Genomic DNA, 72,089 nt, shown 5'->3' with positions numbered 1-72,089 from the left:
ATTGTCTGTGACTCTCAGTATTGTATGCGGGACAGTAACGTTGTGGCTGAGAACAACGGCAGTTATAGGAGTGGTGATGTAATCACCATCGGGAACTGGCATAGATGGCGCCATTTCGATGTATGTCAAGGCCTGTGGTGGAACGGGAACAAAATCAGTCGGTCTCAGGCGAATTTCGTGAGGTGTTGTAGGAACATCCAGCAGAGGCAGGTGTACTCGAGGAACAATCGATGAGCGCTGAATGGGCAGAGAGGAAGTCGAGGCCTAGTATGAGGTCATGGGGGCATTGGTCAAGCACAGTGATAAGGACGACAGTATGGCGGCCGGAAATGCTCACACGTGCAGCACACGGCAGGCGTAACAATTTTCCTTAAATGGCGGCGAATGCGGCTGGTCATAATCAATATGTGTGCTCCTGTATCTATGAGTGCTGTGACGGGTGTGCCATCAACGTGGACGTCGAGAAGGTTGCGTTTCGTAAAGAGCGTCAAAGGAGGATTTTGCGGCGAATTCGACATTGCAGCACTACCCTGAGGTGCCGCATTGCCTAGTTTTCCTGCTGGGATGGTACTGGGTAGGTCGGTGAGGGCGAGCGGTGAAGCTGGGACGGACGTGGCTGGCGACGTTGAGGCGAGGGCGAGCGAGTATAGCGGCGAGGAGAGGTAGCGGCGTCGGAGGCGTCGTAGAAGCGACGGGGTGACGAACTGCGGGGCGAACTGTAATTCCAGAATGTGTTTTGAGGCGGGGACGGCCAACGGCTACGGCAGTGACGGGAAACGTGACCGATTCGGCCGCAGCAGAAACAGATCGGCCTGTCATCAGGTGTACGCCAGTCCGATGGATTCCGGGCACTGTAGGGCGGACTGCGATAGGACCGAGGCATAGGGGCAAGGCCGGGGTCAGGACGACTCAAGGAGCAGGCGCTGGGGAGACCCATATTAGCGATTTCCTGGCGAACCACGGACTGGATCAGCGATATCGTCTCAGCAGTGTTGGTCCAAGAAGTCTGTTGAGGCGAGACAGGAAACGCTGCTTCGAGTTCGCGGCGCACAATGCGGGTCACGCTTTCACTTGGTGGTGACAAGCTAGATTGGTCGGTTGGGTCGGTGCAAGAAGCGGTCGCTGCAGTATTTGGAAGCCGTGTAAACTGATTATGTACACGGCGGCTCTTCGCCTGCTCGAAACGGCGGCATTCCTTCATGATGGCGTCGACAGTCTATAGGTTTCTAAGACCAGAAGATTGAATGCGTCGTCCGCGATAGCTTTGATAATGTGCCCAACCTTGTCCGCCTCTGGCATTGACGTGCCGATTTTATGTCAGAGGGCGAGGATGTCCTGAATGTAGGAAACATATGACTCGGTAGCAGTTTGGGCACGCGTGGCGAGTTGTTGCTTGACGGCTAGCTGTCGACTGGTCGGATTGCCAAAAACGTCGGACAGCTTCTCTTTAAACAACTCCCAGCTGGTGAGCTCTTCTTCGTGTGTATAATACGACGTTCTCGGTGCTCCGTCGAGGTAGAACACGACACTGGCCAGCATTATGGTCGGATCCCACCTGCTCCACTTGCTGACACGCTCATACATCTTCAACCATTCTTCTACGTCAACACCATTGAGGCCGTTGAACTTGCCGGGGTCTTGCGGCTGAGGTAGAGCAACGTACTGGGTTTGCGTAGTCGGCGGTGCAGCTGCAGACGCGGTGCCTGCCGCTGGATGCATGTTCCCGGGCTGGGCGAGACGTCCGCTGCGGAGCTCCGTGGCGAAGACGCGTACCCCGCACCTCTCACCAAAATGTCACGGGTATAAACTATTTACAAGATGTATTTACAAAGAGAAAGCTAGGCAGCAGCTGAGAACAGAGAGAGGCTGTAGCCACTTCGCCCTCTTCTCCGTCGTCGACATTGTCTGCTTTTCTCACCTTAACAATATTCCTGGAAACTGGCCTATACGAAAATCAGCGCAAGCCGCTATGAAGCCACTGTTGCGTTATTTAAAATACACCGGGATTTGTGACCAATTGTGACTGTACACTGTGGCGTAGAATGCATTAGTGGCACGTCGACATTGTAACACTATGTAACGTCTTCACAGACTGCGCGACAGCACCCACAGAAACAGTTCTGTAGTGTGTGTGTGTGTGTGTGCGTGTGTGTGTGTGTGTGTGTGTGTGTGTGTGTGTGTGTGTGTGTGTGTGTGTGTGTGTGTGTGTGTGTGTGTGTGTGTGTGTGTGTGTGTGTGTGTGTGTGTGTGTGTGTGTTTGAATTGGAAAGATTTTGTCACGTCATATTGTTACGCGAAGAACGAGTCAGTAAGACAGGCAACTATTTACAGGTTGTATTTACAACAGTGGTTGCAGCGCTGACCGGTTAGGTTCACAGCGCGAGCCCAGCTCGTTCTTCCTCTTCTTTTCTCGAGTGATGGCGCCCGCACGCCTCGGTCAAACAATCAAATACCACACGCTGTAGCATAATCCCCCGGTTGCAGAAGCGACGTCCCGGAGCGTCTAAATGTCATAACTGGGAGGGTGATACTGCTTCAGTCGTGTAACGTGCACGATATCGCTGAACTGGGAAGCAGATGGGGCGTCAGGGGCGATCTCGTATGTGACGGGAGTCACGGCACGAAGCACTCGGTAGGGGCCTGTGTATATATATGTACGCGACAGCAGTTTTTCTGACAGCCCGACCTGACGCGACGGAGACCATAGAAGCACCAAAGAACCAGGCGGGAAGTGCACGTCTCGGTGTCGCTGGTCGTACAAAAGCCTTTGACTCTCTTGGGAGTTCAGAAGGCGGTCACGGGCAATTTCCCTTGCGTGAGCAGCGCGGGCGACGGCATCAAGTGCATATTCACTAGTGGGTGCCGCGTGAACAGGGAGAGTTGTGTCGAGGGGCAGTGCTGGTTCTCGGCCGAACAGGAGGAAAAATGGGGAATAGCCGGCTGTGTCGTGGCGCGAGGAATTATAGGCAAAGGTGACAAAAGGCAGAGTGAGGTCCCAGTCTGTGTGGTCTGAAGAGACATACTTCGCGAGCATGTCTGTGAGAGTGCGATTAAGACGCTCCGTGAGGCCATTAGTTTGCGGATGGTATGACGTGGATAGCTTGTGCCTCGTGGCACAGGACTGCAGGATGTCCGCGATAACTTTTGACAGGAATGTCCGGCCACGGTCTGTGAGAAGTTGTCGCGGAGCTCCATGTAATAAAATCACATCGCGTAAAAGAAAATCGGCAACATCTGTGGCGCAGCTTGTAGGGAGCGCTCGGGTGATGGCGTAGCGCGTGGCGTAATCTGTGGCCACAGCGATCCACCTGTTCCCAGAGGTAGAAAGAGGAAAGGGACCAAATAAATCTAAACCAACCCGAAAGAATGGCTCCGCGGGAATGTCGATTGGTTGTAGGTACCCAGCAGGTAGCGTCGATGGTGTCTTGCGTCGCTGGCATTTATCACACGCAGCTACGTATCTTCGAACGGAGCGAGCAAGCCCAGGCCAAAAGAAGCGTCGGCGGATCCGGTCGTAGGTACGTGACACACCGAGGTGACCGGCAGTGGGGAGGTCGTGAAGTTCGTGGAGAACAGCCGAGCGAAGGTGTTTAGGGATCATAAGGAGTAATGCTGGGCCGTCGGGGTGAAGGTTGTGGCGGTAGAGTACGCCATCCTGAAGTGTGAATAAGCGAAGGGAACTGTCGGCAAGTGGAGATTCCAGGCGGCCAATGATGACACGCAAGGACTGGTCACGGCGCTGCTCGTCGGCGACATGGACCAGTGGAAAAACAGAGAGAACGCAGGCGTTGGTGTCAGGCTCAGACGTAGAGGTCGGGTCTTCGACTGGGTAGCGAGAGAGGCAATCTGCGTCCTGGTGTTGGCGTCCCGACTTGTACGTCACTGTGTAGGGATATTCTTGTAGTCTGAGAGCCCAACGACCGAGCCGGCCAGTAGGATCCTTGAGCGACGAAAGCCAACACTGCGCATGATGGTCTGTGATTACTGAGAAGGGCTTGCCGTATAAATATGGGCGGAACTTTGAAACAGCCCAGACGAGAGCAAGACATTCGCGTTCGGTAATCGAATAGTTGCGCTCTGCAGTTGTCAGGAGTCGGCTAGCGTAGGCTATAACTCGGTCGTGTCCGTGTTGGCGTTGCGCTAAGACGGCGCCGATCCCATAACCACTGGCATCGGTTCGGACCTCTGTTGGTGCGGACGGGTCAAAGTGGGCCAAGATCGGCGCAAGAAGAGGAAGAACGAGTCAGTAAGACGGGCAACTATTTACAGGTTGTATTAACAACAGCGGTTGCAGCGGTGACCGGCTAGGTTCACAGCGCGAGCCCAGCTCGTTCTTCCTCTTCTTTTCTCGAGTGATGGCGCCCGCGCGCCTCGGTCAAACAATCAAATACCACACGCGTGTAGCAATATTACCGCGCGGCAAGGCACGGGAGCGACCGTAAACGATAAACCTATCTCTTCGGCTAAATTCAGCAGGTGCATGCGACGCTTGCCCCATGCGGTTTTACCGCAGTGGGTTGTCGTACCTTATCTATACAATTAATGCGGTAAAGCCGGTAGTGCTATAATTCTTCGATATTTCTGCATGGCACTGTTACATCTGACACGATGCAGAAGGCTTGAAGTCCCGGCACTATGTGCTCACGTATTATATGCTTGTGACAAAGGGCATAACCATAGAAGTCAACTCTGCAAAAATTTCTACATTGAGCGAGGCTCATTGGCAGCATGCATACGATATATACGTGGCTTTAATTTAACCTTCTGCGTCATTCTAGTGCAGCTGTTTCCTCGCTATGCAGAAAAACACTCATGCACACGTGCTGGAGTGCACGCCACATATATAGGGAAAACATAATCCATCTAAATCACGTCCTTCTGCCTATTTTTACTCGTGTATTTTTCGAATGCGCCTGGAAACTGCATGGGCGGAAAGAGGGGGATCTACGGCCGAAATGGCTGCATGCAAACAAGTCGCGAGTAAATAGAAATTTATTACGAAGGGCGAAGAATTTCGACAGGCAAAGCATCCGGCGGACGTTCGATCTCTCATCGGTCAATGCCGCCGAAGATAATTGATAGTGAAATTCTCGCGCCCACTTCTAAAACAGGAAAAATAAACGCTGCAGAGAACAGCAGTGAAATTGCGAGCGTTGAGAGCGCTATATGGAGCAAGCGCTCCGGTGACAGGAGAGAGGCGCAGCAGGATGCCGTCCGATACACGTCGTGATCGAACATGAAATTGAACGGTTTCTATACCGGCGCGTTCTTGAGTGCAAAATTGAATGCGCTGTACACATTTTACATATCTGTCTTTTTTGTTTCAAGTTGCGGATGTGTGTAGGCGTGCATGTGTGTCCGGAAAGCCAGTGCCTACTGTAACTTTCTTATAACTTCACAAACTATGTAGTTACTTGAGGTAAACAAATTTTATCATGGAAGGCAGGAACCGAGAACTTCTCTGTAACACATATGGTGGGTAACAGCAGAAAGCCGCGTCATTTCACGCTTACAGGAGGCAGCTGTACGGCAGCGTACGCCAAGTAGAAAGCACATTGTATAAAAATCCCCGTACAAAGGTTCACGGCCCACTTCTACGAAACTTTGTGTGAAAAAAACTATAAACTGAGTATAGATGTCTTCTTTGTGAAGTCTATCAGATTTCTATTATAAACATTCTGCAAATGTAATTTTACGAAATCGATACCGGTTATAGGTACGCTGTCGACTTACGGTCTTACACTTATCGCAAATATTGTCTATAAAAACTATACATAAAGCCATATTGAAAACTACGGACCACAAGCAGGCTAAAATAAACTTGTAACAACTGCTGCCGGTTGACAGCTGACATATTATAATTTATAATGTACAGGTCAACTGCAATTCACAGTAGGACATTCCACTAAACATTGATGGACTGTCCGAAGTAGACTTAAATTCATTTTTCTAAATGCTATAGTTTTGTATCATGAACGTTTTCTTGTGTTGATTGGCAAAGCAACAAGTTTATCAATGCATGCCGTGGACAACCGATAAACAGAAGCAACGAATCAAAGATGTCCTCAACTGCCTTCCACAGCACATTCGGATATCTGACGATGTCTTGTTAAAAACTAAATTATGTGGTTTTACGTGCCTAAACTGCGATTTGATTTTGAGGCACGCCGAAGCGACGGACTCCGGGTCGATTGCACCTAAATCAATCAATCAATCAATCAATCAATCAAAGCAACTTTATTTCACAACCTTACAAGGCGAAAATGGTGGCCGAAGATAAAGCTGCTACAGTGCAGCTTGAATGGGCTCCAGCCACCCATCAGCAATGGAGACGAAACACATTTAGCATTTCTAAACATTCATAAAAAGAATTATACCAGAGATACAATGAATCCAAGATTACATTACAATGAAACACGCGTCTCTAAGGACATGTAGGAAGTAAAAATGAAATAGAAAGGCTAAGTACTCATAATATACATACATAATACAATGGCTAGACACAAAAAAGGATATTTTTTTGTATTATTTTTATTGCGTGAATAAACTTCTTATGTCTTTCATCGTTAACGTTGTGATGTCAATATTCAGTGTGTCATAGTGATTTAATGTCGTTGGTAACGTATGCCGAATGCTCTGTCGGCCGTACTGTGTGCGCGAAAAACGAACGTGCCATGGTGGTTGATACCGAAAAGGATACGTTGTCGGGGTGTGCTGAAGTTGTGCAAAAAAAGTTGCAGTGGCTTAGCTCAGCTATGCCAGGATATACGTAGCGTTAGCAAAGGTTCAGCTGATTATTCTTAGCTTATTCTTAAGATTATTCTTAAGATAAGATTATTCTTATGAGTCAAGCTTCTCCGTTCTTCTGCGCTGTTGAGCAGCATTTGCGCCCTCCTTCTCCATGGCTATACCACACTGGCAAACGCCAGTCAGAAGCGCAGCGGCTCCAGCGCAGTGTCAGACGGCGACTGCACAGCGAGCGCGCGCCGGCGCCAGTGCGTCTACCACGGCTACGACGTCACTCCTCTGGAATGCGCAGACCGGCGGCGGTGAGTCGCGCGCGGCGGCGGCGGAGTGCGCGAGAGGTGCCGGCTCCGGTGGCTCCGGTGCGCAAGCCGTGTGACATCACTGATCCTTGCGCATGCGCAGCACGGCTCTTGATGTGCCGCGCGAAACGGGCTTGGCTAGGCCAGTGTAGCTAACGCTACAATATCCAGAAAAGCATCTAATCTGCCCTGAACTGCTTTCTTGTATGAACACAGTAGAGTGTAATTGTACAAAATTTTGAACTTTAAGGATTTTATGTTTTTCAAAAAGAGGCGCGGTGTGTTCTAAATAAGAAGCACTTGATACCGCGAGTACTAAAACGAGTTTGTGTAGGTTCTCAGCTGTAGTGTTACCCCAAACTAGCACACTTTAAGACAAATAAGAACTAAACAGGGCATCATAAAGCAATCTTCTAATTGCCACCGGGAGAGCTTGTCGGCACCTATTCATTATGCCCACTGTCTTGCTTAATTTGAGCAATAATGACTGAAAGTGCTGGTTCCAGGACAAATGTTCATTAAATATAATGCCAAGTGTTTTTACACAATTTTCAATCGAAACATTGAACGGGCCAAGCATAAGGGAATCAGGTACCTTAAGCAATGTTCCTAACGCACGAAACAACACACACTTTGTTTTCGATTCATTCAGTGCCAAACAATTTGTCTTGCACCATTCGTTTGCTCTAGAACAAAACGCATCTGCCTCGACAGTAACGTGCACTAGATCTTTTCCCGCAAAAAACACAGAGCAATCATCTGCGTATATCATAAGTTTGCAAGTTTTATTTATTTGTGCTATATCTTTGATAAAAAAGAGGAAAAGGATAGGCCCCAAAATACTTCCCTGTGGCACCCCTGATCCCATCTTTGTCTATCGTCATTGAATAAATGTAAGTATACTAGCGTTTTCGCATTTCGCCCCCATTGAAATGCGGCCACGCCGCGGCCGGGTTCGAGCCCATGACGTCGCGCTCAGCTGTGCACACCATATCCACAATGTTGATCATGTACACCGCCTAGGACGCCTGTCTTGTGCTTACCTACCTTTGTCCCGCCTAAGGTGTGTGCTTATGAAACCTGCGAGTATGAACCAAATTATAGCCCAGCAACACGTTCTATTCAGCCATACCTAATTGTTCCCGCTAACGTGTGGAGAAATGTGGGGCCTAAGGAAAATTTTGTGATAGCGTAAAATTTTCCTCTACTCGTTGTGTGAGATAAAATCGGTATGACCCGAAGCAGTTTATAGTTTACGTAACATGCACACTATAGAATACATCATGATCGACATCCTCAGCAACGCGCACATATTAAGGTGGCCGGGATAATGTAGATCGAGACTGTATTCCAATGCTGTTTCTGTTCACGCTTCGTCGGTGGTCAACTTGCGGCCAAGTTTACATGGGTAAAGTGGCCGGTGTGTTAATACACGCCATGAAGAGCATCTTCTATCCCTGGGGAAATATAACCGTGCTTAGCCGACCACAGTAAATAGTGTCATTGTGATCCCGTTCTTTGTGATACAGCGGTTCTAGTTGCACATAACAATAAACTAACACGTGAAATAACTCAGACAGAGAGAGAGAGAAACAAGGAGGGAAAGGGTCAGGCCCTTCATGTGAGAAAGCCCGCTGTTAGGCACGTGAGTGAGCCATCTGTTATACTCATTGACAAAGTATTCAACTTTTTGAATAACATGTGGCCTTTTGGTATTTGTTGCTGTTCCTGGGAACGTTCTGCACATACTCATTGCAGTTAGCAAGGGTATATATATATATATATATATATATATATATATATATATATATATATATATATGATCTTTTTCTGAAATAAGCTGAGTTGCAAGTCAGCGCTTGTATGGAAACAGCCTGTGTCCTCGGTTTTTTGTGTGCGCTGCGGTTTTACCGTGAATAATAACCAACTCGCCCAGCTTTCAGTTCTTCCACATATGGTTTATTTCTGCCGTATTCTCGACGAATCATCAAAGCGCCGTAACGAACTTGAAATGACAAGTTAGCCTCACGACATCATTGTAAGAATAAGGCACCAGGAGTTTCGCAGCTATAGGAGGAAAACGTTTATACACTAATCCCCGTATGTATAGTGCGCATCATATTTCATGATTACTCCAGGACTACTGCCCAAGTGGAGAGGGCACGGCAGAAAATAAGCGCACCAACCTCAAAGTATACTGCTGAAATATGCTCCATTTGGTTGCCTCTTTGGGCGAACGCGCGCATGCCGGCCGCCCGGTCCGGCCTGCAGCAGCTCCATCGCACACCTGCGCATCGGCGAGAGGCTAAGGAGTAATACGGGCAGGGGTACATAACCCGCGCTGAGTGTTGCGCCACGGCCGCCTGGATCGGCGCGCGCGGCGGGGTTGCTACGGCCGTCCCATTCGACGCGCGCCCCATTGAAAACATGTAATTGAGGAAGTTGCCCCGCGCGCCGTGAGGCGGCGCTGTGCTCCCACCCCTCTGCTGACGGCGTTACGGCCGTGAAGATGCTTGGAGAGATGCGCATTTGACATCGTGCACGTGGTGAAGATAGGTTGGTTGTTGGCCCAAAGTGGACTGACAGTTGCAAGAAACTGCACGAGAATCAAGGCACGTCTTGATAGATTCTTAAGCCGGCTTTACACAGCGAGGTTGTTTCTTTGTAGCATAATACGATAGAAATGCAGCTAACGCATAGGCAGTGTGTTTACGCGACTTTGCGTGGCGCATTGCATGCGCCTTGAGACGTATTCTGGCGAGTGAGTTGCCGCTGTGCCGAAGCGCTTCCCCTGACCACGCTCGTCATTCTTTTCTTGCGCTCGCTGTTCCCTTCAAAAATAAAAGTATTTCATAATCGTGGTCACTGTATGGCTACGTTCTCGGGTCGAGCGCTGTGTTCACAGAATTCTTCATATACAGAAATCACGGTGGTAATAATAATTTTGCAGTACATTTTCTCCAGCCTGATGTACCGGCCGAATTAATTATTCGGGGCCCTTGCATGCGCGTCGCCTTTACAATGTGAAGTTCCCACGATACATCAGTGGTGCTGAAGCGGCTTTTCCATCAAGCCTCGAACTACTATATGTTACTTGGAAGTGTTGCTGCTGAAGGCCCTGTGTAACTAGCATATATGCTTTCATATGCATTTCACATTGTTGTACCACATTGAATTGAGGCAAGTGATTTGTTTTTATAATCTCGCCTGAAATTCTGCGTGTAATTTACTGTATTTTTCAAAAACATGCCGTACTGCTGCGTGCCATGCTGCAAGTCGAGCACCAAGAAAAAGCTTGGTCTAAGTTTTCACGCATTTCCAGTGGAGGAAACTGGAGCAGTGGAGCTTTAATTTGTCCTCACTTAGAGAGCTGCCCTGTTTTTGCTTGCCAGCTAGGCAAACGAAAAGCATGCATCAGCGATTTCTTCATGAATTGCAAGCAAATTTATAAAGCCCCTACACTCAAATATTGGCGCAGTCGTTACGGACACAGCGGCTTACCGCAAAAAACTAATGAGTAAGCCACTGAGCCGAAAAGTTCTCCGCGTTTGAAGGAGTACTGCGAGTGCACAAGCGCTGTGTGTTTGCTATCGTAAATAAATTGTAGGTATTGTGAATGTATTATGCTGGTAATTTTGCCATGAATACAAACATGGCATTCAATTATTTACTGATGGATCAGAAAGTTGCTGAAAAATGTCTGTCCGTGGCTGTCGACTCAGGTAAGCAGCTTGATACTACGTGCAGGAAGACGCGCGATGAGTTCGCTTATTTAACACGATTATTTAACACAATAAACAGCGCATTCGCATGTACAGATGCAAGACTGCCGCCACTTCAGCTCTCCATTCAAAAAAAGCACCGAGTCATATCTCTCGCTTTCCAAGGCGTATTTTGACAGTCAATTGGTCAAGCTGGGGAAAATACAAGTCATAAACAAAAGTTTGCGGGCTGCGGATTCGCGCAAAAAAATAATAAATAAATAAATAAAATCTTGGTTGCCTCGTCAGTCAGCTGGCATTCCTTCTAGCAGATAGAGCTCGAATGCTTTCTCTCGCGTGCAGGCTTTCCATTGGCATGCTGCGCTTGCGCGCGCGGAAGTAATTTTCCTGTAAAATTTTGGCTTACGAGTGTACGCGTTTCGGGCAGCCAAGGATAACCTCCTTGCGGGCAGCATCATCCTGACAGAGGCTGGAGTGCAAAGAAGAAAAAAAAAATAGCGTCAAGGGACATCGGTGCTTTTGTGTGCCTTTTTGTTCGGCACAACTTCTCGCGGTTTCTTATGAAGCGATATTTTCATTATAGCGCGAATTATAGCGCAAATCGTCTCGCGCGCAGCCGTAGCAAGGGAGTTGAAGGGTGGGAGGCGCGCGCCGCGGTGCGGCGAAAGCAGCGGCCACGCCCCTTTCCGCAATTACACCCTCTCCGTCCGAATGGGACGGCCGGAGCAACCCTGCCGCGCGCGTCGATCCAGGCGGCCGTGGTTGCGCGCTCATTTATACCGCATATATGCATGGGAACAACAAGCGAGCCGCAGGCTGACCACTCGGCAGCAGCATGCTGCAGCCCATAACGACTCCGATGAGCACATCAGCTGGACCGACAGGGGTCAAGCGCGCGGGGTCGGGGCTGTTTCGACGCCGCGGCGATGCACCACCGGTAGCCGCCCCACATATTACTCCGTCTCGCACTGAAACGTGCAGTGCCTGTAAAGGCTATGCGAGATGTGCTAGAGGCGGTCCTATTTTAGCTTTCGTCTACACAGGCGTTTCCGTCATGAAGACGTTAGGATGCACGTAGGAAGTTTTTCTTTTCTCTTCAGGTTTATACCAAAGGCACCACTTAACCTATATGCTAGCGTTTGCAGACTAGCTGGAACGCGAGCCCTGATGACATTACACAAGGGAGCCTCAGGTAAACCGCCTAAAGACGCAAAACTGGAGAGCTTTGCCTGGTGCAACACTTAGCGTGCTGTACTACTCCAGATGAAAACAATGAAGCGTCGGCACTACGTTACAAATGTTTCAATGCGTGGGCAATACGGGCTGCACCATATTCTCAACTAAAAGGCCATTGATATTCAACGCTCACAACGAAAGCTTAGCCCACAGTTACCGTTTAGTGCAATCGCTTGAAATTGAGCTTTAGATACTGACATTAAGCTAGAAATGTGCCGCGACACGTATGCAACACACAAGATGGTATTACAAGGCTAAACTCATCTTACTGTTCAGTTGCTACTGTTAGAACACGCGAATAAACGAAGCACTTCTATCTCCCAGGGCACTTCTTGCAGCGTTGTCACGTTGTCGCCCCCAAGAACAGGCGACGCAACCTGGTCGTTCATGCGTGCGCGGCGTTCAGGAACCAGACCACTGAACACTGGTTCGCCGTTCGCTTTCCTGATTGGCTGCTTGGATACCTGGCTTCCTCTACACTGCACAGCTTTAGCGAGACAGATTATAGGTGCGCTCCATCGCGGGCGTGTGTGCATGCGTCTGTGTGTACGCGTCGTCCCGCCGCCACCGGTAGTGCGTTCAACACTTACGTGCCACTTTTATGCGTGCACGAGCGCTCGTAAAAGCGCGCGCCGAAAGCTGCGCCGCTTCTCCTGCCACTGTTAGCGTGGTCAAATCGCCGCCGCCCAAAAGAGTCGGCCGCGTCCACGGCGGCGCATTTTATTATCATTCCACGGTCGGGTTTAAGGGTGTGTTGAACTTGACCGAGGGTGGACGACGACGGCGAACCGAGGCCGCTTTTGCCGCAGCAGCAGCAGCTGCAGCGGCGGCGGCACTCTGTGACCAAGCAATGATGCATCGCTCAAAAATCGGAACAACTCGAGCTCGGACGGTACAGCTAGCTGCCGGGCTGTCCAAGTGAGGCCCCCTTTTGTTCTGAGAAAGCTGTTTTCTGAGAGGAAACGAGCCTTGGCGGTGTATAGTATATGGCCATCTTACACATGCCGCGCAAAGTGAGTGTCGCCGAGTATTTCCGCCGCCTCGTCTTCGTTCAAGGCCATATCCTTTCGGAGACTAACCAAAAAGAAACGAGCCGACGGGAAAGTTATTTTTGACATGGCTTGAGTAATATATCCAGCATGATATCTCATTAGTATATGAAGTGTTTTTCCAGGAAAAAAAGAAATGTTTGATGGGGTCTAACAACCCAAAACAACACACAGGTTATGCGAGACGCGCTAGTTGAGGATTTCGGATTAATTTTAACCTACGGATAATTTTTTAAGTATTCGGTTCCCATAGGTTGCGGCCTCCGCGGTCTGAAATCTGAGCGCATACACGTTCCCCTTGCAGCAGCTCATTCACGGATGCATCATTCATGCATTGGGAAGGAGGCAACTTGTCATCGCTCACAATGTATAATGAGTCATGAACTAATAATGTCAACTCAACCCCATCTTTCCATCCTTTCGTATAAATCAGGCCTTTTTCTTCAACTGCGACAGCAGTTAAAAAACCTCGAATGTGGGTTCTCGAATCAGGTGTCTTCGAAGCAGTATAAAGTGGTTCTCAGACACAGAAACCCATGGAAGTGATCACGTTCCTACCTATTTGAAGATCAAGGGAGTGGCCAAGTCTTTATCTACTGCCCTCTGTAAAACAGACTGGACGAAGTTCAGATCGCTTATGGAAGACGAATGTCAAGAAGGCCACCCATCATTTCTGAAGCATCAGATTAGAAATGCACTGGAAGAGGCTATGTTCACTTTTAGGCCTTCTACAAAGTATAATGAATATGAAGGTGAATTGGAAAGGCTTTGAGCGATTCGCCGACGCCCGGAAAGAAGATACAGGTGCACCAAATGTATTCATGATCTGAGGGAGGCGAGGCGGATCCAAAATAAAATCCAGCGCCGCATCGATACGCTACAAAAATCTCAGAAGTGGAAATCCTTTTGCGAGTCCTTGGATCTTTGAAAGGCTCTGTCCCACATATGAAGAACTCTGCGTGGCCTGCAATCGTCTCCGCAACAGCGCCACCCTTTTAAGTCTCTTGCCCTGCATCAAGGACGACGTTAGATCAACGTTGCTGAGGATTTCTGCGCAAGAATCGCTGGCTGTCCATCACGACCTGTATCATTAGCACGTGATGTTGCGGCATCCGAGGACTCTCGCATGGATCTCTTGTTCTCTATGGAGGAGCTCGAAGCTGCGCTGGTGACTTGTAGGAAGTCATCATCACCTGGGCCCGACGGAGTCACATACAAGGCACTTGGAAACCTTGGCCACAAAGCCCGCAGTGTGCTCTTGGAGAGATACAACGAATCCTGGCACGAAGGATTGATTCCTTGTGAGTGGAAAGTCAGCTGCCTAATACATTTACTTAAGAACTCTAAATCTCCATTAGACTTGGCATCGTACCGTCCCATCGCTCTTGCCAGTTTCGTTGGAAAACTAATGGAAAGGATGGTGTTGACGCGTCTTGAATGGTATTTGGAACATAATGAGGTATATCCGAATGCAATGGCGGGCTTCCGGCGCAGTCGGTCATCGGTCGATAACGTGCTTGATTTGGTAACATCTATTCAACACCAAAAGAGCATGAAACGTTTAACGGTGGCGATGTTTCTTGATGTGAAAGGCGCATATGATAATGTAGCGCACCAAGCAATCCTCGATGCTTTTATCGATGTGGGCATTGGTGGCCGTGCACTGCGCGGGATTCACAGCTATTTGGAGGATAGATCCTTCTTCGTACTTACAGAAGATGGAATGACATCCCACCGTGTCACCAGCAAAGGTGTGCCACAAGGCGGAGTGTTAAGCCCCACGATCTTCAACGTAGCACTGCTATAGGCCTTGTTGGATCATTGCCAAGGACGGTCCATATATCCATCTATGCAGATGATGTCTGCATCTGGGCGGCCGGCGTAACTCGTCCGCAGATACGAGCGAGACTGCACAAGGCGGTCCCACAAACGTCGTCTTATCTGTGTATGAAAGGCTTAGAATTATGCTGCGAAAAGTGCCGATTAGTCGCATTTACGCGCAAAACAATGACTCCATATGTTATACGCATAAATGGACAAGTAATAGCTTACGAAACAAAACAGCGCTTCCTTGGAGTCATCATCGATCGTTATTTGTCTTGGATGCCACATATTTCGTATATGAAAAAGAGATTGACTGCAATAGCACATGTATTCAAATTTGTCGGCGGAAAGTCTTGGGGTGCATCTGTGCAATCGATGCTACAGTTGTACCATGCATTATTTATGGGCTTCCTAAGATACAGCCTGCCCGTGCTGGGAAGCACCAGTAAAACGAACCTTCGAACACTCCAGAGTATGCAAGCCCAAGTTCTACGGACGTGCCTCGGCCTCCCTAAGTGTGCATCCACAGCGGCCACAATCGCCATAGCACGTGACCACCCTGTATCAACGTACTTTGCAGTCGACGCTCTAAGAGTGCACATTCGACATGTCGCAAGGACGCGCTTTCACCATCTTGCTTGCCTGCCAACAACTAGGCCGCATACCAGTTTTAGCCGTCTCCTGACTATACACGGAGCATCGCTACCATCGAATTACGTCCCTGCAGCATGGCCTTCGTTGCCACTGTGGTCTCTGCATTCACCTCGAATATGCCTCACCATTCCATGCGTAAAGAAGAAGGCACAAATGCCGTCAGCAGCATTGAAGCAGGCAGCATTATTGCTACTACATGAGGTCCACAGTGACCGCTTACATGTTTACACAGATGGGTCGGTCATGCACTCCAGTTCAGCAGTTGAAGTATTTGTCCCAGCAAAATCTACAGTAATGAAATTCCGGACATCGCACTTGATATCGACGACGGCCGTCGAACTTACAGCTCTGTGTGCAGCAATGAAATTTATCGACCAGGAACCGCCCCAGAAATGGTCTATCTTCTGCGATTCCAAGGCCGCCCTCCAGAGTTTGCTCTCTGCACTACGCCGTCCACCCCCCGAACGACTTGTCGCAGACACACGTGAAATTTACCATCAGGCAGTTGACAAAGGACATGACATCGTCTTTCAATGGCTGGCAAGTCACTGTGCTATCTTTGGAAACGAGCAAGCGGACACAGCCGCTCGATATTCACATACCAGTACCGATTGCGTCGCTATCCCTATGTTCAGCACAGACGCAGCACGAAAGCTCCGTGCGCTTGCTCGTAAGCTTACGTTAGCCCACTGGAATTCAAAAACCAGCGCCTCTGTTCCCTGGGTCCTAATCTGAAGCTCCGCCTTCCAGATGGCTTACCACGACGGGAGGTAACTCTCATTTGTCGCCTAATTAAGACTGGAGTAGCTTTTACCAACACGTACTCCTACCTTATCGGAATGGCCACAAGTCCAGATTGTGAAACTTGCGGGTGCAAAGAGACGATAGCACATCTTCTGTGTGATTGTCATCGTTTTAGTGCACAAAGGAAAGTCCTCAGAACCACGCTCGATAAGATAGACAGCCGTCCCCTTACGGAAGCCAGAATTCTTGGTCCATGGTCCCAGCCGACGTCGGAACGAACTGCTTTAAAAGCGCTAGTACGCTTTTTAAAGGAAACAGGACTTCGTGAAAAAACTATAGAATTGTGCGGACTGATGTGTTTTTTTTTCTTCTTTTTAATCTTCTCTTGTTTTCTAATCTTTTCTGCCCTTACCCCATCCCCCTGTGCAGAGTAGCCAACCGGACACTTAACCTGGTTAACCTTTCTGCCTTTCGCCTCTTATTTTCCTTCCTTCCTTCCTTCGAATCTGGGTTCACTTGGGTCCATCCGTCTTACCGTTAGGCCATCGCCATCATGCTGCCGATGTTGTCAGGCCTTGTCTCTAGCCACCATACCTCGTCTTCTGATTCAGCTTCACTATATGGTGAAGAAAAACAAAAGCTTGTTCACTATCACTCTAAAAATGCTTACACTCGTAAGGGTGTTGGTTTGTCGCATGGCTGACACCCTTATCTTTAGTGCTATAAAAAGATTACTGCACACGACAGCGAGCTCTAACTACGCATGCGACGAGAAAAGGCGTAGTTGAAAACTGTGATAGCAATTATGACCACATGGGGCGCACAGAAATTTCGATAATTTGGCAGCGATAGGTATCTTAAAGTTTATTTATTCGATTTTTAGTGTCATCTGTCACAACGATCGTAATTTTTACTGGCCGCAAAAAGTCTGCACACAAGAAAACTTTATCTGTTCCCACCAACGATTCAATCTTGCCACTTAAACGTGATGGTGGGAGCAATCCCATGAGAGAACCACGTACTCCTTATACACCCATGAAGGTGTTAAAATGTTTTGTGTGCACCAACTCCAACCCCTGAGGTGATGTACAGTCGGGAGCCGGACGCTCGAATCATTGACCGCCTAATTTGGTAGTACGTACATTAGATGCCCCAAGTTTAAAAGCACAAGCACATGTTGAAATCTACGTGAGGCCAAGTTTTAGCAAAGCGCTTGAAGAATGGGTTGGGAGGGGCATGCACATAGAAGTGCGATATATATCTAAGTCCACTTACGGCTTTTAAACTCCCTGTGTCATATAGTGGCCCATATCAATTCCGGGGGACTGACCAAGAATGGTCACATACCTAGTGGCCCGTACCTAATGGCCCAAAAATGCGTGGGCAATGCCAAATATAAGAAATTTAGGATTTTCAAAACAGCCATTGAATATTATGCGTTATTTCGTTATGTGTGCTTTAGAGGTATACCTATGAGCTGACATTTTATGGTACTTTCATGTCTTTCTTGTTTGATCACACAGAGCGGATTTGGGCTCACTGGTACTTCCTTTTCGGTAAGAATAATGTGCTACGTAAGCCGGAGCGTTCACTGGTAAACATATCCAGTTGTTCAAGAACGGAGTATACGTCAAATGTAGGAAATTTCAGAAAACCAAACAAGCCCTAGAATATCATGCACCCTCCCAGCGAGAGATTTGTGCTCTTTAGATATTCCCATGAGCCGACATTACACGTACAGGTTTTATGTCGTAATTTATTCTTCTATTACTCAGAACACAGGTGCGCCTACTGGCACTATATATTGTGGGTCAGCTCCATGCTATATAAGCCTGTTAGTTCCCTATACTCAGCAAGACTGCAAGAAAGGACGCGAAACCTGGGACAGTAGCAACGAACGCTTCGCATTGATACCTAAAGATCGGGCAGTCGTATGCATGCATCCAGCATGACCATTTAATATCACCGCTGCATGCTTCTAAGCCGCAAATACACTCACTACACATTGGCTGCACACTTCCGGAAAGGAAATATAGTAGGTCTCGGGCTTTCAATATGCATATCACACATCCTGTTCAGCCAGAAGCTACAGCTATAGCGAGAAGCACGGTCACTCATGTAGTAAAACCGGTCACCACGATTTCCAAAAGGACGGAAACGAATCAAATATGACAAATATGACGCGTATTCCTTGTCTCTCGCTTCGTGTTCTAGAACGTGCCAAACGTACACAACGTCTTCATGTTTACGAAATGGAGTATCCCTCACCGACCAGTGAGGGTTGTCATTCGAATATTGAGAGAAGTACCCCCGATACCGAATGTCCTGCTTTCATTTCATCACAAAAGAAAAGTGGGCGTCGAGCACCATTGTTCGAACAAAAACCCGAATGGTAATTATGAATGGTAATGCTATAGCCCCGTAACGATAAAACTACTGCGGTATGGTAAGGGCACACTCTTGTCATCAATGCAAAAAAAAGGCAATGATATTTCTGAACTCTTTCATGTCGTGGGTCTTTCCAGAACGATGCGGTTGCCTATTTTCAATTTGACTTCGCTGGAAAACTAAGGCGGTGGCTTTTCCCACTATTGTTCAATAATTCCTGGATTAGGCAACAAGCGCGCTTGATGCTTCAGAAGTATGAACACCTTCATTCTGGTCTCCAAACAAACAGTATAGGAGTTACTTCATAAAGAACGGTCGATGGCATGCAGTCCGTTTTTAACATTGACGGCAGCTGTCCCATAAAGAAACTGGCAGCGAACTCGATGGTCGTGCACTACAGCTTGCATGCTAACTCCAAAGCATGTGTCTATGTAGCACCTGCAGCCTTTTTTTTTTTTTTTTGCCCAGAGGTACAAACTTCTTTCGATAACCGCAAAACTAGTGTATCATACACCATTTTACGGAAGCGTTTAGGTGCCGCCATATTGGGCTTATAACGCTTCTGTTTTCTGTCTTTAACAACCAAGTTCACGGTACTACAGTCGATTCGCAAGCCTGGAAACAGCTGTATAAATGCGTTCAGCGTTTCATGACCATGTTACGTGACTTAACTTCTCATAAAAATAAGAAATTGCTTGTGTAACAGTCCAAGATGACGGCGCCCATGAATAGAATATAAAATCGTCTATAGCATCAGTGTCGCCCTACTTTCTATGGCACTAGTTAAATGAAGTTACACATGATGATCAACTGGCCCTATTATCCTGCAAATTCCTGAGTATAATAAGCAAAAACATGTACGTATGGCTTTAATGGCAGGTTGTATCCTTATTCAGCTTCATTGCTCATCGTAATCCTGTCTGGTGTGTCCTTCCTAGTAGTCCATGCTCAGATTCACTCGGCACATTACAAAATGAATGAACACCAGCTGGACTAATTCCTAGCTTTACTCTTCGTATTCTTCCTTAGCTTCAGCAGGTCTTCGCCATATGTTGTGCGTTTCTGAGGTCTCATAGGGTTTATTGCTGATTATTTAAAAAAATATCAGGCTAACATATAAATCTCTACATTTCGTCGAAAACATTTTGTATGGTCGCATATGAGTCCAAGAACCAGCGAAAATGCCTAGAAAACCTTACATGTGCAAGGTAATTATCCTATATATGGTTGGCAACAGCCCTGAGAGATGAAACGTCCTCACCTTTAGCAATGCATCGCCATTTCCAGCGCCTCCAAGAAACTCTTGATGACAGACTGTGACGTGACGTTAGGTAAAGTATAGCGACGTCTACAATGCAAACCATACTTACGGGAACAAATATGACCACGCAAGGCGTACCCCGTTAGAACATAAATATATGCTTTCGTATTCCTCGCGTAGCAGTTGTACAGAAAAAAGTGAGCAAGCCTGCTATCTAGGAGCTGTTTCTTCAGGCCCAGTGTGAACTAATCACTTTGAAATCACAACTTTCGTGATTTCATGATGATATAATTTCATAATCAAAACTTTCAAGCCGACACGGGCCAATATAAAGTTTTATCCCGCAACACTTAAAGGAGGAGGAGGAGGAACAGAAGAAAGGAAAGGTAGGGAAGTCAACCAGACGCACGTCCCGTTTGCTACCCTCCACGGGGGAAGGAGTTTAAAGGGATGAAAAGAAGGAAAGGGAAAATATCATCAGCTTTAAGAGCTATTATAAAGCTATCTTTAGAATAAGATCGACTAAGGTAGATCCAGCGTAATCAGTTCTCGGTCCCATGTTCTACAATTTCTTAAACTATTGATAGGCAGGTTCTTTCTAGTGTCCGCAAAGATGTCGACAGAGGCAGGTCGTTACTCTTCTCGGGGAAGAGATACACGGCCCGCGTTGAGTGAAATTCATTACCAACCTGGTCCATGTAGTCTGCAAAATATAACCACTTCAGCACAGCAAAGAATCAAATTCCTTGGCCATTTCATCGCATTGCTCAGTTGTACATCATGCAAGAAAAGCTTATCGGGACTGAATGTAGGATGGACCGAAAGCCGATAATTTTTACATCGCTACGTACGGGCAAGAGTGTATGGACCACGGGATCTGAGACAACGTTGAATTTTCAAGCAGCTTGTTACCACAGCCAATAAAACCACAAAGCACTATACTCTTTACATACAGGATGTTTCTTTTTAGCTGCACCAAAATTTTTAAAAATTCCCTGCGGCAGATAGCACAATTATTATCCTTGATCTAAACTACTCGCTGAGGCGGCCATTGCTTCCACGAGAAATCAAAACGCCTAATTGAATAATTAACATAATTACGCTAATTAATTCTTAATTAATTATTTTACGGCACATCTTTCAATCTACGAATTATAGCCGCTGAGTTCGCAAGGCGTATCCACTTGGAATGAATTCTCAGGACTGAACCAGTTTCGAGATATTAATTTTCAAAATGTCCGACGTAATGCATGGGCGTTCCAGTTAACTTTGTGCTTCAATGCACAAAACAGCGTTTTCCTCAAAAAGTTAACTGGAACGCCCATGTGATATATATATATATATATATATATATATATATATATATATATTGCGAATTACAATAAGTGAAAGAGCCTGGAAATGCGTCTGTCAGTTATATTTATATTTCACAGATATAGACCTGTTTATCAATCACACAAGGGGAACCGTGGGGTCCCGAAGAAGTATTTGAATTTGCATTCATTTCTTGAAACTATATATAATCTACAGACGATGCAGTGACAAAAAGCAATTGAGTGCCTGACAGAGGTCCGTGATCCCGCCCAGTAGCAGCAGTACAGATCACATAAAACATGCACAATTGCTACAAACAATTTTAATAATTAAACAAAGAATCGTGCTTGGTGTTTAAGTCTACAGCATAAATGCATCACCAGTTTAGGTAATTGTACTGTCGAGGTTATAGAAAACGAAGTACAATCAACATAAATGACTTGCAATCTTCACAAGAAAGGCAGCAGATGTGCGCGACCTTCAAGAATTACAACCTGATTTCCAGCGAAGCTGTTTATTTCGAACATTTGCAATAAATGTTTCGGTTGCCTGTAATTATTTCGCATATATCTTAAAAAGTTGCCCGTATGTCATTGTTCCGTTTTAAACCTTGCCCGCATTAATGCTTTGGAGCACTTCTTGTGAATTTTTCAAAAGCCAGTAACTCCCCAACACACATGTTACTTTGCGATAGCATTTACCGTGATTTCCTCCCTCCCTTCCCTTAACTATATTTCTGCTATATTTGATGTCGGTTGAGTTCGCAGTTCTCCCAGTGCAGTGGGATAAATTCTGCTCAGTTCATAAAGCACATTCATAAAGCGGCGGAACCCTTGCATGCGTAAATTACTGCAATTGTCATAATTAGTGTCACGTCTTTGAAGTTTACCTACGTATTGGCCACAACGCGTTCTTTATTTCCTCCAAATATAAACAAAGTATCTTGTGTAGTTCGCCGAGGACATTGCTGAAACCAAGTAGGAACGTCTTATGAAAACAGGCAAAAAAAAAACTATGGCTGAGTAATTATTTGCAACGTTTCTAAATGGGCCAGGAACGTAAAATTTTTGTCCAGCACAGCGCTTACCATGACGTCCCTCCCCTTTCCATGAAATATTAAACCTCTTGTAAACTACAGCTTGTCAGGAAACTGGGAAGCGTAACTGCAGCTTCCAAGTCCATAGTTAATCGTCCGTCTGGCATGCTACTGCTGAAAAAAAAATGAATACAGACTAGCTAGCACCATTATCAAAAACTATATATATATATATATATATATATATATATATATATATATATATATATATCTTTCTGCCAGCAAAGTTTTTCTGAATCATCATCGCTAGCACCACGCAACAACGTGCCCGAACTTTGTTTCGCCAACTCGCGTATCAACGGTATTTTCGTTGTTGCGATGCCGTGGTTGCGGTAATATGGAATACCTATACGTGCTAGCCAAAGGCTTCAACCTTGTTAAGTCCCTCGTCACGCCGGAAAAGATTGTATGACGGAAAAAGCAAAGCATGCGTACGGAGCTGTCGCAGGCTATCTCGGTGTGTCTACCAGGACCGTCACTGAACGGCCGGCGCGACAAATCTCGTTAACCACGTCGCCATCCCCTAAACCAACCTTTTCCTTTTCCTTTTTCCAGGCTTTCCCAAAGGGCAGCCACAGAATAGCAAGCATCGTTCGGGCAAACATGCGCCCAACGACCTCCGCGCGAATCCCACGCTCATCCCCACTGCTCTTTGTCGCCCGCAGCCGGAGGCAAGGGTGGCTACGAAATGGCGGAGAGGCGCCGCTCGTCAGTCCTCTGATCTCTGCCGCTTCGAAGCTGAGGCCTTCGCAGTCTGCGACGGCTGGCTTCAAGAAACAACTTTAAGGGGGGGGGGGGGGGGGGGGGGGAGTAGAGAATGGCTACCCCCGAACCCCTATCTTCTTTTCCTTTCCTGTAACGACAGCCCCGTTTTGAAAGAAACGCGTCGCGTCTGCACTGTGGGTAAGATCGTGATGGTCTTTTTCTTCAGCATCCGTACGCGCGGTGTTCTGAGTCAAAGAGTTGAAACCGAGTCCTTCCGCCAGATACGACGCCTCTGTGGCCGTGAGCTCGAGAAGTGAAACTTGAGGGAGCTAGAGCGGGGGAGGCTGCAATTATCCTTAGCGCGGTCGTCGACTCCTTCCCGGCTCGCCAACAAAGGGACAGTTGTGTTGTGGCTCCCTTTGCTTCTTAGGAAAAAAAAAAAAGATGATGTGCGTGCAAATCACTTGGTCGCGGTATTAATGAAAACGTGAGGAATTACGGATGCGAATGGCGCTTAGGGGCACACAGGAACCTGCAAAGCTTAAGTGCAAGTTTCGCTTAGGAAGCACTCAGGTGATCTCTTTGCCTCATGCCGAGATTAACGTATATACCCTGTCACGGATGCAGCAGCCTTCAAAGGTGAGATGAGGGGGCTTACCTGAGTTGGCACCGCCAGGCAGGCGCGCGCACACGGGCTTTGTTGGCAACGTCCGTGCAACCATACGTAGTCCACGCAGGTGCTACTACAAGCGTTCCTTTTCAACGTTTACTTATCTGTCGCCCAGAACTTTCTTTTGCCGACCAACAATTGGCGGTTTGTTTGCTGCGCAGCCGTGCGCAGAAAAACCCGTGCTTTTTTTCTCGTCGATGTGTAACTCGTAGCGTGACTAGAATGCTAATCTGCACTCACGGCGTGCGATTTAAACTCGCTCGTGCGTGCCTAAATGCTTGATGCGCTACGACGTACTTGCGTGCCCAATCCTTGAATATGCGAAATGGAGCTGAACATTGATGATAAACGCAAGCGCTTACCAGCAAGCTTTGTTCAAAGAAATGCAGCTGGGCCGAATGACACAGGGCATCTTCGATTATCAGTCTCTGACGGTCCCGGACTGTCCGACACGCGGCACACGCAACGCTCATTGGCTGAAACCACTGCATCGCGCAGTCCGGGACTGTCAGGGACCGATAATCGAAGAGGCCCGCAGACTTGCCCAGGAGCCGCAGCTGTTCATGAAAAGGGTGATGTTTACCCGTACGGGAAATTACGCAATCTGCTTAGCACATCTTCCATTTTCACCTTTGTTATATCAATAATTTTGCTTATCCTTTTTTTTTATCCCACTGTCTCTCTTTTGTAACTGATAACGTGATGGAAGAAAGAAGCTCGCGAATTTGCGTGTGCACAGGGTACTCCCAAACAAACAGCATTCGAAACACACATACACAATGCACTGATTTTACTGCGACGTAAAGGCAGACTGCCGGAAACGGCATATATCGTGTCTACAGTCACTGTCTGCGCGCACAGCTCACATGGTCCTGTTCTTGTTTCGCCTCTTTTTCTTTGGTAGTCCCGTGAACACTTCACACTGTCCACATACACATCCAGAGGCTTATAGGCGTGAGTGAGCATTGTACGTATACATTCTAGCATAGATTACAGTCAATGTCCTTTCACTTCGACTAAGCGCCGAGAAGATTGCACAATTCGCGCTCGTCTGCCGATCGTTCTTTTCGGAAATGAAAAATGTCCCGTTCATCGTCAATTCTACATGAAGTGTAAGAACGTCACTCTTCGTCACCCTTCGTCCCGATGAGTCTCATAGTCACTATGCGAACACTTGGAGTATAGGGTTGTACATCTTTATGGCTGTTCCGGGTTTTCGGTCACTGGGAGGGCTGTTTATTTTTTTTTTCTCGGCGATGTAGGCGCACAGGCTTGCTCATCAACTCTCATCAATGAACACGTGAGATATTTTCAAGCGCATGCGGCTAAGCTAAGGCAAGACGGTCTTGGGTGTCTTTTTTGTACGCTACATCTCCAAGCCTTTTTTCAGTTTCCGCTGAGGAGAGCACGCGCGTCACCTCTCAGGGCACCTCGTAAATTAGGTCTGGGTTAAAGACTATACTACCCTATCATACCGAAGTGCGTCGCCCGCGAGGATGCATTTCTGGCACCAGGGCCTTAATTTTCTCGAAGGGGAACCGGGATGTTAATTTCAGTCCACGCACTTTCGGTCCGACACTGAAGAAGAGACCAACAGCGCGCGTCTTTCGATGAGTTGATGCTATCGTTCCGGTTGAACCACCACCCACCGGCCTACTCTGCTGTTGCGCCTTACCGACGTCAAAGCGCGATCACATCGCGCAGCACCCGGTGGACGTCGTTTCTTCGAAGTTCGCCATGACTTGCTCTCGCCATCGCCGTAGTTCGCGCCATGACCGACAAAGGTGCAACGAGTCAGGCTTTCTCGGCGTCCGTCTTGAACGGCCTAAACAAGCTGGGCGGCTTCGCCGACGGCTCCGTCGTGTGAGCAGTCAGGGTGATGGGCTCGGGAGCCGCGATGAGCCGCGAAGACGGCGGGGATCGGCTGGACACCGTGGTCGTCGGCGTCGTCGACGTCGTGTGCTGCTGGTGCGGCTGTTGCGTCGACGGCAGCTGCGTGCCGGGATACGGTATGTAGGGGCAGGCGCACGGAGTCGTCGTAGCCGGCGAGGCCGCCGTCAGCGGGGTCCGAGGGCGACCGGGGAAACGGACCGGGCGTCCCGGCCAGCTGCAGTCCCGGTGACGGGGGCCTGGCAGGACCGGCGGCGCTGTACGGGTGATAGCGTCCCAGCGGAGACAGGGCCGCTGCCGCAGCCGTGTAGTACGGGAAAGGCAACGCGTACGGGTAACCCGCGGCGCCCGAGGCCGCAGCCGCGGCCGCGGCGTTCAGCATGTACGCGGCGAAGTGTGGGTCGGCGTACGGCCAGGCCAGGGCCATGCGCTGCCGCTTGTCCTTCATGCGCCTGTTCTGGAACCACACCTGCGGGGAACAGACGATGAGCAATCGTTTGCGCGCGACAAGAGCGCGCTGAAGGACCGAGCCTGCGTTTTCAAGGTGCCGACAGCTCGAAACACAGCAGCGCGGAAAGAGTCAACTTGCGGCTGGTTGCGTGAGTAACTGCATGCATACGCTCCCCCGCTGATGGTCAAACGAAGGAATAAACGACAAGAAGAAGAGAGCTGGGAGAGAGAGAGAGAGAGCACTAACTGCGCGAGCTGACATCCTGAATTCGGAGCTGCGTACGTCTACACAGACGCTCACTGAGACCCAGGAGAGTAATGAGACACCCGCGGGAGGAACCCCGAATGGTTTCTGGTTCTGAAAACGAGTATAGGTGGACGCTGACGCGATATTATTACATTTTTAGCTGACGCCTCATTTTACAATGCAATAACACAGCAGGAGTACCCCGCTGGGTGTGCAAAAATATACTTCTCTCTTGAGCATAAGGAGTCCCGTATACACTTAAACTACAAAGGGATACGTAGCAAAACACATTTTGTCACCTAAAGAGAAGATAAACGTTCATAAAAAAAAGTGAGCTTCGGCGTTACAATATTATCTAAATAAACACCTACACGCCTTTCGCACTAACGCACGGAGGAAAACAAGCACAGAAATAACCTTCATCGGCCCCTTTACACCCGTCGTGTAAGCCGCGCCAGCGGCAAACACGACGTCGACACAAACTAGCATGCATGGTGCATGACGTATTGTTTTGGCTCGGCACCAGCTCGCAGTTTGACGTTCGGCACTAAATCATCTCCGTCGGAAAGCGGAGAACCATGATCGTTCGGTGCGTTCGTTTTTAGCCCCGCGGCTTAAGTGCGCTGACTCGGGATGTTTCGGCTGGCCTCCGAAATAGCTTCCAGTCCATCTAAGACGCTGGTTCCGCGGTCGTCCGAACAAAAACAGGAAACACCGGCCGTCATACCAGCGCATTCTTGCAGTTCCTGCCACGCGTTTAGCTTTATGTGAGCTGCATGTAGAGCCAGCCGGAAGCTTCGCTCTGCGAGTCGTATCACTTCCTTGGCTATTTATCTGGATCGTTTGAGGTCAGATTTTACAGTATTACGCAAAACACAGCTATCCATGGTGACACAGGAAAGGCAAATGACAGTGGGAACGCGTTAACATAAATAACAAAATAGATAATACAAAGATTGTATTTTCGCTATATCTGGCGTGCCCTTACGGAACTTGTTATTCAAGCCCCTTGTGTTCCTACTTACACGAACTTATGACAATTTTCGTTGAGATGTGATTGAATATGGTGTCTGCAACTGGTGATCGACGCGAAATTCAATCAAGGCCTTCCTTACAACTCATATAATATCCTATTGATCTTCCTTACCCACACACTATCGGGTATTTTCTTTTAATTTTTTTTGGTAACGTATCGAAATCCTACCGTAACGTATCGAAATTTGGCCCTAATCCTAGCTAACGTCCATGACTTTCATTTACCCTTATTTCTTGCTCCTGTAAGTGCACGCAGCAAATGCCTGCAAGGCATAATTGCACTGTGGACAAGCAAACTAAACAAAATCGGCAAACTCGTTTTGCTGAACCAAACCACCATCTCAACAACAGCACGCTTGATAATACGCCTATGGTAATGCCCCCCCCCCCAATATATATATATATATATATATATATATATATATATATATATATATATAAGATATGTAGAAAGAACAAATATGTGAACACAATTTATATGGAAGCCTTTGTAGTAGAGCTTTACACTCTTTGCCGACTGATATCTAGACAAAGGGATGGTGAAGTGCGCCCACTAATAGTGCCCAACAATGCCACTGTCCTCTAAATATTTTTTGAAAGTTATTAGTGTACCCCTTTGCATACCACTTGCTTGCCCGAGCTCAACAACTTCTGCAAAAGTCCCTGTTAAAGAAATGTGTAGTGCATATCAGTGCTTTATTTGTAGTGTCACCTTGTATGTTATGTGATAGTGTCGTTACGCAATAAATATCAATGTTTATGTTTGCACTATTGATATGAGAATTACGATGTAGCACTGTTGCCACGTGGTAAAGTATTTGCATGCGCATACACAACAACAAACTCATGTTTCTACGCATACCGCGTTCACAAGTATATACATAGGAAGGAGTATATGGGCACTACGTTTCCTGCAGATAACAAAAGGAGCACCTAGCTGGTACCCTATTGCCGCGTCATAATCTCCCCGTTCTACCATGCCAACAAAATACATATTTCTACAGACATTTCTGGGACTCTCTCTTGTTATGTTTGTTAGAAATGGTCGAGCCACACACACACACACACACACACACACACACACACACACACACACACACACACACACACACACACACACACACACACACACACACACACACACACACACACACACACACACACACACACACACACACACACACACACACACACACACACATATATATATATATATATATATATATATATATATTCAGGGTGTCCAACTTATCATGCACCAAGATTTATAAAATTTGCAAATTCCACTGCAAATACCACGAAGCTCAACAGAACCAAGGTAATGTTGTTTGCCGTCGATTGAAGATACTCAGATTACTTTTTGCATTACGCCTAATGACATTATTAGTCTTAATTCATTAATCAACTTCTCAAATATTATCATTAGATTAAAAGTGCCAATGAGAAAATTGTAGAGCAACATGAAAAACTCCGGACACAGCTTTCTGTTGCTCAATACGTGCTACGCAAAAGTGTTTTTCCAAGCGTGAAAGAAGTGCGCGAATACTCGCAAAGTTGCCGCGCGACTGTCCGCACGGGGCCCGTCCAGCTACGTGTCATTTGCACATTTCTTAATCTTGGTGTATGATAGTTGGGACCCGCTGCATATAAAAGAAAGCTAACGTACAATGAAGCGTTGTCGAAGAGTTTCGTACGGGTTAATTCGGCCAGTTTCGAAAGTAGAACTTTCTTCTTCAGAGCATGCTAGAAGTTAATTTATGTGCGTCTTTACGTAATACAGCCGAACCCGGATATATGAAATCTGAAGGGGATCACAAGAAAGTTCGATCTAGAGTTATTTCGATATATAAAATAAAAACGGTTTACAAACATTTTCAAGGGGATTTTACTGCTGTTCGTTATACACAATAATTCGTTATATGTGAGTTCGATATATCCGGGTTTGACTGTATATATATACGTGCGTACGTGCGTTTGTTCAGAGAGATAGAAAGATCTGCATGTGCACTCCTGCATGTGCGTTAGCTGCCTTCGCATGCTTACATACCTATGTGTGCATGCGAGAGTAGGACCATGTACAAACCTTGATGGTGCTCTCGGGCAAGTTGAGCGTGGCGGCCAGCTCGCATCTCCGGGGCCTAGACACGTAGTTCTCCCGGCAGAACTCCTTCTCGAGCCGCGCCAGCTGCTCGCGCGTGAAGGCCGTCCGGTAACGACGGATCCCGCTGGCGTCCTGCGCCGCGGCGGCAGCGGCAGCCGCCGCCAGAGAGGGCTCCGGACCTCCGCCGCCACCTCCGCCTCCACCGCCTGGATGATTCGGGGTGGGCAAGTGTATCGCCATGACCGGAACACCGAGAAAGAAGAGAAAGAAGAAGCAGAGAGCGGGCTCCGTTAGTTACGAGGATCCGCAGATCACTCACACTCTGACACATGGAAAACCCCGAATCCAGGGACTGATTCTCTTAAAACTCAATTACCGCAAGCACTATTCTCTTACAAAAGACGTTATAGAAAACGTATGCATTTCTGTCGACTTTTTGTTGCATATATTTCAAACTCTGTTGAGATGCAACATAATAATATGCGTGAGTGTTGCAATGGTTTAGAAACTCGCAATAAGTATGCTGAATATACGGGCAAGGTGACCCGCTTGTACTTGAAAAAGTTGAAAACCCTTGAGGTCCCCAAGCTGCGAGAAACTACTGAAATTTCATACAATTACCTTCCTCGGTACAGACGAGTTCATCCAATTTCCTATCTCGTAAGAGTGGGTGAATAACAACTTTATTAATCGAACCTCCCTTACCCTTCCTATCTCGTATCTGCCGCTTCGTTTAAGCCCTCTGTAACTGCTCCAACTTCAGCCTGGCGTTTTCGAAGAGCAAGCATCAGCTAATGGGTGCGCCATCTGTGCCGAAGCCATTTCCCTGATTCGATTACTGCGCATGCAGCCAAGCGCTTCCGACGTCACTCAGCTCTATGAGGCGGTAGCCTGAAGTTATAGATGCGAACGCACGACCGAAGTGGTCAGGTTCAGGCATTTATCTAGCTCATGGCAGCTTTTGAAAGTAAAATCATGTATGCAGGTATGACAAGTTGTCCTGTTACCATAACATGCTCCCCAACTATGTGCTCTAGCATGCTCATCGTAACTGCTTGGATTGTGACATGTTACGCTTCACTGAGTCTCTGAACACATTCTGTCTCAGCTTCGCTATAGGAGGTGTACCGGAGAAAAACAATTCTAGTTGTAATTGGCGTTTTAAGACAACACGGTGGCTTTCCGGTTGTATTAAGAAAGTTGTTTTACGTTTCCCTTTCGTCTCCTCAATGTTTCCTCAGTGCTCTTTGCTCCAAGATTATTAATCAACGAGCCTCACATACTCTTGGAGTAAATGATAGATTAAGCAATCAATCGAGCAGCCAATCTGTCAATCGTGCGTGATTGATTAATTAATTGAAGTTTTGTCGGAGCTCCAATGGGCAATGCGAGAGTCGCGCAGAGAAAACCGTATTCATTATACATGCCCAGCAATAGTCAACGCAGAACCCCGAGCTAGGAGCCTAAGTGCCCCGAACGAAACGATCGTGATATACGCGGCACTATACGGTGCAAAAACATCGAGATAAACTCTCTCGCTCCGAACCGCCGGCGAGCTTTCTTTCACTCGTGACAGTCGCCACCGCGCAGCAGCAACTCTCCGCGCGACGCACCATGCATCAAACCTCCAAATCGACGCCCCTGGCATAACCAAACAAACACGCCACCGACACTTCCAGTTCGGTGCACGCCTTGAACTCCGCGTCGTACGCCCAGCCTGAGAGGTCGGCGGAAAGTGCGCTTAATTGCTGCCGAGACAGGCGCCGCGTCACTGGGACACGGCGGCACGGCGCGGCTTTATTTAGACACCGGAGCCGCACACCGAAAGAACCGAGAAACCATCCTCAGCGAAAGATTTATCAGGCTTTGACGCCCGGGACTTGCTCGCCCCCCACCCCCTAACCTTCTCGTTTTGGCGGCGACGCGCACTTATACGAGTGTGCCGTTATATGGACGCCACGCATATACTATAAACGCACTCTCGAGAATCCCCCCGTCCCACTCCTCCCCATCAGCTCGGAGCGGGAGCGGTAGCCTCACTGCTCTTGTCGTCGTGCGACTCCAAATGGCTGTTGTCGCATCCAGGCTGACAGTGTCCAGGCGCGAGTTTGCTACGGACAGAAGAGAGTCGAAAGCCTTTCCAATGCAGTGAGACATTTCGTGGTTGGGGAACCGCGCGGCAGCTGCGTTCGTGGAGAACGGAGCGCCGCGGTATTGTTAGCGCCTTGATTTTGTGACCCAGTGAAGTTTCGCGACTTAAATCGCTGCTTTTCTTTTTTCTTTTCATGCATTCTGTTCTCGACGAAATGACTTTGTCAGAGTTTATTGCACCGCAAAAGCTCTCATGATTATATTGGCACCGCGGGATGAATGGCCAACGCCAATATTGCTCATTGTAAAGCTGTTCTTCCCGCAAGGCAGTTACCGAGCTAATTGAGACGTGGTCAATTTTGCGATGAGCGCGTATGTGCACAGCTTCCCATTGATCAAACAACGTGCCGTAGACAAGTGCCAACGTGCATAGTTCACGCTTCGTCTTTATTTGAACGATGACTGCTGCCGCCATTATTTGTTCTGATGTGCCATGCAGAGAAGCGCCAACCTTGGATCAGGAAAACAGTTTACGGGAGGCATAATTAAGGAATAAGAACGCCGGGCATTACTAACGGCCCAGCAGTTCCCAGTACCGCGCCATGCACTAATCCCAACATCAAAAGTTGTGCTATATATCTGTCCGTCTTACGGAAAACGTCGCGTGAAACTTTATATGAAACCAGTAATTTCGCTCGTGTCTCATGGAAGTTCGACTACGCGAGACTATTGATTTAGTGCTTAATGTTTTTCTTTTCTTTCACTTATGTTATTTTTTTTTCATTTATATTAAATGAATCCCGCATCTGCTACGACCTCGACATGGGGTGTGTAACTGCATGTTGTAAAATTCAACGAATATGTATTGTCACTGTTTACCATCGGGAGGTAAAATAGATGCTTTATGCACTGCTGCAAGCAGACGCTGTGGTCTTCATAGCGCCTTAGAGCAAACGCCTCGGCGCGCTGCAACAGTTAAGTGCGGAACACGGCGGCGCCAACGGAACTTTTGTTTTAGAGGTCGGCAGTGCGTGCCGCACAGTACTAGAACTTCGTCTTTCCCTGAAATCGACGTCCTGCACCCCTGTGCATTCTGCAAGATCGCTAGTGTACGACAAGGAGTAAGTAACCGGCACATAAGCTATAGTAGTCGCCAACATGTCTTCCATGTTTACGAAACAAAAAATACCCTCAGTTGTGGGCATCTCTCTTCATTCTGTGGCACTCACAACGTCAAGATTTACAAAAGAAAAGAAGAAACGAAGTTTAACTTCCAGTGCACCTCATAAAAATTCTGTCGCCCACGGTGATTTCTTCATTTTCTACCTCGTTCTCCTCATGTGTACATCGACCTCGAGTTTTTGTAGAGCTCGGCCGACGAGCGCGTGTGTATATTGTATGCGGCGCCATCGAAGAAAGGCATTGTGCGAGTCTCAAGAATGGAGCGCACACTACAAATACATACAACACACACGCACACACACACACAACGCAGCGGGATACCGTGGTGTACGCGGCCAGCTGCTTGACTACACCGAAAGGGTTGACCTCACTCACCGCGGAAGATGAATGACGCCCTCCACGCGTGCGCCGATCCCGAGAGAGATGTGCTTCGCGCTTCCAACGGGCACACGGAACTCTCACCTGCCTGCCCACGTGACTGATTCCGCTCATGTTGTACGACACGTGTATACTCCGTATATTGGCATGTATGCCATACAGCGTGCTTGAGAGAGACACAATCTCAACTTTCATCAGCTGCTTGCTCGAACACGCCTTCTTCAGGTTCGAGAAAGTGACCTCAAAAATGCCTGCCAACACAAGATTCGCACGGTCTCCCCACTTGCTCCGCCCAGGGTCGAGAAACAACGACGGGAAACTAACTTGGTGCAGAGCGGGTCACATGAACAGTATTAACGGGGGCTATATGTACATCGATACTACAAGGCAGCTGCGCAGGAAGGACAACGAGCACAACAATGTAAAACTGAAGCCGCGAGGCGTCAGTATACTTTTTGCCTTTTCTGCGCTGCTGCCTTAACATGTCCAACCACTAGCCAGTCAACTCGTGCTTATAGATATAATCTTCCTTCGTCCAAAGCGATTTCACAAACGTGGTATACGTATATTTCCGTGCGCGCGAGGGAAAAACAGATCGAGATATACATTTTAATGCAAACTGAAGAAATCGAGCCTGTTACTTGCAGTTGTTATCTTTTGCAGATGTGTATAATCAGGCTGATATGAAAATGGAAACGGCTCAATTATACAACAGAAACGGATGAACAAAGCACGTAAAAGGAGATGAAAATGTGTTCGTATAAGTTTGCATATAGTCGCGAAGAAAGCAGAGGATACATACTGCAACAACGCCCCGCTTAATGACTGAGTTGGAGCGCGGCTGAAGAAGGTTGGAAACCGCGTGCACCAATTTACATCCGAGTTTGCAGTAAACCCCCTCCACTGTGGGGAGAGAGGGAGGACATCAATATCACCGGGATCAACATTGACGTGAGCAATATTAGTTTGCATTTCACTCGCAAAATCAGCTCCGTGTGAAATATAGTGAGAGGCTTCCACAACGCAGCAGCAGGCGTCACAAAACCCGGTGTGCTCCAAGTGTCCCAGTAGCCACTGTTATTACAATCTCAACACCGGCGCCGGCGCCGGTGCAATTTGGCGTCTTTTAGGACAAGGCGTTGGTGAAAGACCATATATCTATAGGGCGCTAGCCATTATTCACTGACTGTGAAATTTTTCGTTTGATGCGCCTGTCTGGCCATTAACGGAGGCTTTCGTAGATTGCTAGCTTACAGTGAGTTGGCTAGGCTAAGACATCCAAGGATATCACCTGCGACGCGCAGGTTAAATCTCCTTGGATGTCGACGCTTAGTCCGCTTTCAGATCACTGCGATGCTGGTTTAGCGACTTTTTAGCGTGCTCAAGAGAGGGAAAGCGCGTTCCTACAAAAGCGTTTGAAGCACATCCGGGTAGATTCCAGTTATACAAAGAAGCACAAAAAGAATAAGTACGCGCTCTTTATGTACTAAACACGGACTCATTCGAACGCACTTTGCACTCCAAGGGAGGGAAAGCAGGACCAATTCAATGACAGTTCACAGCGCGGTTATGGCGCACGTGTGAAACGCGAGGGAGGTCTTTTACAAGTTTCTCAGATTCTCTTCACTAATATCGAGCTGGCTCCCGCGTCGCGGTCAGCGCTTCACAGCGCGTGCAACGCGTGCAACGCGCGTTTCTCGCGCGCCACACAGAGCGCGCCGCTCGTGAGCGTCCTGTACAGGGTTCCCTCATAAAGGACTCGGCAGGTCGTACCGAGAAGCGAAACAGTGCTTCCTCGCGGTAGCATCTTCGGAAAACGAACGCCTGGCGCGCGGGGTGGTTCATGCGACGTCACCGCATAGACGCACCTAAACACGAGCGCACGCCGAGACAGAGATACGTGTCCCGATTGAAATGCGTGCGGTGCAGTCAATGGCGGCTCCGTCTCGGGCGGCGCCTTGTTCCCCAATGGTGATGGATGAGCATCCCGCCCACCCACGCGCACTCGGCTTCCGCGCGGCGCACTTCCCCAACATACTCGCGACAACCGCGAGCTAGCCCGTTGCGCGGAAAGGCATGAAGGCAGGCGCCTTCGGGAAAGCGCGGGGGATCCCAGGATCTTACTTCTGAGAAGCCGAGACGCCGTCATGCTCCGAGAGCTGCCGTCACTGCTTCAGCCACAACGTATATATACACAGGGTGCGCCCGTTCTGCGCACCGTGTACGGTGCATTTGTTTCGTGGTTGCTTCCGGCACTGCGTGTTGAACGTGGAATTTCATAGAAGTTTGCGTGCCGAAACACTCCCGCTCACCTTTTGCCTGAGCTTCTTCAGCCCTTGGCAATCTTTCGTAACTGCGTTCGGACGGTTCCTTATCCTTTCCAAGACATTTCGGACGTTCGACAGAAAGGATCTTGTCTGTACTAAACAACTCGTGATGAATTTGCGGCGCAATACTTTGTACATACCCGCATTGCAGGGCAAAGGCCCTGTAACGCGACTGTGTGCATTTTCCCGCGCTGTGGTGCTTCGCAATCTTTCGTCGCTTCTGTTACGTCGCTACTCCTTCTTTCATGTCAGTGAACATGGAAGCGACCGTTGGCTCGTTTTCTTCCAGAGCGCTTCCACGGGTATGTCGGCCACAAGGTAATAAAAAAGCGTGACAGAATTATACTCGTCGAGAATCGAGGACGGTGCACAGGCCTGCTGTGCCGGCACCATTTATCTACCACCGTGCTGGTTCAGAGGAGAGGAAAATGCTCACAGATGATGTGCCACTAGTACATTGTTTGTGAAGACTTGACACACATAATTTGTACTCGCAGGTGTTCCACAACTTCCGAAGACATGGCTCACTTATTTATACCTGCATTGCGATGCATGCTTTGAAGATCAAAATGCTCATGGACCTTGGAGGAGCGCAGCTTGTGCTTTGCGCACTACAAAGGTGCGTTTTTTTTTTTCGGTGACGCAAGGGGACAAGTTCTAATAACTTTCACATTTCCATTTGTGAAAGAGTTATTTTCTTTTAAAATGAACGTTCGTTTGTAGGGCATTGTTTATTTTTTCCTGTCTTTCTTTAGTATTCTTCTTTATTAATATCTCCTCCTTTACCACCTTTCACTCTAATCCCGCACTTAAGGCGAACGGGTGAGCTAACCTCTTCAGCTCTCCCAAAAGTCTATCTCTCTCAGAGAGGCGTTAAGAAAGGGACGTAATGCGCTGCGTTTTCATACAGCTGTGAGAAAACCTAGCACTAAATGCTAGTTCGAGCCAAAAGAGCCTAAAGAGACGACAGAAAATTCAATTGTGATGCGAAGAGCGTCGTATAACAAAAGCCGAAGCGCAACTGCTTTCTGTTTCGACGCAGGGTGCGCCGTTCATGGGGTAATGACTTCTGAAAGCCGAACTCTTCCTCGACGTGAAGATTCCTCTGTTAGTGACTCTGCGAATGAATGACTCAATTATTGCTCTTACCTCGCTATATCTATTCTTCCCCTATCCCCTTCCCCAATTGCAGGGTAGCAATTGTAGGGTAGCACTCGGGGAATAAATATATAACCACGGAACAACGGCAGTACCGCAAATCCACCGATGCACTCTGAGAGGTTAAAGGGGCACTCTTCACGACGACCAGCCGTCTTGTAATTCAAGTGCGCGCGTGCGTTAGTGCGATGTCGCGTGTGGCCACCTGGACAGCACGCCGCAGGCCGTCCTTCGCGAGCTGGGAGGTGCTCCCACATTGCCCGCTGCTTCGTCTCCCGCCGTACCCTAAAGAAGATATCCCGCTGAGAACGCCCCCTCTCCTGCCCCCCTCCGCCCCTCCATCCCCGCTTCTCTCCCGTTCTTCCTACAGACACAAGCCAACACCACCTAGACTCACAAGCACACCATATACGCCCACCCGGCAAAGGACTGCTGACCTTTCTTACCTCTCTTCCCATTCCGTATGGAGAAATAAAAAGGAAAAATGGAACGTAGCATTCTTTTCTCTTTTTCCTAACTTGAGGTATACAGTTGGTTTGCCTGCTAGGAGAGATGTCAGGCTCGTGATGAGGACATCACTGCGAAGACGCCTGCCGTGATGCATGCATGCTGTGAACGCAAACCGTGCGTGGCTGCCTTTTGGCCACGCTTTTTCTGGACAGAGTTTTGCCTCTACTTTACCTTTTCTCATGTTTTCACCCGAATGGAAATCGTTCCTTACTTTGTTTATGCTGTTTCGTTTTGCTTTGTCTAGCATTGCTTTCTCCTTGCCATTTAACGGCAGTGGTATTTTCGTGCGCTGTGAAAGGCATCGACTGTCCATCCGTGACACAGTTCTCCGGCGCACGACTTTAGATCTCTCTGTATCGCAGCGAACGGTCGCTCTCTCGTTGCAAATTATCTGTCTCGTCCTTCTAATCCATTCACGGCTGCTTATATAGCGCTGCATTGGAACCACCTCTACACTAAATGGCGGTGATGCAGTTTAATTAGACGTTTAAAATGCGAAATACAATTCAGGAGAGTACAAGGTCTCTTGACAGACCATAAATGAAAGGAACTGTATATGCGTAAGCACGAAGCATACTGGCGTCCTTGATAACGAACGTTAACCATGCCTCGTATTGCCTCGATTCGAATATTTTTTTTACATTTACATGCTGGTTAAAGCTGGAGGCGTGGTAGGAGGATGGAAGCAATTGGGGTGCTGGAAATCTTATCTGTTGCAAGCGCACTGATTGGTCACTACTCCGCATAGCAACTGACTGCAAGCACTTACACTGAAGGAAGACTAGATAAAGCACTTACAACGCGTGACACAACAAGCGAATTAAAAAGGTAAAGTGAGCGAAAAACTTTTATGGGGCTCTATGGTGAACAAGTCCACAGCGACTATAGCATGCGTTGTTGCGTTTGCATACTCCCCTGGCCTTTGTAAGAGTGGCTTATTTGAGGTGGCACTACATAATTCTTGGAAACCGGCAACAAAGCGATTGCCTATCGTACTTCCCATTACGAGTGATATGCGTCCTGATTACTTTCTCATGTTCGCGTTTCAATTTATGCTGACGTACGCTTTTAACCCCTTAATGGGAACAAGAGAAGCAGACCACATTGTGTCAAAAGCACTACGAGTGTGTTCTTGATCAGCTGTTGTTCAGAAAAAACCAAATCTGAAAGGTTAAAAACATTTTCCGAGAAATAATGCGGACTTCTGTCCCACTGTCCTACCTATAGACCGTCTTCATCAAGAAGGATATACGTGTCTTCGCTGCAGGGCACTTCTACATATCTTGTAGATGCATATAAAATAAACACAAACAACCTGCATATGCTATAATACACAAAACAAACATGTAGATGCTCTGAATGTGAATGTTTTCTCTATCTCTCTCTTGTCAAGGTTATTAAACACCCTTTGTGCCAGCATCATCTTTCGTGGCTTCCCAGTATCGCAAAAGTTCTCGGAAAGCATATGCTTCTTTGAAAGCCTTGGAGGCTAAGTATTTATCATGTTTAGTGTTATGCATAAATGGATGCATGGGTGTATGCATACATACGTGTTGTACATACATGTATGCATGGATAATCTGCTTTTATTGGTAAGTATTGGTATAGCAAAGACGCCTCGCGTCCCTAAAACCACGGAATGACGCAGCTGCCGCGAATACATGTCTTCAAGTATACTCAACGAGCCGATATGGCAGGCATCAAAGTATTGAAGTATCAATGCATTAAAATTAATCCTTAAGCAAACATCAAAGCTGCAGGCCATAAAAAAAAAAGGGGGGGGGGGAGAAATCCTGTCCTTTCTGCCTTATTTCAGCCGCCAGCTCATATGCGCTTTCGATCATCAACAACTGCTTTCGTATGCCCTCCCTTTTTTTCCTTTTTTTTCCTTTTTTTCCTCTCATGTACACGAGCGAGGAGAACTAAAATGGAGATTATGACCTGTCTGAGCTTTACCTCGCAAACTGAATTGCGAGAAGAAGCGCAAGGGAATTTGCAGTTGTTTTCGCGGCAGCAAATGCGCAGCAGTTTTGGGTCGACGACGCTATGCAGAACACGCGTGCTGGCTTCGTCAGGCACTGCGAGGCAGCTGTGCCGCGTGCGTACAAGGGGTGAGCGGGTGAAACGCACGCGAAAAAAAAAAACAATAACGTAAGATAGAAACAGAATACTGAGAACGAAAACAGGTACACACGCAAACGGCATTGAAACCGCGTTCGTGACAGAAATGATGAGGGGGGGATATGATCCCGACATAAATGGGGGCGACGGAAAGCCGAAGCAAATTGTAATTAGCCTCTCTCCACTCTATCAGCAGCCGAGAATCTGAGCACGTGTCTGTGCAACTGGGGCTGCGTTGAGCGGTACCTATAATTACAGCTTATCAATTAACGTGCGCTGAGCGTGCAACACTGTCTATACTTCGCATATAGTTTTGAGAGGTGCATCTAACAATATTTCGGAAATTGTAAGTTATCTGGCAAAAAAATAAATAAAATAAAAACGACTCTGAGTACAGCTCATTGTAGTCGGGCTTTCATTGTACGTGCACGACGGACACTGGATGGTGTGGATCGTGTACTGGTGTGGATGATGTACTTGTGGATGGTGTACTGGTAATTACTGCGTTATGCTATCAGTATATTGAATCCTTGCGCACCCCTTGTATAACCAGCCGTATCATACCGAAAACGCTCCTGTCCTCGTGAGATCAATGAAGCTATATAACCAGCATTGGCATCGGTCAGTCCTTGCGGAAGGACCTTGCGTCACCTGCAGGAACACCGACTGCTGATAGGTGCTTTCCTTCCGGAAAAATAATTCAGGGACCCATCTTAAGCGAGACAATTACGGTGTCCGCGTGAACGAGATTACCCTCGTCAGCCCTTAACGATTACCACTCCTTCATTTCTTGCGGGAAACGATGATGCAACGAATGCATTTGTTAAGTGACCTGCGAATTACTGGTGAGAGAGAGAGAGAGAGGCTCTTTAATGAACCCTGGAGAGGTTTCGTCTTGTGGAATCAACGATGAAAAATGAAATGATATGCACAGCGCACGTCATGGCGATACAGAACATACACAAGACACACCGCAACACTCAATAATTAAACTAAAGTATGTACATCATCGAGACCAGTGTCTCTGAGGAATGCTGAAAGCGTCTTCGTTGCGCGAGGTGCACAGGCACCCGTCCATGGGCCGAGCACGTGTCAGTTCAAGGCACAACATGTCTTTGGCGAATGTTCAGTGCGAGCATTAGGGTTTTGTTTCTGATGCAAAAAGCCTGCAAGCTCAGATTAAGTTGGCTATGTTTTCGCGTACACTGAACGCAGGGCAAAACGATGATCTTATCTGTTTTATTTTAAATACAAAGTATTGCGACATTTAGCCAAGTGATAATTACACGTAGTAATTCAAGTAGTAGTGACGGTGCACGGGGCCCGAATAAAGGCTGCGACAAACATAAGGGGCGTCCTTCGGAATATATTCGAACTGAGACGGACACAAAAGGCTAGGTCAAAAGGACAAAATGGAAAATCATGAGCTGCTGAATCTCGTCAGTTGTGTAGCGACGACCTTTTTGATTTCTTGTCGAGCGTTTTCAACAATCTCATAGACGCGAGTGGTTGAAGATCAACCGAAATGAGGGCGGTCTATTAACGCTCATTTCTCCCCTTGAAACCGTCAAAACCATTCAAAAACTCGTGTATCGCTTAGTGCCTCCTCCACAAACATAGTTTGAAGCATCGCAAGTGTTTGTGTGGTTGTTTTTCTAAAGAGTAATCAAAATATCAAGGAGATTCGCCGTCCGTTACAAACAGACGTCACATTACGAGTTGTGTGACAACAGTTGGCACACCTGTCACCCCTAACTCGTAAGACATTCTACGGTGGTGTCGGCTCGGCTAGTGAGTTGTGTTGATGATGAGGATTATTATTATTATTATTATTATTATTATTATTATTATTATTATTATTATTATTATTATTATTATATTATTATTATTATTATTATTATTATTATTAAGATGATTTATTGGCATCCTATTTGAAACAGGGCGGAGACACATAGCCACCTAGGATGATTGAGCTAATCAGGTACGCTATACCTGTTTTTCAGTCTAGCATTATGTCTACATATCCGTAATCTATTTTTTTCTCTTCCTTATAGAACTTCTACATCTACCTTGACCGTTATCTATGTCTGTAACGGATAACGTCCTATCAATCTCTTCCTTGCTTTTTTCCCACCCATACTCTAAATGTATCTTGCTTATCTCGGCTGCTGATCAGTTAATACTTCCATCCACTTTAAATACCAGCGCTTCTGGAACGTGTACGTTACCGGTCTACGCGTCTCCTTGTGTGAATCCCTTCGAATTCGTACCCAATTACATCCACCTAGCGGGAAAACACAACAATAACATTACGAAGAGCTCCATGAAGCCAGTTAGGTGTTTTTGGGTCCACCCTCGTAGAGCTGCTACAAGACAAACGTGTGCCCAGAAAACAAAGCAACACTTAAAGGGACCATCTACGGGGTGATCATTTCTAAGTTTTCCGGAATTAAAAAAAAAATTCCTGTTGCAAATAGCATAATTCCTGTCCTTGAGCTGGATTTTTCGAAGAGGCGGGCATTCTTAGCATGGGAAATCGAATCACATATTGAACTGATTAACATAAACGCACTAATTAACCTCTTAAATAATTACTTTGGGGCACATATTGAAATTTACGAATTGTAGCCGGTGAGTTGGCAAAGCGTATCCACTTGGAATTAATTTTTACACTGACAAAAATGTGAAGATATGCGCCATCAAACTCGCCATAGAAATGAACTATTGTTCCACTTACTTTTTTTTTAACAACACGCTCTTTCGTACACTTTTCACAATTTTCTATTACGCAGAAGGCTAATAAAGATAGCAAGCCCGACAGGAGTGCGTAATTAGGAGCGCTTCGCACAGCTTTAGGAAATCAAGTTTGGTCACGCGTACTTAAGCGTGAAGAAAAGAAGGAACTGCTGAATTTGCTTATCAACCTATCTAGAAACAAAGAACATAGAAATTAGGTTCAAGAAATCATCCCAATCAGCAGCAGCAGAAGCAGCATCAGCTGCACTCATAGGCTATTTTATGTCCACTGACGACGAAAACTTGTCACAGATATCTCCAGTTACTCTAATCTTGAGTCTGCTGACCTTCTTATGCCTGCAACGCAAAGTTTTCATCACACCGCCTTGTTATCGGCCATACTCGACTGCGCTTATCTTCACTTGGTACTTATCCGTAGATAACCGGTTATCTACGAGGAATACAAGCATATACAAACAGCTCGCAAATTAGGGCCACCTGCAGTGCCAGACGCATACACAAAGACCCACAACAAGCGTATAATATACACACCATTCTTAGGACACATCAGACGGAGCATGCAGGTCGCGAGGTACCCCTCGAACTGCTCGACAAAGTGGAACTTTCAACGCGCAAGCTACCGAGCTGTTTGCGCCAGTGCGCTTAAAAAAGGAATAAAGGAACGTATAAAAAGATAGCACAAATAACAGATTACGATCAAACTGCGCGGGTAAGCGTGCCGTGTGCTTTACATGAAACAAGCGCCGCGCGCACGTCGGCTTAAAAACAGAAGCACTAAATTGGGCCGGGGTCAAAAATAGAAAGAAAAAAGACGAAAAACGTCCTCATGGAACTATGGCACGGCCAAGTATGACGCGTATTCGAAAACACATACTTCGTTCTTTCATCTGTTCGGTATTTTTTGTAGGTGCGTGTGTGTGCGTGTGTGCGTGCTTGTGAGAGTGTGTGCGTGTATGCGTGCGTGCGTGCGTGTGCGTGCGCGTTTGTGCGTGTTCGCAACTAAGCAGTCCTTCACTTATTCCTCTGCACTCCTGACGTGTTGCGCGGCGTGTTTTATTTGTCCTCCTTTGTTTCCACACCACATGGGCGTATAAAGATGATATCATTCGATGGCTCGAATTTACGATGGCACAATGCATATGACAGGCGCTGACAGCGGATATTCGGATCCGGGCCTTCGCGGAAAACCAGGTCGCGGTTGCGCTCGCTCCAGACGTGATTGAAGGGGACGAAGCGGGTTTAAATTCTGTTCCTTTCAAAAGAACACGCGCGTGCATCTCTTCAGCGAGTGCAAAAGCGAATGCGAAGATGCGTATCGTGCATGATTCGCTATCTCTTTGGGGCTATGTCACGCGGATGCTACACTCATACAGCGCGTTCTCTGCTCGTATCGCTTCTGCATTATTTTATTTTTTTATTGACACGTGATAAAAAGAAAAAAATAGCGAGCACTAAGCAGCGAGCGTCCGCTCGTTGCAGGTGTGGACACTACAGAGTTCACTCAGCTCGGACATACACTTTTAAGCTCAATAACGTCTCTGAAGCTCCTGCAGTATTAATGTCATTGCACAAGTGAAACAAAACAAAAAGCAGGCACCGAGTAGTAAGGCTGCAGTTTTTGATGTGGTCGGTGTCTAGAGTGCTCTTTGTGCTTTTTTTTTCGTCACGTCTTGCCGCGATGACGTCCATAGGGCACCGCTACATTTCTCTTTCTTTTTTTTCTTCTTCTTTATTCTTTTATTTTTTTAGTTTCGGAGAAGTTGTGCTACATCAATATCCATGTTTCTCTGGCGAACACAAAGTCGTGCACACAAAGTATGTGCACAATGTCCACGCGCAAAAGGTCAACAACACGTCTTTTAGTCGGAGACGTCGGAGACGAGGATTTTAGCGCGAAGAGTCACACTATAGCTCAGTGACGTTCCTGTGACCACTTGTATGTATTGTCTTTTCCACGTGTTCAAGAGAAAGCCTGCATGAGCACCCGCCGTGGTTGCTTAGTTGGTTTGCTGTTGCGCTGCTAAGCTCGAGGTTGCGGGATCAAATCCCTACCACGGTGGCCGCATTTAAATACGGGTGAAATACAAAAACGCCCGTGTACCGCGCATTGGGTGCACGTTAAAGAACCCCAGGTTGTCAAGATTAATCAGGAGTCCACCATTACGGCGTGCCTCATAATCAGGTCGTGGTTATGGCACGTAAAACTACAAAAATTATATTTTAAGCTTGCACGAGACGCGGCACCAGTTAACAATATCAGAAAATACAAAGCAAGAAAGAAAAGAAAGAGAAGTTACCTCACTTTGTCATTGAGAGTTTGGTAATCACCTGCGCATACAGATAGTCCCCCCATAAGTCGTTCGTCCGTACCTTCTTTACTTGTTTTCACTTATTTTCACCAGCCTGTTCCCCTACCCTAGCACAGGGTAACTAACCGCAGATATATCCTCTGGTTAACCTCCCAATCTTTCCTTATGTTTATATCTCTCTCACTGTATCTCTAATCCAACGCAATGTGTATATAACTTGGTATCTAATCGGGAAAACTAAAGAACACAAGTAACTCTTGCGTCATTTAAGGCCAAAATTAAGCTCACCCGTGAAAGCTTTCAGAAGAGCCGACAGGCTATACAAACGAACAGTTATGGCGTCGTGCTTAACCACTTTTGGCAAACGGGGCTACGTACAAGTTCAAGCCAGAGTTGCTATACTGTGGATAATGAATCCGAACGCCTTAGTTTCATTTCACCAAAGCCCGTGGTATTTAATATATTTCATTAGCAAAATGTAACTATCACCTACCCGTCCTTTGAACATGTATAGCTTGTGATGCTGAAGGCGAAATGCATGAAAGCGAAGGATGGCTATATTCTAAATTAAATTTGGGCGAAACAGTGGGTCTGTACCGGGCGTCTTATTCCTATAGAACATATAGAACTGATCGCCTGTCATACATAGAGTATCCCAGCTAACATTTGCCAAGCTGTTCAACGAAAAAAGAAAAAAAAAAGAAAACGATTTAGAAAAGACGGGGCAGGATTCGATTTTAAGACCTAGGTTGTTCGGTATCCCACCACTGACCACTGAACGCATTAGGTTTATTCTTTTTTCATTTATTTTTTATCATTCAACAGCTTTGGCTAACGTTAGCCGGGACACACGGCATAGTAACAGAATGTATACCAAAGACAGGGGAACACACCTATGTGTGTGTATGTGTTCCCACTTTAAAGTGTGTATATATATATATATATATATATATATATATATATATATCATAATGAGCCAACAAACAATAACACCAAGGACAACATAGGGGAAAAGTACTTGTACTTAATAATCGAATAAAGAAATGATAAATTAATGAAAATGAAAATGGATAAAAAAAAAACAACTGTCCGCAGGTGGGGAACGAACCCGCGTCTTCGCATTACGCGTAGCTCTCACCATTGAGCTACCGTGGAACCGTTTTCCCATCCACTTTCTGGGGTATTTATGTTTTACAACTAGACCTAACCCTGGGAGTGTTAGCCAGCGCCACCACTCACAAGCCATAGGGCGGTTGTGGTACATCCTTTCTGCCGCAGACGTCACGAGCACGTGATCTTTTTTGGGTGATGGCAACTGGTCAATAAAACCCACATTTGCTACCTGAAGGCATCATTGTTGCCGGATTCGAGCCCTCGTTATGTAGTGAACGAGAAGAAAGGGAACCGAGGGGCCCGATTTTTAATAAGCATATCATAATGAGCCAACACCATTGTCATCACCAGTTGTCATCACCAGTTGCCATCACCCAAAAAAGATCACGAGCTCGTGACGCCTGCGGCAGAAAGGATGTTCCACATCCGCCCTATGGTTTGTGAGTGGTGGCGCTGGCTAACACTCCCAGGGTTAGTTCTAGTTGTAAAACATAAATACCCCAGAAAGTGGATGGGAAAACGGTTCCGCGGTAGCTCAATGGTGAGAGCATCGCACGCGTAATGCGAAGACGTGGGTTCGTTCCCCACCTGCGGACAGTTGTTTTTTCATCCATTTTCATTTTCATTAATTTATCATTTCTTTATTCGAATATTAAGTACAAGTAATTTTCCCCTATGTTGTCCTTGGTGTTATTGTTTGTTGGCTCATTATGATATGCTTATTAAAAATCGGGCCCCTCGGTTCCCTTTCTTCTCGTTCACTATATATATATATATATATATATGCCGTCAATTACTCACAGGGGGGACCCTGATCATGAGAAGGAAATCTACAGAAGAATAAAATTGGTTTGGAGTGCATACGGCAGGCATCGCCCAATCCTGACTGGGAGGATCAAGTTAAGGACCGCACAAAGAGCGATGGAACGAAACATGTTAAGAGACAGGAAGATAGCGGTGTGGATCAGAGAGCAAACGGGGATAGCTGATATTCTAATTGACATTAAGAGAAAAAAAATGGACCTGGGCAGGCCATGTAACCGCGTAGGGTGGATAACAGGTGAACTATTAGAGTTACAGAATGGGTACCAGATAAGGGAAGCGCAGTCAAGCACGGCAGAAAACTAGGTGGGGTGATGAAGTTAGGAAATTTGCAGGCGCAAAATGATTAGAGATCGCAGGGAGATGCCTTCGTCCTGCAGTGGACATGAAAATATAGGCTGCTGATGATATATATATATATAGGAGCCGAAGAAGATATATAAACTATGATATCACTAATTTGCGAATGGACGTCTTCAGTGCGGTAAAGTGTATCGGATCGGACAAAATGGTAATTTGGGAGCCCTGTGGTGGGGGGCGCCTTTAACTGGAGGATGATGGCCATTGACTAATAGTGTTCAATATCCCAAATGAAAATCTGGGCTATGAGAAACGCTGTAAAGCGGCTCTGGGATAATTTCGGCCAGCCTGATGTTACCTAACGTGCACATTATATACCGAAGTATAGGCACGCGTTGGTTGCATGTGGTTCGATTGATGATGATGATAATGTCAACGACGACGACGATGTCGACGACGGCGAATCTTGGCCAATCCCCCATTGTAGGTATGATCCATAAGTGCTGGGTAAACAAAAAAACAAACAGTGATGTCTGTGCTACTGTATTACACGTCGTAGCCGTGGCAGAATCGTTTCAAATAGCGGACTTCGAAATCCGAGCTTCCGAGGCAAGTAATTTTTTATGCTATAGCGATTCCATGACAACTTTCAGCAATATGCGCATCAGCTGCGGATGCAGGTGGACGTTATTAGGATGTTCCATTGGTTCCCGCTCCCGCTAAAAGCATCGTTATATGCATGTCCCAGGTTTGCACAGCAGTCCATCTTCTTCTTTCTGGGGTTTTACGAGCCAAAACCAGTTCTGATTATGAGGCACGCCGTAGTGTAGGGCTCCGGATTAATTTTAACCACCTGGGGTTCTTTAACGTACACTACAACGCAAGCACATGGGCGTTTTTGCATTTCGCCTCCATCGAAATGCGGCCGCCGTGGCCGGGATTCGATCCCGCGACCTCGTGCTCAGCAGCGCAACGCCTTAGCTGACCGAGCCACCCCGGAGGGTCTGCACAACAGTCCAGCGAAAGTGGCTATATACTGCGTAAGGTCATTCCACTCCCTTCCTAATGTTAATTGACTGATGTTTCTGGCTGGTGATTAATTGTGATGCCGCGCAGTGGCAGCGTTCTGGGGAGGTGTGCTGTGAACGGCTCTGATTGTGTGCGTTTACTCAGTGCCCCTCTCCCTATTTCCTTCCTATATTCCCGTATTTGCTTTGTCCACCACTGTAAAGGGGAGCAAACCAAATTTTACATTGTGATTTACCTTCCTGTCTTTGTCCTTAATTTATTCTCTCTCGTATTCCTGTTTATAGCGACGGTGTGCACATTGTTCAAAAATATATTACACAGTCGTTCGTGTACTAAACACTGAGTTCACAGGCCGTCGCCGCGATCACATCAGCAACGTTCCGACACCTGTCCGCGGCTTACTAGCACCTCGTGTAAACAAGGTCCCGTGCTTCGATCAGAGACCTCGAGGCCGGTGACACCACTGTATACGTGGAAATGATAAGAATTTGCGTCCCGTATGTGGCATTTCCTGCGCAGACTGTCATGCATTAATGTAAATTCATGAAGCCATACGCGAAGCGCTCTGCTCGACACATACGCTGATTTAAGTTCAGTTAGCACTTATGTAGATGGAAATGAATAGGCTACCGAGATATATGTCAAGTTGTTCCTAAAAGATATTTTTCGCCCACATTGTTTAGTAATCCACGAGCTTTGTACCAAAGGCAGTAAAATATCTAATACACGAGCCGCAGTAAAATGTACGTATATATAATGTGCCTCTATGACTATTTTCTGTTTTGTTGAATCTATCCGTATTATATATTTTTTATTCATGCTATCACTCCCAAAATGCGTTATGGTGAAGTGTACAACGCTATTTTATCGATTGCCGAGTATTTTCTTTTTGCATAAGGACTGCTTTAATGTGTTCCGGCTTAGCGGTCTCTCTTAATTCGACCTCCCGCTTAATTCGACAGCATCCAACATTTAAAGGCAGCCGCGCTTCCAAAAACACGAAGTCGAACTTAAAATATTTCGAACTAATTCACGTGTCCCGCAAGGGTAGAATTAAAGGAACTGAATCAACTGCGTCTTAAACCGCATTTAGAAGGGGGGGGGGGGGGGGGGGGGGGGGGACGTACAGTATTCGCATTCGTATGTGGGTTATTGATCATTACTACCTTGATAGGGCTCTCATCTGCCTTATTTCGTCACACTCAAATGCTGAAACCAGCTATAGTCAGAAACGCGATATCGATTATTGACAGGGTCAAGAGAAAATCGTTAATGAATGCATTGCAATCAATTTGTGAACCGATTTTGGCAGGTGTGATCTGCATCGTCTCCTTATGCTAAAGTCTCGTCGTACGCATATTACAGGATTACACGCTTTACTCTATATGCTCATGGAGTTGATCTATCCTTCTCTTTGGTAAATAAATGTGAATAAAAAAAATACTCGGCCAATGATGCACCCAAGGTCGTTATATATTCGGCTCTCGTGTGGATATGGCTTTGGTCACGATATTCAGGCTTGTGCCTTATGGTTGATCTTGCCGTTGTGTAAAAAAAAAAATAGCACATTTTATTTGTCATCAAAGTCGCGTTGCAGCCCTGAGGCGTTTCTTCCGATCCTCCTTAAATGTTTCTGTCTCGAGCAAATTAATATCGCACGTTGCGTTGTTATCCGTTCCCTGCATGCAGCTTCCTTTAATTGTCACTTTCTTTTTCATAGCACTTTCTAGCCTGCGTTCAGTTTAGTGCGTCGACAAGCGTTAAAGCCCTACAAAGCACGTGTTCCGTATTGGCTCGAGTATACTGTCGAAAGTGCTCGCCTGATAAGCAAGTGCTCCGACAACCCCTTTCAGTTCTAAAGTCATGTGCACACAAATCGGCTAAAACCACTGAAGTGGTTCTACAGTCCCCAATCTGATGAACTAACATCATTTCATCTAAGACCTCTGGAGGAAAAAAAGAGACCGGTCCGGAGTTTAATTTAATTAGAGTTTAGCTCAGTATTCTATAGTCAAACATTACCGGAAGTGTTAAAGAAGGCAAAGAAAAGTCATAATGTTGTGTTTGCAAGAAACGCTTTATGACAGCACTGCAGCGGTCCCCGTTCCAGCGACTACGGCACGATATCCAAGGCACAAATGAATGGGAGGCTATATATTGTGAAGCACATAGAACGGCCTATTTTCGACTTAATTCAAACATGAACAAACAGAGCGTCACCGACCTTTACTGCAGCATATGTTTTTTCCACGACCATTCTTCTGCAAGCTAGCACTGTGAATTTTCTGCGGCGTAAGGAGGGCGTCCGTGGTTGTCTCTATCATTCATTAATTCCTTTGACTCGCGCACTATACTACAGACGTAAAGTCTGCACGGGCCTGTTATTTCTGCTCGAGTTTTCGAGGCGTTCCTCCCCTAATCTCCGCGTCAAGCAAGACCGTCAGGTGGTGACTCACCCTTTTTGGACTTCTCCTTCGGGTCCGTGTTGAGAAGGATGCACTTGTCAGTGGCCGCCTTGTAGGCGTTCGCCGTTGCATCCGTAGCGCTGCCGCCGCTCCTCGCGACGCCCGTCTTGCCTCCGTAGCCGGTGGTGTCACTCTTGGCGTAGCCGTCGCTCTTGGTGTAACCGTCGCCGTAGCCTCCACTGTGCAGCGTCGAACCGTGCAACAGTGCCTTAGCGTCGTAGCTCTTCATGGCCTCCTCGTGGTGGTGCTCCAGCATGAGCCTGTACGACTGCATCCCGGTATCGTCCCTTCTACCAGCGCCGAGCGAGACCACAAGAACTCCGGGTCCGGTCCGATGCGGAAACGGAAACCGCGGTCGTGTAAAGGCACCGGCGATCCCTTCCGAAACGCACACGCCCACCCCTCGAAGAGCACTAACGTCACCGCGAGAGAGCAGTCAAGCGAGCCACGAAACCGCTGTGCTGCCCACTTGGCGGTGGTGGCGAGTGGTGCGACTGATCGCGGCCAGCGAGCCAGCTCTGCCCCGGCTCACGCTTGCGAAGAGTGGGGGGGCGAGAAAAGGAGCCTCATCAAAAAACATCAAAAGCCGCCAGGCCCTACGCGTTCGCGGAGCCCATGAACGAAAAAAAGGCGGTTACGCCGCCCGACCGCCTCCGTCGCGGGCTGCCCTGCGGGGAAGCCGAGAGGGACGCGCGCAGGAAAACGCCATTGGGCCGCCGCTCCCCCTACGTCACCCGCTCGCTGTCCAATCAGCACCAGCCCGAGGGCCAGCTCATGGAGGCCATCATTTTGGGCATAAGGAGGTCTAAGGAGGGAGAGCTGTCGCGGCCGCCGCCTCCGGGCAGCCGAGTCGAAGAGGAGGATGGGGAGAGACACCTATAACAACGCGAATAGCGCACAGAGCCCGTCGAGGAAACAAAAGGCGGAAAGACGCTCGCGAACGACGCCGCCGAGCGGGATCCTTTGTGCGGAAAATGGCAGCCGCCATTTGGCGTGTTAACTAATTGCTTTACAATCGGGTAAGGGCGACGAGCCGCGCACCCCGCCCCGCCGGGGCCCCCCTTTCTCCGCGCCCGTTTGGTGGGAATCATGGGGCCGCCGGCGCGGAAAACCGAGCCAAACGGCAGCGAGGAAAGATGGGTTCGAGGAGGGAGACGGGCGTCAAGAGTGTGCGGCCGTAGAGGCCTAAGGGGCGAGTCGGCGCTAATGCCTGCGTTTTATGGCACCTCCAAGGTTCTTGCCGCGTTCTGTCCGCTTGTTAGTCTTCTTCTTCTTCTTGTTATTCTTCTCTTTCTTTTTTCCTTTTTTATTCTCCCAATTTCTTTTGTGCGGTGCCCGACGATGCGTCTTCAAACTTCCCCCTTCTTGGTTCCTGCCTGCTGCGGCAAACCATCTCGTGCGAGCGCACTATACGCTTGCGCCCATCGGTGCCTTTGTTCTGGGCCACCCTCACGTCCTCTCTCTCTCTCTCTCTCTCTCTCTCTCTCGCTTCCAATTGCAGCTCTTCCTCCATCGCCGCGGACAGGCGGCAACTGCTTTCATGTCGCGCCCACAATGCAGCCGCCGCCGAAGCCAAAGCCACAGTGGCAGCCCGCAACAAAGCCGCGAGTGCCCTTCTCCGCCGTGCACTAGCCACAACAGCCACAACCATTGATACCGGCAACAACATCGTCTATCCGAAACACCTCTCTGTACTCTCCTCCGTCTCGCGGTCCTAACGCGCGCGGCACAGCAATTGCAGCGCACCCATTTCGTGCAAATTGCCCGAGCCATTTGTGTACTTAGGAGCTGCGCACCGGTTCGTCGTTACAAAGGGAGAGAGATGAATTTCAATCGGTGCCGTTAAACCCGACGGCCCATAATCCATACTTCTCGCCTCCTGAATTATTTATGAGACGGAGACCGCGAGCTTTGCACCAGCCGTTTCCTGCGCGAACTGCTCATATACGGCTATATCAGAGAGCTGTCGTATATGTTTGTGTCAATGCTCTCTGAAATACGTGCGTTTGGGCACTTCGTGGTACGAGCCGAGTTTGTGCGAGGTTCTTCGAAGACAAACAAAATTTTGAATTGCGAAGAGAAGAACACTTAACGCGCGCCTTTGTTTCCTTGATCGTAAAGTGTGCCACTGAACCAGACTACTGAATGGTTCTGTGCACGCACTGACGATCCTGACGGAGGCAATACCACTCACATGATCAGCTTTATATGGGATGCCACGGCTCCTTCGGCAGGCCGGCCGCAATTTGACGCTGCCACGAGGCAAAATATGTGCGACTTTCGAATGTGAAATTGAATATTCATGCACTTCGTCCGATCGAGTATAGCTGTAGCATGCAAGTCTGAAAGGCGCTGATTTAAAACACAGGCGTTACTTCCTTACTGAATAGTGAATCGGTGATCAGGAAATATAAAGCCAATGGTTGTATAATCGCAAAACCAATCGAAATAGGATGCTTGTGCTTGTTACTTGTACATGTTGTGTGTGCGTGTATAATGTGTGTGATGAGTGGGTCATTTCATGCATCACCAATATCATCTGAAGTATATAGCATGCCAGGCAAACATCTCCAGCATTCATTAAAAAATTGCTCTCTCTCTCTCTCTCTCTCTCTCTCTCTCTCTAATCGAAGTAATTTTACCATATTCAGAAAATATTGGAAAATTGTTCGTGCACGTAATCGATTCGGTTTCATAACTAAGCATTCGCGTAATACAAATTGCGTATTCAACGGATAAGCATGCCAAAGTGCCAACATTAGTCCCATCCGTATGCCAGGAACGTTCACATTCACACGCACACCATCAACGTGGATTGAAGCCCCCCACCACCAGCAATAGAGAAATCAGAACAAATATATTGTAAATCAGAAGCCGAACTCACTTGTCTTTTCGTTCGTAAAACTATTTGTTAAAACTATTTGCTAGCAAAATTGGTCCGCGTGTCTGTTCTTCCGAACAATATAGTATGCACTACCTTGTGAATAGCGACCTCGCTTAAGTCGGAACGCGATGCGATATCGCTGTGCGGCCAGCAGCTAAAGATTGCGTGGTTTCCAAACTGGTTGTATACCGATCAAACTAACAAAAAAATCAAACATCATGACGTAAACGTCCTCATTTTTGTGGCGTCCTAACTTATGTCGACAGCACATGCAGTGCATTGCTGAATATAATATCTCACGTGGAAGCCCACTTGTTCATCCTATTACATGTGTATATATCTCTTCTCATCTTTTCATTTTTATTTCTTGTTTGCGCCGTTGTGTCAATGCACGATCCACACTCAATTGTTTCACGTCTGTTTCTTCTCGTAAACAAAACAGACATTTTCCTTCTGTTTAACTTATCTTTGTCCTCTTTACCGGAGATTATAAATACGCATTTAGCGTATAACATGAGCTGCAGGAGTGTGCTGAGCTTGGCTGGTTGGTGCATTCTTGGAAGGAAATTGGGCAGCGCTTAAGACAGGACGAAGTGAAGACGACACGTTCTATCTGAGACGACGTTCGACTCACTATAAATTGAGCTTGTGCGTAATTTATTGGGATGTGCGAATATAATTTTTGAGACCAAATCGAATAGTGTCGGAAGCGAATCGAATATCAATAACTTTAAAGTGAAGTTGTTAAAGGCTAGTTTTCCCAGGATCGTGTCCGCGTGTAGTAAAAGAAAACTATGATCATCAGCATTGGCTCGAGCGTCGTCGTCTTCTTCTTCAGCAAGTGGGTCGTTGGTGCCCCTCGGTTTGCGCTCGTGCCACTGCTCCCTCGTTCGTCGTCCTCTTCTTCCACAGCTGGCTGCGTTGCCGCTGATCATTCCAGCGCAGAATTTTCACTTCTCTTCTGTCGTTGTAATGAGGAGCCCGCATTTACGGGGGTATCAGCTATTGCTTAAGGGGGTATGAGCCATTCATGAGCAATTGACGACGTGTCCTAACGCGCTTAAGCAACGCCGCCGAGAACGCGCTCGAGAAAGGGCTCGTCGTCGGCGTGCCCATTCTATATAGCGTGAGGGCTTCCGAAAACCAGGCGAAACGTCAGCGAAGAGCCGCGGACCGAGAGTTGAGGGGTCGACGACCAAGTTTCAACGCGACTTTCTCAACCGCAACGCTCATGATAGACATGTTCAGTTGGGTGGTGCCCAACGACGATACGCCCATTCTGATCGTGGAGGCAATATTCACTACAGCAGACCCATCAAAGTCACAGCTTCGCTGGCTTCCATCTTCACAGTAGTGGAAGGGCTCTGAATTTTTTTGAATAGTTTATAATGTATTGCCTTCTCACCATTATTATCAAACAATTTTAACATCCTGGTATTTTTCACAACAGCACAAGACATTTTCTGTCATTACACTGCACATTATAAAGAATTCTTTATTAAAAGCACCGAGGGGATCATTAGGAACGACTAAGCAGATTTTTCGCAAACTCAGACCTCCTAGGAGAACACACGGTCATGCATTGTCACATAAAGTTTGTAAGGCTGACTTTCAAAATTGATCCATCGCGTGAATTTTACATGCCGCGAGCAGCCGCGAGGCCTCAGTAGACAAGACCAAACATGTCTACACCGCACCTGACTCAACGTGGCCTACACGAACAACTTCAAGTGCAATATTAAACTGACAGACTCGCCAATGTTCTCTGAATGTAACGCCCTTGATGACCTGCAACATGTTCTGCGCGACTACTGCCACTACGCATCAGAGAGAAAGTCTTTGAAGGCAGCATTACACTTACAACGGGACTCGAGCTTGGAACTGGGGCACGTTCTCCACTTGCGCGTTGAACGCCATGAAAGCGCTGCGGACGTTCTTGATAGCCCCGGGTCTTAGCCAAGCTTTGTATATATATATATATATATATATATATATATATATATATATATATATATATATATATATATATTGTGTGTGTGTGTGTGTGTGTGTGTGTGTGTGTGTGTGTGTGTGTGTGTGTGTGTGTGTGTGTGTGTGTGTGTGTGTGTGTGTGTGTGTGTACGTGCGTGCGTGCGTGCGTGCGTGCGTGCGCGTCTGTGTGTGCGTGCGTGGTGTGCTGCGTGCGTGCGTGCGTGTCGTACGTTTGAGGCGCGACGACAGACTGAAAAAGAAAAGAAGGAAAGAAAGAAGGAACACAGCTTTTTAGTTCGAATTGTCGCGGCAGATAGTATGGTATGGTATGGTAAAACTTTATTACGGTCCCTTGGAACACGCGTCAACACGTAGCGGGCCGCTCCCACGTCGGTACAGAAAGGCCGAGCCTCTCTGCTGCGTCGCGGGCCCGATGGACAGCCCATAGCTGTGCTTCAAGATCGGGGCTGCTTAGGGCAGCCTCCCATTTGGTCGACGTGACATTGTCGCCGTCGTGTAATGCGGGGCACCGCCAGAGCATATATGTTCCAAGTCAGCTAGGTCAGAGCATAGCTCGCAAGCATTGGTCGATTCTCTGGATAGATTCTGTGTAACAGTGCGGGGTTAGGGCATGCCCCAACCTGGAGTAATCTGAGTGTCAACGCCTGTGGTGTGTCCAGTTTCCTATGTGGCGGAGGATATCGTCTCCGTCCCATGTAAAAATGTTTGGTAAGTTCCTTATATGAGGAGGGAGGGTCCCGATTGTCCATAACCTCAGCGTCGCGCCACCCGGTAGCTACGCGGTCAATGACTCCTCGCGCAGCTCTGTGGGCCGACTCGTTGAGGTTGGGCGGGGCGCGCTCGATCTGCCCCATGTGTGCAGGGACCCAGATGATCGTGTGCGACTTGATGTCCTTGTCCCCGCAGAATGCGCAGGACCTGCTCCGAAAAGGTGCCCTTGGCGAAAGCTTGGACAGCCATCCGCGAGTCGCTGTAGATCGTGGTCCTTTTGTCGTCCAGCAGGGTCAGGGCTATGGCCACCTGCTCCGCCACCTCAGCCGACTTCGTTGGAACAGTCGCAGAGTTCGTGATTTTCCAATCGTGATTTTCCAATCGGACGAACGCCGTCCCGTCAGGGTACTGGGCAGCATCATAGCAATCAGCAACCAACAGCAATCCGAAGCCTGTTCCCGAGCCTTGCCCAGGAGAGCCTTGGCCCTAGCTCGTCTCCGACCCACGTTGTGTTCGGGATGAACGTTGCGTGGAATTGGAGCGACAACAATGCGTTCCCGCTGTTCCCGAGGGAGACCGCAGAAGCGGGACTCGATTTCCGCCGAAGGAACCCCCAGCTCCCGCAGGATGCTCCTACCCGCTTGGGTGGTGGACAGCCTGGCGTACTGCGCCCTCTCCTGCGCTTCCGCGATCTCTTCCAGCGTGTTGTGCATGCCGAGACACATCAGTTTCTCCGAGCTTGTGTACATGGGGAGGCCGAGAGCCCTCTTGATAGTCTTCCTGATCAACGTGCTGAGCTTGTCTCTCTCCGACCTTTGCCAATTGTGCATGGCCGCATCGTAGGTAAAATGACACATCACAAAGGCGTGCACCAGTCTCACAAGATTGTCCTCTCCAAGACCCTGCTGCCGGTTGGCAACTCTCCGTATGAGTCTGATGGCATTGTCCGTTTTCTTGGCTACTTTAGACACCGTCAGGTTATTGGAGCCGTTCGATTCGACCGTCATACCTAGAACCCGGAGGGAGTCCACCCTGGGGATGACACCGTCCTCACTTGTCTGTAGAGTGATGTCGACGTCCTCTACAGGCTTCCAACCCTTCGGTTTGGGCCCCCTTCGCCTGGGCCTGTAAATGAGCAGTTCTGATTTCCGAGGGGAACACCGAAGGCCGGTCGGCTTAAGATATTCCTCCGTGATCTCGATGGCTTCCTGCAACGCAGCCTCCACCCGTCCATCACTACCTCCGGTACACCAAATGGTGACGTCGTCTGCATATATTGTGTGATTAATACCCTCGACTTCGGAGAGTCTCCTCGACATACCAATCATAGTTAGGTTAAACAGGGTCGGGGATATGACAGACTCATGTGGCGTCCCTCTGAAACCCAGCCTAACCGAGTCCGAAACGAGGTCTCCCACCCTGAGAGTGGCTTCTCTGTCCGCAAGGAATGATCGTGTGTAGTCGTGGAAGTGCTTGCCCAATCCGAGGCTAGATATCTGGCTCAAGACAAAGGAATGGAAGACGCTATCAAAGGCCTTCTCCAGGTCTAATCCAAGTATGGCTCTCATGTCCCTCGTGTTACGGTCAATGACTTGATATTTGATCAGCTTCGTGGCATCCTGCGTTGACAGTCCTGCCCTAAAGCCTATCATATTGTGTGGGTAAATATCCCGGTCTTCCAAGTATCGCAATACCCTGTTTAAGATAGCATGTTCGGCGACCTTGCCAACGCATGAAGTGAGTGAAATTGGTTGGAGGTTAAAGAGACTAGTGGGCTTGCCCGGCTTGGGGATAAGGATGGTGGCAGCCCTCCTCCACATCTCCGGTACTTTTCCGTCGTTCCACATCTGGTTGATAACGTCCGTCAGGTATTCCACCGACTTGTCGTCCAAGTTCCTCAGTGCCTTGTTTGTAACTCTATCCGTACCCGGGGCCGACCTGCCGTTTAAACCGTGCAGGGCCCGCCGGATCTCCTCGACACCGAACTCCGCATCCAGCTCCGGGTTCGCGACGCCCCCATATTCTGGGACGGGGAACGCCGGACCGGAGGCTACTGGCAAGTACTTCTCGATCAGCCTTTCCATCACCTCCTCGTCCGTGGATTCTTGCCTGGCCCCGTGCAGCGCTCTTCCCAGCGTGCTCCGCTGGTTCGACTTGGTGTTGGTCTCGTCCAGCAGATGCTTTAGGAGATTCCAGGACCCCCGCTCCGCATCTGGCCGTCAATCGAGTTGCAAACTTCATCCCATTGCTGTCTGGAAAGGACCTTGCAATGCTCTTCGATGCTTCTGTTGACCTCAGCAATCTTCTTGCGGAGCCTTCGATTGAGCCGCTGACCCTTCCATCTGGCCAGAAGGGAATTCTTGGCCTCGAGTAGGTGCGCCAGCCTGCTGTCCATCTTCGGTACCGGGAGGTCTGTGCTAACCTCTTTGGTCGCGCCCTCAATGCCCTCACGAATCTCTGCAATCCATCGCTCTAGGTCGGGCCTCTCTTCCCCGGTCCGCTCCTCTCTCAGCTTGCGGAACTTGTCCCAGTCGGTGAATCGGAACTTGCGTTATCTGTTCTGCTCGATCCGAAGGACGGTGGCCAAGACGTAGTGGCCTGCTGCCAAAGTCCACGTTAAGGTTTGTCCATTTCTCCTCTGTCACTCCCCTGACGAAAGTGAGGTCCGGAGTCGTGTCCCGGCTGGATGACGTACCTGCACCTGCAGGGTAGGGAAGGCAGGGTCCGTGACCAACATCAGGACCAGATTTATTGCCTCTCTCCATAGGTCCTCCCTTTTACGGGTCTCATATACGGGTAGCCCCACGTATGGCTACCCGTATGACACCCGTAAAGGGGCGGCAGATGGTGCCACTATTTTATAAAGTATGTTGCAATGAAACAAATTCCGATGTAGTTCTATGAAAGGACACCGGTGTTAGATCTATAAATAGTGTCAACGAATACCCACTGCCGAAAGCTGTGTCCAAACACCATTTTATTGCGAGTGATCGTGTTTAGCCAGGAAATACTGGTTCGAATGAGCGACGCAGTACGCTATGTCCACTGTGAATGGGATGAAAAATAACACATGTTTGCTTCAATTTCATGTTCGATCGTGTACAGTTGACAACGTAAAGTATTCAAAATTTATTCGGAAATTATTCGTGCTTTTTGATTCAAGGACCTAATCGAATCGTATGCTCTCTCACACCATATAAACATGCTATGAGTAATGAATTTACTCGCTCGAACCACTTTGCAAAATATATGTAAGCGCGCGCAGTCGGGTTGGTCTATCATTCCGACTGCTGACTCGAGCCGCCAGCGTCGAGTTCGGGCTATATGATGACGTATACCAAAAGTCTAGATTATGACGACCCTCGAAGGAGTGAGGGCGATAGTTGCATATTTGTCTGCGCGAGAGCTCGGCGTGCTGCATTGCAGAGAACATAATAGTAAGTGTATAAACTTAACGCTGGGTTGGAAATCCAGTCCCAGTACTGTACGCGATACATGCATTGCTATAAATAGCTTGCACGTGACGTTACAACCGTTCTCCCATCGAAGCGGGGGCTATAATGGAGGTCCAACTTGTTATGCGTAGTCAGTATATACTATATCGCCACTCGCGTTTGTGTCGAAGTTGGCCACGCCTGACGATCACGCTGTGTCATTTCTAGAGACGGGATTTTAGGCAAATGCCTTTTTTGTTCCTTGCGCTCCTATCGCCACACTTTGATATATGAGCATGAATTAGAGGTTAAGAAGGGAATTTAGAGGGTTTTTATAGTGCCTATAAATGCCTATTTTGGCGTTTGTGCCTAAATGCCTATAAATGCCTATAAATGCCTATAAATGCCTATTTTCAATATCGGCGCCTATATATAAACACTATTTAGCCTCAAGCTTTCGTGTGCAGTTAGAGACCGTTATTCATGTTACCGGGCAACAATGACTGTTCGGAACTCTATGGGGTTCAACCTAGTCATCTAGTTCAACCAACTCTCGGAAAAGAACCGTTAGCAGCAGTGAAATGGGACGCGCCGTGGTTGGCGAATGCGAAACCGCGGACAGCCGTCAGGGGAAAGGAGAGTGAATAGCAAAAGAAGAAAGAAAAATGTGATGGCACGAGGCTTTTGTTTGTAATTTACTTTTTGAGGTGTTCACTGCCGTCGAGCGTTCCTTCTCAGCTACGTACAAGATCATTCTCAGTGGTAAAGAGGAACAATTTTGAATCCAAAAATCTGGAAATGGTGGTAGTTAGCTATTGTTTCTACAATCTTCACAGTGATTCTTAAACTATACGTTCCGCGAGCTCTGCAAACAGATTTCTTCAAACATGTGCACTTCAAATGGGCGTAAGTGTATTTGGCAGTGTTGGGACGTATTGCCGGTACAATTCCGATAATGTCATTGTATATGAGAAAATTGCCAGAGTTGTACCTAACAGTCCTCATGTAAGAACATGTTAATTTCTTAATAAATTGTAGTCTCTCTTGCATTTATTATTTGTCTGTTTTTTGTTGTGTCTTAATTTATTGCGTCAAGCAGACATAAAGTAGCGCTTTTTTTAATCAGTATTCCCAGCTTTCGAGTATTCTTTTTCATGCTTGTTTCACTTTATGCAACGCTCGAGTACAGTGGCCATTGAACATGAATATGAGCAGTGCGCTTGTCGAATTACGCCAAATGATCGTCATTATTCCAGCAGTTTTATGGAACAATTGCACGGATATGTTCAACTGTTGGCGCCTTTGTGCCATCATAAACAATAACATTTCTTGTTTTCCTGTCGTAGATACAGGTCGCGCACGTCTTCGTTTGAAATTATTTGCATTTATGTAAAAATTTACTGTGCCTATATTTACGACATTGGAGGCCAGAACGTTGCTTTGCCTGCCTATTTTTGGCGCCTAAAACGCGCTTCTTTAATGCCTAAAGATCCGGCCTCTAGTCATTTCCCAGTGGCGCGCGAGCGGCCGCGCTTTTCGAGTAATGAACCATTTACTTAACAACGGTTTATGAAAGAAGACAGAACACAACTCTTGCTTCATTCTGTGCAGCGCCGTTCATCCGCCTGTTGAATCGAAGTGTGCTTGGAGATTTTGCGGCTTAATAGGTGTAATGTCACCCGCTCCTAAAGGTGAGCCGTTTAAAGCGGCATATTACTATCTTTTAATTGGTTCGGCGGGCCCTCGATAAGAATAAATGGCGTGAATGTGCGGTGGTGTCGACCCATACACGCTGCGACCGGGCACCGACACGGAGACGGACGTATATGTACGTCTACGCTTTACCTGAAGTGACGCACGGGGACGTCGTCAACTATACCTTGTCTACTCTTCGAGCTTCATAACACTGGAGGAAATGAAGCCGTTTAAGTTGCTTGAGTCGCCCAATTACTTTACAAGCAACTGGGCAATGAGCCTGTCAACGATACGGGTCTAGGAAAGAAAAGTGTTCCTGCTTGAGGAGGTAAGCAAAGCCGTCTTCCGGTGGAGGCTGGCCTTCCACTGCGTGCTTCGCCGCTCGCAGTGTCGATTGACTCTGTGGCTGCCGACGCCTGCGCCGCATCAGCCTCGGACTTACTTTTCTACATGCGTTGTCTTTTCGCACGATCTTAACGCGCATGAGCCTTCATGACGCGCATTGTATCCCAGCAAATCCCTGGGCACCCAATCCCGAGTCGTCTCCTCCCACAGTTTACATTTAGCTATAGATGACCTGCCTACGAATGTAAATTGTGCTGTCCTCGCGCTATATTTCGGCATTTCAATCAGCAAAAAATGTTTTCGAGCTCACAGACATGTAGTGGGCGCCGCACACTCGAATATCGGCACTGTAGAGGTTGAGATAAGCGCGCGCGCCAGCCACGAACTGCTTCGATTCGCTCTATTGTGCGCTCGCATTCATTATTATTCATCTCTGAGGATACTTTGGAAGAACAAAGTTTTAGGAACGTTCTGTTAGGCAGAGGGCAGTGTTGGTCTCTTCTGATCGTGGTAGAGGCAGATAAATTTTCGAGTTAATTTGATGTTTGCTTTCAGGAAAACGTGACAGCTGAAAGCTCGAGAAAGGATAGCTTGAGTGTTTTTTTTTTTTTTTTCGCAGAGATATGTGGATAGTTCGCGTGAGTTTCCGTTAAACTAAGACTTTCTTTTCGTATTTCGCAAGTTCTGAAAATAACGCTGTATCAGGTTTGATACTGGTTATTCTGCAGTCTACTTCAGCTGATTTTAGAAATCGCCGGATGGTTGTTCCCGCACACACGTAGAGAGTACCGCGCCTTAGAAACGGGCTGCGCTTTTCGCTTTTAGTAATGGTATTCTCTACAGATTTCTTTGCTCTTCGACGTATTATGCAAGGGTATGTCTAAGGCTGTGTGTGTCTCGCACGTGTATATAGAAGACGGCAGCACTTGAGTTTCATTTAGTGCGTGGAAGTACTTATAAATAAGCGCGAATCTTCTTGTAGTCTTGAACGCGTAGTTTGCGCATTAATTTGTGTGTTAATAACGGATGTAGAGTACGAACAGACAGTTCATGGCGTTTATGCCACATATGATATTTCAATTACCATTTATTTAGGGTCATCCTGCAGTTAAGTTGGAGGATTATGGTGTTGTATACCTATAGACGTGCAATGTTCTGTTCGTTTTTTTTTTTCGTTTTTTTTTTTTTGTATAGCAAGCTGAAGGTCGTAAGTACGAATCCTCCTCCAGTCCACTACATTTTCAGGCATGGAGTGGCGCATGACACCGGCAAAAAAAAAAAAAAACGCCGAGAGCTAGTGGGGCTATGCTAGTCAAGGTACAACCAAATTAGGAAGGCCCACTAAGCTTCAACAAAGTCACTCCCTCACCAGAACAGGAATTGGCCTCCCTGGTGCAGTATTCGGCCGCTGCCTCCCAAATTACTCCAACAATTTACCCGTGGTCCTCAGTCCGAAGCCGCTGCGGAGCATCTGATAAAGGCGGCAATCAGACCTGCTACGCGGCAGAGGGTGCTAAGAATCTCTGGGTCCGGACAGGCCACCAATGGAAACTGAACCTGGCAACGTTGAAAACGCTCACCCTATCGAGTGAGGCTAGCTTAACAGGGCTATTTGAAGAATTATCAAGTATTGCCTGGGATATTATTGGCCTTAGTGAGGTGAGAAGAACTGTTGAGGCTTATACAGTGCTGACTAACGGCTACGTTCTCTGCTACAGAGGTCTTAGAGACAGGAGAGAATTCGGAGTAGGATTTCTAGTCCATAAGGACATAGCGGGCAACGTTGATGAATTCTACAGCATTAATGAGAGGGTAGCAGTCGTCGTAATAAAGCTAAATAGGAGGTATAGAATGAAGGTTGTACAAGACTACGCCCCAACCTACAGTCACGATGATGAAGAAATAGAGCAGTTTCATGAAGATGTTGAATTAGCAATGAGAAAGGTGCAAACTCAGTATACTGTAGTCATGGGCGACTTCAATGCAAAAGTGGGGAAAAAGCAGGTTGGTGAGCAAGCAATTGGCAACTACGGCATCGATTCTAGGAATGCAAGAGGAGAGATGTTAGTAGAATTCGCGGGAAGGAATAGGCTCCGAATAATAAATACCTTCTTCAGGAAGCGCAGCAACAGGAAGTGGACCTGGAAAAACCCTAATGGAGAAACAAGGAATGAAATAGATTTCATACTCTCCGCCGATCCAAGCATAGTGCAGGATGTAGAAGTGTTAGGTAAGGTAAAGTGCAGTGTCCATAGGTTAGTGAGGTCTAGGATTTCTCTCAATTTGAAGAGAGAAATAGTGAAATTAGTCAAGAGGAAACAAGCCAACCTAGAGGCAGTAAGGGTAAAATCGGACCAATTCAGGCTGGTGCTCGCAAACAAATATGCAGCTTTAGAACAGGAGGATAAAGACAACATAGAAGTAATGAATGAAGCCGTAACTAGGTTGATCTCAGAAGCAGCAATTGAAGTGGGAGCTAAGGCACCAAGACAACCAGTAGGTAAGTTCTCCCAAGGAACAAAGGACCTAATAAAGAAACGGCAAACATGAAAGTGCAAAACTCGAGAGGTCGGACAGAATTCGCTGAACTGTCGAAACTGATCAACAAGAAGAAAGTAAGGGATATCCGAAATTATAAGATGGAAAAGATTGAGGAAGCAGTAAAATATGGACGCAGCATGAAATCGGCGAGAATAAAACTAGGCATATATAGTACAAGGCAAAATGTATGCGCTGAAAGATAATCAGGGTAATATCATCAGCAATTTCGATGACAGTAAAAGCAGCGGAAGAATTCTATACTGACCTGTACAGTTCCCAGAGCAGCCAAGCTACTTTCATTCGAAGTAGTGATGAACACGATACAGAGGGCAGTTCTATAACTAGCGATGAAGGTAGAAGGGCCTTGAAAGACATGACCAGAGGAAAAGCTACTGGAGAAGATGGAATAACAGTCGATTTAATCGAGGATGGAGGAGATATCATACTTGAAAAGTTTGTGGCCCTTTATACGCAATGCCTCATGACTTCAAGTGTACCAGAAAGCTACAAGGAACGCCAACATTTTACTAATCCATAAGAATGGAGGCGTTAAAGAATTGAAGAATTATAGACCCATTAGCTTTCTCTCAGTATTGTATAACATATACACCAAGATAATTTCAAATAGAATCAGGGCAACACTTGACTTCAGCCAACCAAGAGAACAGGCTGGCTTCAGGAAGGGATATTCCACGATGAATCATATCCATGTCATCAACCAGATAATGGAGAAACCTGCGGAGTACAATGAACCTCTCTTATGGCTTTCATAGATCATGAAAAAACATTTGATTCAGTAGAGATACCAGCAGTCATAGAGGCATTACGTAACCAGATATTTGCCAATATATTCACGTATGATGCATACGTGAATATATTGGCAAATATCTACAAGGATTGCACAGCAACCTTGGTCGTCCACAAGAAAAGTAGAAAGTTACCTATCAAGAAAGGGGTCAGGCAAAGAGACACTATCTCTCCAGTGCTATGCACTGCATGCTTAGAAGAAGTATTCAAGCTCTTAGACTGGGAAGGCTTGGGAGTGAGAATCAACGGACGAATATCTCAACAACCTTCGGTTTGCAGATGACATTGTCCTATTCAGCAACTATGGGGACGAATTAAAGCAAATGGTTGAGGACCTTAACCGAGAAAGTGTAAGAGTGGGGTTAAAGATTAATATGCAGAAGACAAAGATAATGTTCAATGCCTGGCAAGGGAACAAGAATTCAGGATAGCCACTCAGCCTCTAGAGTCTGTAAAGGAGTACGTTTATCAAGGTCAATTACTCACAGGGGACCCTGATCATGAGAAATAAATTTATAGAAGAATAAAATTGGGCTGGAGTGCATACGGCAGGCATTACCAAATACTGACTAGGAGATTACCACTGTCGTGGAAAAGAAAAGTGTACAATCATTGCATTCTACCGGTGCTAACATATGGGGCAGAAACTTGGAGGTTAACAAAGAAGCTCGAGAACAAGTTAAGGACCACACAAAGAGCGATGGAACGAAAAATGTTAGGCCTAACGTTAAGAGACAGGAAGGCAGCGGTGGGGATCAGAGAACAAACGGGGATAGCCGATATTCTGGTTGACATTAAGCGGAAAAAGTGGAGCTGGGCAGGCCATATAATGCGTAGGATGGATAACCGGTGGACCATTAGAGTTACAGAATGAATACCAAGAGAAGGGAAGCGCAGTCGAGGACGGCAGAAAACTAGGTGGATTTATGAAGTTAGGAAATTTGCAGGCGCAAGTTGGAATCAGCTAGCGCAAGACAGGGGTAACTGGAGATCGCAGGGAGAGGCCTTTGTCCTGCAGTGGACATAAATATAGGATGATGATGATGATGATGATGATGATGATGATGATGATGATGATGATTGTCTAAGACCGTCGGCAGGCGGAAGCGGTTCGTGTTCGCCGACTCCCGTCTTGACGTCGCTTGGCTGCGGTTCAAGCAACCAAATACTGAGCAGGGAACCATGGCCAACGAGAGCGACAGCAGAAACACACTTGCGTTCGTTCACTGCTGAGCCAGCCGAGCTGCGGGTGGTCCTCCGTAATGACAGACCGGTATTGCAGAATTCCCAGCCGTAACGCAGGCGCAATCTGTCTAGAAGACACCAACGCGCACGAGCTGAATGGGCTATGCCGTGTCTGTGTCTGCTCGGGGACGTCATGGCCACGCCGTGCTCACTGCACCGGGACAAAATTCCCGATTTGCTATAACTATCAGTACTTGTTTGTTCCATATGTTAAACATGCATTTCATAGCCCCCGTCAAATGCAGGTTATAGAAACTGCTTTAAAAAGGTTACTGCACATCTGCAGCATAGGCTTGTGACACCTGTGATGTCAGCATAATACAAATTCCGTACACACGTATGCAACGCAGTGGCGGAGCGTTGATGATATACGTATATTTTTCTCGACGAAAGACGGATAGTCGACATCTCATCCAGTGCTAGAAAAAATTTCTGATTCACTGCAATACTTATTTGGTCGTGTTGGTCACCAAGCCAGGTTTCGTTCAATTGGTTGCACCAAGAGGTTATTCTATAATCTATCGAATGAATATCGGGTTATTCATTTGATGGATTCATATGGGTCGACATCTGTGTAATTACTCACTTACGTTTGACATGCACCAGGGGCTCAATTCCAAGCCACTGTGCATGCGACTTTATATGATGTGTAGGTATACTGATGGGGTAGCCACGTTGTGGGAGGCAACGTGGATTCCGTCAGCGTGTTGCCCTTGCTGGAAAGATGAGAGTATTTTGCATCCTTCAGTTGTCATACATTATACTGATATGGAGTGCACGCTGTTGTACGCATTCCTTTTCCAGAAATATCCGCTGGAATTTGCACTGAGTCTATAAAGTCCAATAATAGATGTGTCTGATCACTTTGCTGGGCATGGGTGCACTTGATGAGTACGTGCCAGCTGGGAAGGCCATCTTCGTTCTTCGAAGCAACTTAGGCCAGCTGTTCAGCCCCTGGGATTAGTTCACACCCTCTGTGCGCGCATACGTTACCATCAAACCTCACATAACATGCGTTAAGAAGCGTTCCCCGCTTACAATACACGTTTGCTGCACGTATTGCTGCGTGCTACACCAACAAACAAGCGTCAACGTGACCTGCAAAGACAACACGCACTGCAGACCGAAGTAGCTTCCATGAAACGGACCAGAAGTCGACGCCCTTGTCCTGTTGTCGACTTCAAGGAAGCCTCTTCGGGCGTCAACGCAAATAGTATACAGCCTGACAAAGCGCTCCGCGCCGTCGCCTTAGTTTCGCAAATCGTGAAAGGACAGCAGTATTGCGCCGTTGCATGGAAAATGTAGACGACTTTCATACTCAAGTTCGCCGGACACGATGGCTTTCCGTATATATATGCGGAAGCGAAGCTTCCTCAGTGCAGGTCTACATAACCTTCATGTAGCTTCAGCTCTGCCACTCTCCCATACGGCAGAAAGCCTTTTCCGCTGCCCACTTGCGCTTCTTGGGACGCCACGTCGTCCGGCGCAGCCCGCCGCGACCTCTTGTCCCATTGCAAGGTGGGGGATGATTGATCCGCGTCGTCCTGCATGCCCATGGAAGAGGGCGACGCGTATGCAGGCGCCCTCGTGCCTTATAAGCCTCAAAGTTTCAGAAGCAACCCCCCCCCCCCCCCCTTTACCTACCTCCACGTCCCCACCCGCTGCGTGGCCCGTGAAACGTTCGTTTCACACAGGTCTTCTTCTCCGATGAGGTTGCTCGTTACGCCTGATGAGAGCATGAGTTTTGAGCGCCACCGCTCGTCGTTCCCCGTAGGTTCAAAAGTGCGCACGGGTGCGCATGCGAGCGAAACTTTTTGTCGTATGCGCGGCGAACGTATACGCGACGCCTGTGCACAACGCACACAAGAAAGGCGCCATGCACCTCGAAGGGCTAGGCACCGCCGGTCAGTTTTCCTCGCCAATCACGCGCATTTGGGCACGCGCGGTCACGCGAAGTCGTCCCTATTTCATGGCCGTTTTCCCCGAAAGATTTCGCACTCGGGTGCGGAACGACAAGGATGTGTTTTTCTAAGGAGAAGAAAGAAAGAATACTACACCCTTCTTCGTGCACGCTTGTTAGCGACGCGCGACTCACTGCCAGCATGTCTTCCCTGTATGCTTGCAGAGCGCTCCGTCTACAGAACGAACCAACGTGGCGTGACCGTTCGCAGGACCATGGCTCGACGCCGCCTAAAGGGGCTACGGAATCATTGTCTTGTCGAAATACATAACTTGTAATTCCGACTCAGCTATAGTGTTCCTCCATATGGCTTTGTCGGTGTAAATGGAAGCAAATGCGTCAACATCAGACTCAAAGAGCACAGCGTTTCTTCTAAAATTATCACCTAACTCGCCCGCGGCGTCGCATTGCAAAATGGTGTGGTGATGCACTGGAATACAGTTGATAAGCAGGTACGTATAAAAGCAGCAAGCGGACCACTATTGAGCTGGCAAAGACTTTCCCTTTTTAAAATATTATTATTACAAAACAGTTCTGAAAAAGAAGTGTGAGGGCATCTAAGCACTTCTTATGAGTTGTGAATGCGAAAGCATTAATGTCCAATTGAACGCCGTTGAGCGGTCCTTCCGAGTTTTGCGCTGAGAGTATTAGCGGTAATGCTCGTTCCGCCCGCCGTGTATAGGGAGAGTTGACGACGATGCTGGTTTGCGCTGCCTGCCTCTCCGCTGGTTTTGCTGCGTTCTTCCGCTCACTTACTTCGTCTGCGGTGTCACACTGGCGTGGATGGCCACGATTCGCTACTGCCGAGGTTGCGGCCGCCGACGATGTAGATTCTTCAGACTCCATGACAGTACGTATTAATAGCCCGAGCCAGCAAGCGCGAGCCAGCGTTATGAGCGTGCGTCACCTCACGAGTGCGCGAGGCGTGCTCGTGACCTGAAGTCGCAGACGATGGGAAGTTTGGGATCATATTTTCATTGCTACGGACGCCGCCCGCTTTTTCGCTCAACGGACCATTTGACGTTTCACGTCAATATGACAGCAATGAGCTTATAACGCTGCATGAAAGCGTATGTATACTATTCTTATAAATCTCCGCCATTGCGTGTGCCGTTTGAATTTGTGACAAATTTGAATTCCTCGCCTTCTTACTGCATTGTTTGCCGCATTTTGCTTCTTGTTTCTTACATGCCTGCTCTGTACAACATATAAATAAAACAATAAGTTATAGGGCTAACCTTACGACGCGTTCTTTCTTGTTTATTTTCTGCCACTTCGTGTAAATGTTACGCCGACGTCGACTTGAATACGATTAATTTACGATGACTATGCGAGCTCGCAGCATCTTTGACAACAGGGTATAAGGGCGGTGCGGGATCGTGCTCTAAATTACTTAATTGCAAGTGACACCCCACTTTGTAACTTCCCATTTCCGCAAGGGTGACTGAATGTGCATGTTGGTAATGTTGCATCTTTGGTTAGCTGCGCGATGATCTGCGTGGAAAGTAAGATAAGTGACAGGAAAGTAACAGTGCTCGCTCCTGTCATTTCTGTTATACTTCCCATGTAGATCGTCACGCTGCTGACCAAAGATTCCCATTTCCGTTCCATGTATACCTATACGATATCGCATACATACGAAGGCACCCAACGAAAATGTAACCGCGACGAGGCGCACTGTTGTCGTGCCTGTTTCCTCATTTCCTTCGTCCTTACGCTTGTTTTCGTTTTCCCCACAATATCCAAAGGTCGTAACAGTTTCACTACTAAACGTCGCGTCTGTCCGAAATGGCCTGGTGCTCCTTTTCCCACGCTCCGTCTGCATACCCGCCTGCATGGCTTGGGGCCAGAGGCCAAGCGTGGCAGAAAGAACAGGGGCCAATTTCGGGAGGCCTTTCCCTTCTTTCGCACTCCTTCCACTGGCATGGAGGGAACAAAGACGCGGCAAAGCAGGATCAAAAGGAAAGCGGCATACACAGAGGACGACAACGTTGCCGTCTGTGAGACAGAAAAGTCGGAAGAAAAAGCAATTGCACTAAGAAAAAGTCGGGAAGAGGGGAAAAGGACGACGGGGACAAGGGGAGCTAGGGGAAAAGGAAGAGGGGCAGAAGCGTGACCGGGTGAACGAAAAGTCGCGACCACAACCGCAGACTGGCCTCGAGAGACGTCAAGACGCCGATGGCGGCGAGCCACAAGCGCAGTGTGCGCGTTTGTGACCTCAGACTTGAGCGACCAGCCACAAAAATAAGAAGGGAGGAGAGGTGTGGTTGGGGGGAGACAGAAAACGAAAGAATAAAAAAAAAAGAATCCCGAGTGACACAGAGGAAGAACGGCGCCTCCGCCTCTCTCTCTTTCTCCTTGTTTCGTCTAAGACAAGATGTATGCGCGCTTATCTTATCTTTTTGTTGTTGTTGTTGTTTGTTTTCCTATTCTCCTCTTATCTTTTCCTTCGTCGGGGAAGAAGCGGGAGCAGAGAATAGTTGGCGACTTTCCCATATCCGGCCCTGCGCGGCAAGGCCGTATGCGCAGCTTTCGCGTCCAATAAGCCACAATGAGCGCCGCTAACGACGTTTGGATTTCGGCGCGGGGGCGCGCTGTCCTTTGATGGGACCCGTACACATGTATAGGTGCCGCGGGCGGGTCTTCCCACAACACAGGCATACGAGAAGAAGACGTCTCGAAAGCAGCGCGAAACGGAAAAAAATGCCAGCGCCCTCCTTCGAGTCGTTGAGCGTCGCGCTGGGTGCCAAAGGGATAGCCGCCATTGAACGGTTCCGTACAAGCCGCCGTTGCTTAGTGGCTTTAGCGTCGCCCTGCTAAGCACTTGGTCACGGGATCAAATCTCGGCCGTGGCGAATGCATTTCGCTGGGAGAGAACTGCAAAAAAAAAAAAAAAAAAAAAAAACGCCCATGTACCGTGCGTTGTGCGCACGTTAAAAGAACCTCAGCTGGTCAAAATTAATCCGGAGTCAACCACAATACGGAGTGCCTCATAATCAGATCGTGATTCTGGCGCGTAATACCCCAGAAGTTAATTAATTTTATGTTATATACTAAGAAAAGCCGATGCAGCGCCACATTGTTGGTGACACTTCGGAACACGATAACCTGTTATATTCATTATAAGCGGACTTGGGATATCTCTTTTCGCCGGTACGCCCGTAAAAATCTCCAGCATGCATGCTTGTCATCGGTCTTTAAAGCAAAGCTTTCATTGCCCTCGCGGGTTTAGCGTAGCTGCTGCTGTCTGCTGCTGGGTCGGTCGGTATATCCGGGGCAGATATATTTGTGGGGTACATATACGAAGGTTATATGCGTGCCGAATGAAAGTTTGAGCAAACGGGACCCTGTATGCTGACCGGCAAAGTATAGAATGCCAACATCCGTTCTGCGCAATAGAAAAATTAATTCCTACACAAAACCTAGACATATAATGTCGGCTCATAGGTATATCTCTTACACACGTCGATCTCTTGAAGAATAGCGCACCACATTCAGCGAATTGTTTGATTTACATCTTTTTTATTTAGCCATTCGGTGTGTACCACTGGATGTGTGCCCCTTTTTTGCCAATCCTCCAGAATGGGTGCAGGTAAGAGCGATGTAGTGCATAAACATAAAAACTGCATGATTAAAAAAGAGACGCCCTGACCTTTGTGGTGGATAAACATAAACACTGCACGGGGTTTCGCGCTGCATATATAGGATGAAAGTAAACACGATTGTGTACGCATCGCTGTTAGTTGATGTATGGGATTTATTACATACCACTTGACGAAAGCTTCGCCGCACACGGATTCCACAGATTAGACGTTGGATCTGCGTAAATTATTGTGGTTATTGGCTTTCACTCTCTTCAATTTTTCCTTTAAATTAATAAAACAGTAAGCAATGTCAGGTATGTGATTTGCCGTCTTAAGTCGTTTCGAATAAATTGTAGAATTTATACACTGTCAGATCACTGCCGCGCTTATTTTGATGTACAACGCTCACGGGAAATAACAAAAGCAACCTAAAATTGCCATTCTTATTACTTACAAGATCCAGCGTTAACGGTGACTAATTCTTTTAATGTCCCCCGCCCCATCTTAGCGGAGGGCGACAAAAGCTCTGTTGCAATTTTTAAAGACTACAGAATTGGACAAGCGGCTGTATACCCTGAACTGATGTTTACAGTGCTACAAGTGCTACTGTGGTGTGCAGTGATTGTATGCGGTGACAGTGACCGACTGTGATTGTGCATCTGTGCTCCCTTTCTTTCTTTATCTCTACTTTGCTGTCACTTTACCTACCCCTCCCCTCCCTCCCCAGCGTAGGGTAGCAAACCGGACCTTCCCCTCTGGTTAACCTCCCTGCCTTTCCCATTTTCTTCTGTCTCAGAAGACACCCAAACCCGTACGGAAATGTAATGCATAAAGGGTCTCGTAGATTCGATTGATTGATGGATATTGTTTTTTGGCGCAAGGGCCAGAAATGACCAA

General features: G+C 47.5%; 1 protein-coding gene across 1 annotated transcript; it reads right to left on the bottom strand.

Annotated features, from left to right (window-relative positions):
* Window positions 1–24,494: 24,494 nt before the first annotated feature.
* LOC119455696 (homeobox even-skipped homolog protein 1-like) lies at window positions 24,495–50,824 on the bottom strand. The gene is made up of 3 exons (XM_049668959.1): window positions 49,986–50,824; window positions 29,415–29,638; window positions 24,495–26,068 (listed from the first exon to the last, which is right to left on the bottom strand). Exons 1-3 carry the CDS (start codon window positions 50,266–50,268, stop codon window positions 25,535–25,537), a joined length of 1,041 nt encoding a protein of 346 aa, XP_049524916.1. The 5' UTR covers window positions 50,269–50,824; the 3' UTR covers window positions 24,495–25,534.
* Between the last annotated feature and the right edge of the window lie 21,265 nt (window positions 50,825–72,089).

This window comes from Dermacentor silvarum, chromosome 6 (genome assembly GCF_013339745.2).
Source record: "Dermacentor silvarum isolate Dsil-2018 chromosome 6, BIME_Dsil_1.4, whole genome shotgun sequence".
Lineage (NCBI taxonomy): Eukaryota > Metazoa > Arthropoda > Arachnida > Ixodida > Ixodidae > Dermacentor > Dermacentor silvarum.
Note: the sequence above shows the minus strand (reverse complement) of the source record. Positions and strands in the feature narration are given on the sequence as shown.

What these genes read in the sequence shown, in the direction of transcription:
- LOC119455696 (XM_049668959.1), bottom strand. Translation starts at nt 50,268, where the DNA reads ATGCAGTCGTACAGGCTCATGCTGGAGCACCACCACGAGGAGGCCATG. An exon ending in GAAGGAGAAGTCCAAAAAGG is followed by an intron (nt 29,639 to 49,985) that starts GTGAGTCACCAC and finishes CGAATCATCCAG; the next exon opens with GCGGTGGAGGCGGAGGTGGC. An exon ending in TGCCCGAGAGCACCATCAAG is followed by an intron (nt 26,069 to 29,414) that starts GTTTGTACATGG and finishes TGTTCCCCGCAG; the next exon opens with GTGTGGTTCCAGAACAGGCG.